General features: G+C 38.3%; 1 protein-coding gene across 1 annotated transcript; it reads left to right on the top strand.

The window, feature by feature from the left end:
* The first annotated feature begins 16339 nt into the window (after positions 1-16339).
* On the top strand, positions 16340-47180 carry LOC137391556 (protein mono-ADP-ribosyltransferase PARP14-like). The gene is made up of 10 exons (XM_068078064.1): positions 16340-16467; positions 21173-21247; positions 21339-21518; positions 25362-25583; positions 27548-27807; positions 42574-42825; positions 43091-43241; positions 43382-43521; positions 45396-45579; positions 46810-47180. The coding sequence occupies exons 1-10, from the start codon at positions 16368-16370 to the stop codon at positions 47091-47093; spliced, it is 1848 nt and encodes a 615-aa protein (XP_067934165.1). The 5' UTR covers positions 16340-16367; the 3' UTR covers positions 47094-47180.
* Positions 47181-72089: the final 24909 nt, after the last annotated feature.

Genomic DNA, 72089 nt, shown 5'->3' with positions numbered 1-72089 from the left:
AATAAACCTGAGCTTACTCCCTAACCGTTGTAAGATTACTTGGTAGGATAATCCAATACTATCAATAATCAACACAACACCGTCAGTAGTTTTTTCTTCAACTTAGCATAGTCACTCTTCACGTCCTCAGACAGTTGCTCATACAAAGCAAATGCTGAGCCATTTAAAAATAGTGGTACAAATATTTTTAGATCCTCTACTTTTTGTAGTTTAGCCACCAGTTCTAGTTTGCTGAACTCTCTCCTGATATTATTGTCCTCGTAAGATTTGATTAAATCAGATTGTTTTACTGCCATTGTTTCTTATAGCCGAAATAGCTTGTTATAAGTACTTTTATCTTCGTATAGTCCACCAGCTAACTCGACACCAAGACTGCTTGTAGTCGAATAACACAATAATAGGTATGACATAACGAATGACGTAACAAATGAAATAACCACTAGGTAATAAACACAGAGACAGCATTACATGAGGCAGCAATACTTGTACACAGAAATGAATAATAGTATTACATGCAGTACACAAGAATAAATGATATAGAGTTATAAAATAACACACTTACGCATAGTTTTCTATATATACATAGACTACAACCCCTTAATTGAACGCCACTTCTATTTGAACACCATTTCTATTTGACCGATACTATTTGACTTTTTTATTTTCACGAACCCATAATAGCAAGTGATCAGTAGAAAAGTGTGTACAAAACCGTACTAGTAATGACTCGATTACACCAATAACAAGTAATTCGTTCGTTGTTTCTGTTGGTATCATAGTTCATTTCTTAACTTCAAGTCTTTAGGTCTTTTTTAATTACAACACCATTTAAAAGTGACACCATAGAAATAATTTGAAGCTGTATCAGGCCAATAGTAGTTCCTTTTTTAACGCCATCCTCATACTTCGATGTATAAGGGAAGGTTCTAAATTTGCGATGGAAAATGTGCTAGTACGTATTTTGTATTAAAAATGGTACTGCAACCTTTTTTATGACGTTACATCATTATTGCTCCATACTTCTATGTTGAGATACTTAATAACTTAGTAAGCTTGTTCTTGTATATTTAGCCATCACACCAGCTCAGTTTTAATCTAACTTTTTCACATCTTACTTTGTACTCCTTTCTGTTTTGCACCCATTAGCACTCATTATGCACTAATGGCCTGCCCTGTCTGTGAGAACCATTGCAGTCATTTGTAGTCAAAATTTCGACAAATAAAGGTATTCTACTTAATAAAAGATATCTACGGATATACATTTTGCAACCCATAAATTAGAATTTTGAGCTTAACAATTTGAGGCTATTTTGATCACATGTGGCTTCTCTTTATTCGGGCTAAAAATTTCTATTCAAAATGGCATCGCGTAAAAAGTTTTACTCTGCTAAAAAACTGTTTGGACGCTAATATTAACTAGCTCAGCTGTGCAAAAGAAAGGTTGAGGTCAGAAGAAACTGTGCAAGGCATTAAACAACCAGAAGAATCTGAAATGGTTTCAAATGAAGGCAACAATCAGAGCGCAACTAGCCGAGCAAATGATGCTAATATTTTTGTTTTAAAATTGTTAATACTTGTTTTAAAATGTTAATTTTTGTTGCTGCATGTATTATAATTACGGTTTGTTTATGTCATTTGTTTTTGAATATATTTGCATATTTATGAAATATATGATAGCATCATTGTGGTTGCATAAACTTGGCTTACAATGGAGCGACGTTCGTAACTCCTGTTCTATAGCACATAATAAGCTAGTTTTAACTGCTGCGAACTGTTACAAACAAATCGATGAGTGCAATGAGCTTTTATGTAACTTTGTTCAATATAGTTATAAAATGAAAATATACCTTTAAGTATCAACTGGTAGAGACATGTATCTGCTCCCTCGTGCATATTTATTATTTACAAAATCTACAAGTTGGACAGTTAACAAATTTGTTGCCCGAAAAAGAGTGCAAAATATAAGCGACATTCGATTTGCCTGTGAAAAAGTTAGATTTATCTTTTCAAGACCCTGGCGAGGTTTTTTACAAATGCAATGCTACCCATTATTTGAATTTCACCTCTAATAAAGTGCCCCTCTAAGGGAAGGGTTGAAAAATAGGGTGTCATAGCGTTCAAATAAAGGTTTTATGGTATTTAGCCTTACTTTCAGCCCTGAGAATTTTTGGAATTCACCTACAGCTCACCTTTGCATACCAAAGGTTGTCGTGGCAATTGGAATGCACTGTTCCGATAGAGTTGTTTGATCGTTTATTAATTTTCTACATTTTGATTGTGCCATCTGCCCTAACAAGGTATTTAGAGTCTCCCTTTTGTCTGGTGTAAATTGCTTTTTGGGTCTGCCTGATCTTGAGTCAGACAATCAAGGCTCATTCTTTAGCCTTCTTTAAAGTTGTTTGTCCATTTGAAGACACTCTTTTAATTTAAGCATTTCTTACCATATAGAACCTTTGTCTGTAAATCTCTCTTGATTAGACAACTTCTTTTGACAGTGTTTGGTGAGCCAGAAAATTTGTGCATGAGTCAGCAAATTCTGTTGACAAAATAGTCAGCACAACTTGGTGACTATTTTATTTTAAAACGTCACAAAATGACTGATATCAAAAACTATTCGTGCGCTGCTGATGTAAAGATAACTCCTCAAAGAACATAACTAGTGAATTTAGATATAACCGTCAATGAGAACTAAATACAGCATAACAGCATTGAGCATAATATAGTATTTTTATTTGCTGTGTATAAATGACAATTCACAAAAGCAATCCAGTGTGGTCAAACTTGAACTAAAAAATCTAAAACTAGACTTAACTAGAAATTAAACTATAGTTGTAGCTGCAAATCTACATAAGTGATGCACATGGAGCTTTGTAAAATCTGAACCGTCAGAAGCTAGCAAATAATGCAGTTCACTACCCATTAAATAATACTACTTCTCAAAAATTAGAGGAGGCCCCTCGCGATAGTGTGAAGAAAACTGCCGGTTCTTTTTACTTTCCTCAAGGCAGTCAAGCAATAACACACAAAATGCTAGCCAACAATATACAGTATATACTTGTATAACTAGCTAGTTGCCCGGCATTGCAAGGGTGATAAAAAAAGTTTTTGTTTGGAAAATTTACTTTTAATCAAAATATTCAACATCAACTTTTACCATTCTAACTTTTAAGTCAAGGTGTTTGTTTATTTCTGTGAATTGCGCTATTTATGTTTGCTGTGTTAATTTCTGTTATTCATACTGTACTAGCTGCAGTGCCTATTACAGATTTATACTAATTGCAATAGTTTTGTTGGCTATATGAGTTTAAGCCTTTTTCTTCATTTAAGGGCATGCATTTTTCTTCTAGTATGGCTATACACATAAAGCTAGCTGCAGTGTTTAACGTGAACCCAGGAAAGATTGGCATGTATTCCAAGTATGTGCCAAATTTATTTCATGGTGTAGCAAGTTGGACAGTGTAATGTATTGGATAAATAGATGTCCACAGAACTGGAGGTAGTGAGTTCAAATCTAGTTCAAAGCAGATTTCTCATTCTTAAAACTTTATCGCTATAGCTGGACAGACAGACAAACGAATGAACAAAAGGACAGACGAACATTGATATATATATATATATATATATATATATATATATATATATATATATATATATATATATATATATATATATATATATATATATATATATATGTATATATGTATAGATATACATGTATATAAGAAAACATGAATGTCAAGCCATAAACCATAAACGTACATGCAGAGAGCCTGTGTACAGTACGACTCTGCCAAAACATTAACATCTTGCTTCTAATATATAATTTTCTTGTATTAGGCTAACTCACTTTTAAATTATTTAAAAATGATTTATTTTATGCTTTTTCTTTTGTTTGTGTTAATCGGCTGTCCGAGTGTTCTCAACCATGGCTGAACTTTCTCCAATGACAGGAAGGCTCGACCTGGTGACCGTAGTGACCAAAAAACCAGTCCCTACAGCCCTAGTAAACATGCTCTGTCATGAAATTCTTGCCCCAGTAGAGACCCTGGGATCAGTTCATTCAGAGCTGGAAAGAGAGAGCAGCTGTGACCAGAACCGCTGCTGTCACGCACCAAACTCTAACTTGGCAAATTGGGTTTCAGCAAATTCTCTATCAACTTCTTGAAGACATCGAGCCTTTATGAGCTTGCTGATGGGCATGGCCATCTGCTGTCATTGGCGACTATCTTCTAATAGCTGTCTGGTTTTCTTTTCCTGACGACCGTACCAGTCCTCATTGGCTGGTGGCACTCCTAGGCAAGTCAATCTTTTGATTCGGCCCTCAGGCTCTGACGGTGGTAGGGAGGGGTAAACACGGGCTCCTTCAGTGGTGTCGCTGTGCTGGCTGGCATTGGTCACTTTCTAGGAGGGGTATCGAGCGCTCTCGGCCATGACAGGCTAGACTGAGTCTTGACAACTTGATGCTAGAGTGAGGCTCTGGTTTTTCGCTTTTCCTCTGCTCTTCTGGTAATGATAGATCAAGTCACCGGCTCCTAGGAGCGGCCAGCCACGGTCAACGTTGGTTGGCAGGGCAGCATCTCTAGGTCAACTGGCCACCTTCTTGCATGACAAAGGATTTCCGGTGGGCTTGGTCAACCAGGCATAATGCGCTGCTGCACTCGATAGCTTGGCGAGCCTTTCAGTGGGCTATCAGTTGGTCTCCGGAGATGTGTTGAAAAGGGCATGAGCAGACATACACAACGAAATGATGCACCACCTGTTGTTTGTTCTTAGAAGCACTGGTAGTCACTCCACATAGGTCGCAGGTGACGAGCTTCTCAAACGCATCCTCAACCTCCTCTTATGTGTACCGCTGGCACAACGCTCGATATTAATCGCCTCCTTCTTCTTGGTCTGTAGCTTGGGCAATTTAATCTGTAGCATCCGCAGAAGTGACTGCATAGGACTGGTGACCGAATAGACTTGGTCTCAGTTATGCATGAGACTTGAACTGGCTTGGCCAACTCTGCCGAGGCATTCATAAATTTTTAAGGACGTCTCAGTTGGGGGTTTGTAGACATTTTCTTGGAAAGCATGATGCGGGCTGGTATTGTCTGGTCGATCATGGCTAGAGAGTCAACCAGGTGTATATCAGATAGCTCAGTCATGCTTTCTGAAGCAGCCAGGCCTGTGCTGTGAAGTGCAGATGCAGTCTCTTTTTCCGAGCCCAGTAAGCCCGCTAGCAACTTCTTTTCTCTTGTTCCCACAGGCTCTAACAGGCTCAACATCGCAGCTAAAGAGTGAATAGTCTCATCTGAACTTGTTATCATTGTGTTGACAAAAGTCATTGGAAGAGATTAGAAGGTGGTGTCTGTAGGAATACTGCTGTGCCTTTGGGAACTGACTGATTCACAGGAAAGTGTGAAAGCATAAGATCTTATGTCATCAATCTCCTAACTTCATTGCTCATTGGGCTCTGGCATCACTATGCCTGTAGAAATCCTGATTGCCTATCACCGTGGTTAGCCACTCCCACTCTCCATATCGGTCTAATGGCCAAGTGCTCCAGGCTGGCTGGGAGTTATGCTGAGTGACCCCAAGGTCTTTTCCTCTGGGCTAAGAAGCTGGGCTAACAAAGAGACTCATGGTCCGAGCTGGTTCTCCCAGAATTTCATGCCCATGTTGCTTCTGCTGCTTCCATGCTCTTGCCTCCTTTGTAGCTCCTGCAGCCGGTCTTCGAGCTCCTTGCCAAAAACTGAGGAAGTGTAAGTCTCTGTCCTCTGCTTGGCTAGCTCTAATATGGCCTGCTCCCTCTGCTTCTTAGCCTTTGCCCCTTTATGTTGGGCCCTTTTCATGGTTCTCTGGTGGCTAGTGCTTGTTCAAGCTTTTCTTGGTAGGCATGGAAATGGTTCAGTCGGCTCTCATTCTGTAATGAGGACTAGTCTTGTTGCTCTATCAGGCAGGTATAATTTGGCCAGACCTTTAAAACCTGGAAAAATCCTACCAATTTAGCCTGTAGCCTAAAGTTGTCTTCTTTGTTTTTGTTTTTTTAGGATCCAGGCCTAGCCTCCAGGTGCCTACATTGGATACTTTTCACGATCCCCCATTTTCTCAAAGCACTTGCCAGCCATGGCATCTGGAAGGGCTATGGCATCATGCTACTTCGTACATTGGTCTGTGAGTACCAGGATCCACTTATTTATTCTCGGAGTTCTCGGCATCAGTTCCATCAAGTCCACAGCCACCATCTACCAAGAGGACCCAGCCTAGAGTTTATCCATGCCGCCGGCTGTTTTGGTGTCACCACGTTTTATCCCCTGGCAGACCTCGTAGCTCTTGATCAGCCTTCTCACCATAGCAGTTATCCCTGGCCAGTACCAGGTCAGTCGCAGCTAGATGACTGTCTTAACCACCCCAGATTGAGAAAGGGCATGATTCTGCCAGACAGCCATCTCACTGATGGCAAAGAATATACCACACCATTATAGCTGGCCATGGAGGGAAGTTCGGGCCTCCAGTACCATGTTAGATTCTTTGAATTTTATGGAGAAAATCTGGTGGAGTTCTTGGCCTCCAAGCTTTAGCTGCTCCTGAATCAGCTCCTCAACTCACTCGACAGCATGGTACGTAGTGGCCACCAGTCCCTGGCCAGCGGTTTGCACCTGAACTAGCTCTTTTTTGCTAGTTTTTTGAGTCTTTACCCGTGCTGCGGTGCAGAGCTCCAGGGTAGCCTTAATTGATCCTGGGTCAGCTCTTTCGGCTGCCGTAGCAGCGAATGAGCCCATTCAACCGACCGTCTCATGGGCAATCCGGGCGCCCTCTAGCACAGTGAACAGCTTCTCTCGGGTCCTTCTAAAAGATGCTGGTTCTCCAGAGCATGTTCTCTGTGAGTCAGTATCCATCTCTCAGCCTGATGCGCTTGCATTGCCGGTAGTCTTTGCAGGTCTGTCAGCTGAGTCCATCAGCTTCCCTAGCCTAGAGCGGCTCGATGCTCCAGTGTGAATTGCAATTCAATCAGGATCTCCGACCATCTGGCCACTTGGTTGAAGGGTTCCATCGATCAACACAGCCACTGTAGAGAGGCACTATCTGTACATAAGAGGAACTGCGTGCTGCATAGGTATGGCCTCAAAGTGTTTTACGGCCTTTCTCATAGTGAGCAGCTCTCCGAGTCAAACAATAAATTCTCTCAGTGGATTTCAATGTCACTCAGATGACACTGAAACTAAACTGTAATTACAAAATTTATAGAATTACATGTCAGTGTTTTGGAAGTGTTTGTTTTTTGACTAGCCAATTACTATTACCGCTAGGTAGCTTGTATCATCTGTAAAACATTTCAAGTGAAATAAAAATCTTGTGGGATAACTTCGTCTCGGTCAAATTACCAATAATTTTTGATATCTAGTATCATCACTTGACAATGTCACTTAAGAAAGTACAATTCGTCATCATACAAAGTGTCTTTAGTTATATTTGTAAATTTTAGAAATAATTCTATTGTTTTTACTATTACAAAAGTTGTGTCGGATATCAATAGAAGCTAAAATTCCAATACTGAATCAGAGAGTAGAAGATTTTTAGAAAAGGTCTCTTTTTAGCCAATGCTTCTCTTCATTATGAAGTGCATGATATGCCAATAAACATGTAAGGCAAGTTCTCAGATCACATAATAAAATTACTCTAATATACCTTCAATATATTCGCGCTGCTTTCACAAGAAGTCTTTGAACTCACCCTGCTTGATAACCAAGGTGTACTGCTTATAGCTTTGGAGCACATCTTGAAAGAAAGCAAGTGTTTGCCACATTGTGAAATTCTGGTTCCATTCTCTGAATTCCTTGGCCTTCATGTGACAGGTGGTGGACAGAAAAAAACTGAGGATCTTTCCAGCCTTCTTTCTGATGAGTTGATGTTTCAGTTCCTTAAGCGTGTACCTTCAGCTTGGCAAAAATTATCTGATTACCTTTCAAGCATTGGTATGACTCTGTCAAAAGATGGAGTCATCAGTCTCAGCTCCTTCTCCAACAAGAAAAATGACAGGTGATGTTCCTACATCCTTGATCTTATGCGATCTGGTTTGTTATAGTAAGTTATTCAAAAATTACAAGTTAGTTGGCAAGCTATGTATACAGTTTTTAAATGGTAATTGATGGTATATGGGTAAGCATTATTGCAACTGATTCCAATCTTCTATTTATGAGGGCAAATTATGGAGATTACTATAGCATTATTATTATAGCATATAACTCGTATTACAGCAGCATATAACACTAGTATGAAATTTTGACATCTTATAGTCACATACTGTCTCGCTTTGATGTTCTGGTGTTGTTTTGTAGAGGTGTGTTAAAACAATGGAGATCACTAAAGTCAATTCTTGATCAATTCATCACGAAAACCTTTTTGATCTTCAAGACAAAACGACTCACGCTGCAAATGTTTGAAAGACTTTCGCGGGAACTTCCCAAACTTCTTACAAGGCAGCCGATTTATTCTAACATTGATGAGTCACAATCACTAACAAGCATGGCTGGGTACCGTATCACTATTGTCGGAGAAATTCAATTTATTGAGCAGCTGAAAAGTCAGGTTCTCCAAATGATTGAGCGATTCGAACTGGAGGTAAAAGAGGAAAAGTCTGTTCAGCAGGTCACTGTGCCCAACATCTTGTCCTATCAGATAAAGTACCTTGAACGAATCAACTACTTCAATCAGATGCTTCAAAAGCACAAACTCAATACATTTTCGGTAGATGCAAGCAGACAAAATGTGACTATGAAAGGCTGCCCCACAAGCATTGACTCCGCTAAAAAAGAAATGTTCGACCTTTTACTCAAGGTAGCTGACTCTAAAGTCTCTGTTGCAAAAACACCACTTTTTTTGCGAGTGTTCAACACAGATTCTGCTCAAGAGGCCATAAAAGACACGCTTGACAAAAGGAAGCTGTTAGCTGTATGGGTAGTAGAAAACAGAACTATCTCAATCTACTCTGACAATAGCCACCTTTCCAAAGCAGTTTTGGATTGTATGATGGACATTGTTTGGGAGGCGCAGTATCCCACTGACAGAGATTTAGATGAGCTAGAAAAAAAGCTGTTGGCTTCTGCTGTGTGGCAGCAAAAAAAGAAAGAAGCGATGAACCTGCACAAGCCTTTGCAGATAGCTGAACTAGGTGACCGACCTGGACTCACCATAGTTGGAATTTTGGACAGCAAGAACATTGTTCTAGAGGAAATACCACTGTTTTTTGATTTGAATGTTATACGCGCTCTTTCCTTTGATGGAATTCCTGATAGAATTGTTTTTTTCAAGAAGTTTAAATTTGGTGTTTTTAAAGAACTGGAACAGGAACACAGCGTTACAATCTCTTTTGCTCGAGAAGATGGTATTGTTAAAATATGTGGCACCAAGGACAACATAGCTAACTGTCAACAATCTTTGAAAAAACGACATGACTCTATCTGCCGATATGTACATACCATCAATAACCCATCTTTGATGCAATATATTCGAGAAGAGAGAGATTTTCTTGATACTCTTGGCTTGAGGCATAACTGCTTAGTGGTGGACCATAAAAAAGATGCTGTTGTGCGCCCTGAAATCGCCCCTCGCGTCATCAAGAAAAATGACAGTACTGAGTGTAGATATTCTGTAACCTTACCTGGTGGAACAGTCTGCGAAGTCTGCAAGAATGATTTGCCTTCAATGCATTGTGATGCAATTGTAAATGCTGCTAATGGAGACCTTGCCCATGTTGGTGGACTCGCTCTAGCTGTTGTTACAAAAGGTAAGATTGGGGTTGCCAAGGGCTACTGGTGCAAGCAGCCATTTTCTGATGTAACCACTTTGTGTAGTGCTGTTGTGAACTCATCAGCTCATCAAATATGTATAGTCAAACATTCTCAAACAGATAGATCAGGATTGATGCAGAGCTTTCTGCTCACTACTTACTTATGATAACAAGCCTTGCCAAAACATTGTTGTGAGTGATCTGTTGCTTTTACTTGCGCTGCGCACACATGTTAATGCTGGGCAATCATAAGACTGCAGCAATAGTTAAACTTAACGTTTTTGGGCTTTAGGTGGATCAAGCATACAAGAAGAGTGTCGAGAATTTGTCCTCAGGGATGGCTCCTTGATGGAAGGTCAAGCATTTACATCATCGGCTGGAAGTCTCAAGTGCAAAAAGGTCATTCATGCTGTTGGACCAAGATGGAGGAATGGATACAGCCAAGAAGAGTTCTTACTGTTTCAGTGCATTGACAGTTGTATGGATGAGGCAGAAAAGCACCAGTTACAGTCTATTGCCATTCCTCCTGTCAGTACAGGGATCTTTGGTTTCCCTTTAAATAAGGCTGTGAAGAACATCATCGATGTGGTAGAAACAAGAGTTAAACAAGGGGAATACCTTCCGCGTCGCATAATGTTTGTAGATAATAAAGACAACAGTTTGGATATGTTTGAAAGAGAGCTCAGTTCACGTTTTCAAGCTCGTCAAGCAAAGAACCCTCTTTCTAAATCCGGACTAAATGTTGAAAAAGGTATGTTCTTTAATTTGCTTATTAGTTATCGTTATCGTTAAGATTCGAATTATTTGTTTTGATAAAACGGAAACTTTGACAAGATAATGTATTTAAAGCAGTATGACGGACACTCAATGTTCTCATTGGTCAAGGAGAGTGAAAAAGTTTGATTTAGTCAAGCGTTCCTATATTTGCACCATACAGCTGCTGTATGTCTATCAAGTGAATGTTCACACTTGAGTCCAGTTCTGTGTTCAGCATGAACCATACTTCAGTCACTGCACTGAATTCAAATGATGAAGGCAATTCATACAATCCATATTAGGTCACTGCATATCTATTTGCTAGGTTGATGCCCGGCGTTGCCCTGGTGATGAAAAGGTTTTTGTATTAAAAGTTTATTTTTATTTAAGATATGCTACATTTACAATTGTTATTTTTCTGACAAAACAAAGAAAGAATGTAGATGCCATTCCTACTCAAAATAACGCAACATACAACCGTTTATGTGAAAAGCCGTTGGTTTTTACAGTTTTTGATGATTGACCTTACGATTTAGTGAATTTGAAATTTGAATGAAGTCTAGACGAAATTGAAAGCGTTTAAATTAAAACATTTCAAAACTAAAGCAAAGGTTTAGTTAGTACTTAATTATAAAAAAATTATTGTAATCAAAATAAAGAAATAATGTATAAACTTCAAATAAAGAAAAGAGATAAAGTTTCGTTCATGGCACACAATCAATGCTTGTGGTACGGAGACTGTCTGAAGCTAAGAGCGTTGGGAAAAAATTGCAACCAACAGGAATCAAACTTGTACTTTCAAATGCATGGATGTGAAGTCAACGCACATTATTGTTAAGCATAATCATACCATAGTATAACTAGTTAGATCTGTAGTATAGTGATTGCCACCTTTGTTTGCATTACAAGAGATTTCGTGTTCCAAGTCTAACTGTTCTGTGTTCGCTCTAACTGAACAAACTCTAACAAACAAACAGACACTCACATTTATATAGATTGTTGCAACCATGTTGTTATGTAATAGCCATAGTTAATATTGTGTATGTATATGTTAGCATATTGTTACTATTGTGTCTGTACATGTTAGCATATTGTTAATATTGTGTATGTACATGTTAGCATATTGTTAATATTGTGTATGTACAAGTTAGCATATTTTTAATATTGTGTTGTACATGTTAGCATATTGTTAATATTGTGTTGTACATGTTAGCATATTGTTAATATTGTGTATGTACATGTTAGCATATTTTTAATATTGTGTTGTACATGTTAGCATATTGTTAATATTGTGTATGTACAAGTTAGCATATTGTTAATATTGTGTATGTACATGTTAGCATATTGTTAATATTGTGTATGTACATGTTAGCATATTTTTAATATTGTGTTGTACATGTTAGCATATTGTTAATATTGTGTTGTACATGTTAGCATATTGTTAATACTGTGTATGTACACATTAGCATATTGTTAGTTAGTCTCTACTAGTTGGCCAAATGGTTGTCTCTCAATTGATAAAATAATTATCTGTAAGTTAGAAACCAAGTCTTTGTTAGTTGGTATGATGACTCTCTGTTAGTTAGTATGTCTTCCTGTCAGTTGAGACCTGACTATCTGTTTGTTGGCATAGGACCATTCATCAACAGGAATAATCGCTACCCAATAGCTGGACTATTAACTCTCCTACTTGAGGTTTACAGTGGTAGACATTTATTTGTTACTAAAAGATCACACTAGAAAGATTTAAAGCTGCTGTTTTATTGTTGTTAGTCGCAACCAAATCGGACAAGTTCACTGTTACTGGTAACAACATCAACATTTTGAATCGGATCAATGTGGAAATAAGGAAGGGAGACATGTCTACTAGCCAGGTAATCTTATCACAAGAATTACTTAGCATTCAATAATTAATTTTGATACCATTAACAATAAGTATCACAATCGTGACTGCTTGTGGAGCAGTTCCTTGAATGGTTCAATTTTTCAAAACCTTATCGAAATGTTTCTGAATGTGTGTGCATGCACGCGTAGCAGCACTGCAGCTAGTTGAGGTACTAGACCCACAGAACTTGGCATTTTTCACCTGGTAAATTGAAATATTTGGCATAATTATTTCAACAAAAGTAGAATAGTTGATCTTGATTAATCTAGGTTTAACAAGTGGCTCCTAAGATTCTTTTAAAGTTACTAAATGCTGAAATTGTGTTTAAGTTTATTGGAACACTGTTTAATTGTTACAGAACTCTTTATGCAATTGTTTTAGACCAGAGGCAGTATGAAATATTGGTAATGGTAGAATGGTTTTTAAAAACCTAGGATTATAGTGAGAATCTTTTTTTACTTTATAAACATGAGAATAGAATTTTGAATCCGATATCAGGAGAATTTTATACTGGTAAAGTTTATCAATAGGCAACACAAAAAACTGAACAAACAGGGACTGAGATGCCCGTCAGTAGTGGTTTATGTCAGTAATGAGATATTAGCGATTTGCACAATGCATTTCATTCTAAATATGATATCATTGTTAGTCTCAAATTTAAACATTGTATTTTAAGGAGGAAGCACTTGTGAATTCTGTTGGAAACAACTTTAACCTATCTGCTGGTAAAGTCTCAAAGGCGATATCCTCTATGGCAGGGCCTCAGCTGCAAGCTGCTTGTTCAGCTCACGGTCCATTGCGATCTGGTGATGTGGTGGAAACTGATGGTTTTCAATTGCCCTGTCAAAAGGTCTTCCACTGTAACTGTCCATCTTACCAAGGAACTTTTGCGCTCCAGGTGAAGTTTGATTGTTAGTGAAATTGCTGGTAGGGCACTCAAGACAAGCTACATAGTGAAAAAATTCATGATTTGCTTGTGAATCGACTCAGGTTTATAATCTCAGTGCAATTCACATTAAACCGCAGATATGGTGCACCATATATTGATTACTAATTATATAAGTAACTTTGGAGTTGTGTTCTTTAAAACAAAATGGAGAGAGGCTAATACCTAAAACAGTTTGTATACTTAACATTGGCGGCACACACTGGTTGAGTCAGCTACATACTGAGCACTGTGAGAATAACTGTTTTTGCCGAGGTTGGTTAATGTTGAGCAGGCAGGTGCGAGGTTTCATCATTTACCATAAACATCAGCCATGAGTTGTTTCTCCTGGTAGATGTTTGATCTGTAGCACAGATACAGTTGATAAAAATACCACCAAAGAACCAGATACAAAAGTGTACTTAATGAAGACTCCTATATAAGAAGACCGAAAGCACGGTACAAGCTGAACACCTTTGGGCCTTATATATGCATGAGCTTTCCTGTATCCATATATACAAATCTCAACGTTTGTGTGTATGTGTTATAGTTATTAAAATTTAGGATGAAATATCCGTTTCATGCTGGATTTGATCTTGAAACCTCTGTTATATATTCCTCCTGCCAAATATATTACCAGTTCAGCTACCCAAGATGCATAGAATTCTGAGGCGATAAGAGCCGTTAAAATAGCAGTTAAAATAGGCATAGCATTCTGTGTCGCAATGCAACTAAAGCTTGCTCTCATGACTTAGTAGTAAGTTTAGAAATACGGATGGTGGCGTACACAAATTAGTCATTGGCAATGTGCCAGGCTACTGGCAAGTGGGAGACAACTACATTAAGTCTGGTGGACGCCGGACCATGGCATTGTAATTCGTGTAGATATCTTTATATGTTATATCTTGCATGCTGTGTTGTTCTTTTTATTATATCGTTATTAATTTGTCCATATATTATATCGCTATTTATCGCTGTATTATAACCATGCCAACGGATTAGCGATTCTGTTTATTACTAATGTTATACGGTTTTTGCTCGGCTCCGTTAGCCGAAACGGGTGAGTTTATTGTATATAAAGGAGCACGCTCACTCAGTTGGGCAGAGCAGATAGCCATACGCTCCTTGGTTAGTGGAATGTCCTTCTATAATAAAAGCTGGAACGAAATCACACGCATTTTATTTTTTTATGCGATAGTCTAGATCGTACCAAGTAAAGGCCGGCAAATTCCTTTACATACCTTCACTGTTTATAAGCTGATTTTTAATACCAGTGCAACGCTGGCCATTCACCTAGTTTATTACTATATGCAAATGCATACATGTATATATTATTCTTGACTACAACTATGCAGATGATTGAGATTGGTGTGGTACACCGTAAATGAGTTTTTCAGGCTTCCTTTGCAGTAAGATGAATTCTCAAGCTTCAGATGGACCTGTCTTGCCAGATATCCTAAAAATAATGTTTTCTCATTTTATCATCTGTTTGCTAATTGGTTTGATTGTCCAATTGGAATTATTTTTAGAATAGAGTCTCTATTTACGTTTATGATTACTCTGCTAAACCCTCCTTCTCCTTTGCATTCAGACTACAAGCAGCTATTTGTATGTATACTGATGTTACTCTGTTATAATAGCAATAATTTGGCCCATGTATGCATGATGAAACAACTCTTAAAGTATTTTAGTCATTGCTGGTAGTAGTTCTCACTTTCACACTGGTTAAACAATACCCAAGCCATAGATAATTTAATTTTACCACTACCTGTATATACTTTCAATATGCAGTCACGGTCAACAACGATTAAGGAGTTGTTCTTTTTTGACACTGTCCAGTGCTATGCTTAATAAAGCAGACTTTATCACTTTTTCAAATCTTGTAGCTATATATTTTTTCATAAATTTTGTTTTCTACTGTTGTATCTATAAGTATCAATTATATGTTTCAGTGTCTTGTTACTGGTTTAGGAATTAAAAAGGATTGTGGGTAAGTGCCTCACAATGGCATCCTCACACAACTACCAATCAATAGCATTCCCTGCTCTTGGTACTGGTAACCTGAGATACCCTGCAGCAGAAGTAGCCAAGGCAATGATAGAAGCGGTCTTGGAATACGCAGATAGAAATCCTAGCAGCTCGCTGAAGGATGTCAAGATTGTCATCTACCACCTTGACCACAACACCCAGAGGGTGCATTTTTATCATACCGCTTTGACTCATCTTCATTCGTAATCACTGTGTTTTTTTTCAATAATATTTCCTCTGATCAGTGCGAGTTTATGAACAATCTAGATTGTACAATAAACTTATTTGCAGGCCTTTGATGGTGAGCTTGAGCAACTGAGTGGTGCAGGTGTTGCCAGTGCTACAGGACCTCAACATAGCACCAATGCAAACAGAGACTTCAGATCGATAGAACAAGAATCAATCCTATTAGGTGATTTTGACACTCTAGGTAACTATCAACATCCTTAGCATGAATTCACTCTCATTTATCTATCTTGGTTTATATTGTTTTTAATCTTTATCTTCTGCTTGTTCAATTTACATTTGCAAAATTTAATCTTTTGAAAAACTTGGAATGCTGAATGTGAAAAAATCTTTCAAATCTCGAGTCAAAGTGTACACTCGAGTTTTTTGTTAAACCCTCAAATTCTTAAGTTAAAGCAGTTGTAAGGAGAGGTTAGGCTGTATCGACAATCAAGCATCATGCGATCTTTTTCTCACACTGGTTGGTCATGATGCAATACTACTACCGCAATGTTTGCAGCTATTATCAAAAGTCTCATAGTATCACAAATCCAAGTTTGCACAACCAGAATATTTTCCTTTCATTTACCAGAGGGTAGAAAAGCCTCTGATGAATGAAATATGATTGTTTTGATATTCGATAGCTCATTTCTTGCTTATTTCGACGATGTTTGCGTTCTACGTTATGAAATATTTTTCCAGACGAGCTGCCTTGGCAGAGACGAGGTTCACAAAAAAGTGTCGGTGGTGGCAGCGGAACTATCAAGGGCTCCGTCATGGTAAACGATGCAACGGTTAGTGTTATAGAAGGTGACATCACTACGCACTCGGCTGATGTACTAGTTAACAGTACTGACAGCAATCTCAATATTCAAGGTTGGTACTGAAATGTCTTCTCGTGTGAGTGAATATTCTGGTGGTATTTTATGGGGCCCATAGTTTGACCTTTTCAGTAGACAAAACATCCTCTCAAAAGTTGACTAAGTATATAAAAGCAAAGACAACTGGAATTTTAACCAAATGAATTTTTGGAGTGTTAACGGCTGGTGTTGTTGATACGGTGGAAAATGTTTTTTTAGAAAGTACAGTCAGTGTAGAGTTCAATAGCAGGCAGTGAGAAACCTGGAGATATCAGTTCCCCAATTTTATTTACTGAGCGTCTTTCCGGCTTCCTTGATATAGTAAACGTATATGTAATATTGTTGAACTGTGGAAGCTTTACCATATAATCTTATTTTACACAATTGGTTATGACGTCTACTTATCAATAGGCAAACGCATTTAATAAAGCACGTTTTGCTAAATATGTAGAACATGATAAAAATATGTATCAAACTTGCTATCAGAAACCTAAAAAGTTTTCTTTGTTGTGTTATATTTCCTCGTGCACTACTGTGGGAAACTCCTTCATGAAGGAAAAAGCTTAAATAATGTTTTTCGTATGCTCCATGCAAACTTTACCTAATCTATTTTAGTTTTACAGGGACAAGTTTCTTTGGCCAGCTGTCTGCACAACCGCCATTTAGGCATCTTTTGGAAACAGTCTTTAAATCATCTTTGAATCCCTAGTAAAGTTAGTTGTATTAGTTTATAAACTGAGAGATGAATGTATTCTAGACATACAAGTAGCCCCTTCCGAGACATTTGTTGGACAAATAAGTGCTAAAGTATGGAGCCGCCTCTAAACTATTTACAATTTCAAACTTCAAGCTGTTGCTATTCAGCTTAGAATATAACCACAGCGAATATATTCGTATCATTTTAATGCTGAGAGTGTCCTCTATCTGATTATTCTAATTATTAACTTGCTAAATTAATAATTAAAACAACAGGCTGCCCTCTATTGTTTAATGCATGCATTTATGCAATCTACTAAATAATTTTCAAAGCTGAACAACTTTTTGAACAAGTTGGTGGAACTGAAAAAAGCCGTTGGTTGTTTAAATATTTTCTATAAGAGACTGGAGGTGATTTTTAAAGCCTGGTAGTCTAAGTACTTGATTAGCCAGCCTTTATTCTCTATGACAAGATGACAGCGGTTGGGCATTGATGCAACCAAATTTTTAGGTTCTTTTGGCTCAATTACTCTGTTCCAAGCTCTCACAAGGCCCTCCATCAGCTCTGTTTTAATCTTGGACTTAGTCTTGTTTAGTATAGCTGCTATACACTGCCAAAGTATTTCCATGGGATTCAAATCTGGGCTCTGAGCTGGCCATGGCAATGACCTGACTCTTTCTTGTTGCATTCACTCTTTGACTTTCTTGGCACGGTGGAAGGGGCAATGTATTCCTGTAACTACATGTACCAGTCAGTTGATCATTCACCAAATAATGCTCTAGCATTTAGTGACATCTTATGTACTTTGCGTGGTTTTGATATATTTTTCTCCGCTCATCATGCCAACTACAAAGTTGAGCCGCCCAGTTCCTGATGCCGCCATACATCCCCAAACCATCACTGATGCAGGGTCCTTAAGCATGAGAGTAATGCACAATGGCTTGAAAGTTTCTCCTGGTCCTCTTCTAACATACTGCAAACTAACGTGGTTAGTAACACAAAACGTAGATTCATTGGAGAAAAGCGCTCTCTTCCACTGGTCCACACTCCATGTCTTGTGCTGGCGTGCCCACTTTGATCGATTGTACCATTGTTTCTCTGTCACCTGTGGCTTATTTCTTGCTTTGCAGCTCTTACAACTGGCAGCAATTAGGCATCTTCTCGCGGTAAATTGATGCACTTTAATATTGCTTGTGTCCTGCAAGTCTCTGATTAGTTTACTGCTAGACTTTCTAGGTCTGTCAAGGAAAGCCGCACCGAAGTTCTGTCTTCTCTACAAGTGCTCTTTTTCAAGTGACCAGAGCGTGGTTTATCTTTGGTACTGCTAGTGTCATTGAATCTCTGGATGACACCAGACACTACTTTTCTTGAACAACCAACTCTTTTGACAATTTCTTGCATAGAAATTTCTTCATTATAAAGGAAAATAATGGTTGCTCGCTGTTCTGCGGTAGTTTTCATAGTGAGGATGTTACTTATAAAAATATTGCACAACGAATGCACAGAAAGTTAAAATTCTTACTTTTGTATCCTTAGGTACACAAAAAAGGAAAAAACTTCAAAGATTCTAAAACCATGGCATCAAGAGATGGAATTATGATAATTACTTGTACTCATTTCCTATTATTATTAAATACTAAACTTATTTGAGTGAGAGTATCCTGTCATTTATTAGATTATGCAAATGGAATAAAATTTGTAATTATGTTTCAAATAGCACCATCTTAAAGAGGAGACTGAGAATTAAAATGATACTTTTCTTTGTTATATTTGAAATAGTTCTTTTTATTCTATTTGGAATTCAACTTTGAATTCATGCAAAATCACACGGCAGTTCCATACTTAAGCACATGACTGTATATATAAAACTAAATGAACGCCCGGTGTTGCCCAAGTAATAAAAGTCTTCGCACAAAAAACCTATTTTTATTTAACATATAACAATTACCATTCTAACTTTCAAACTTCATGTCATGAGAAAAGTGTTTTGTACCGGTCAAATAAAAAATAAAACAACTATAAAAGTGTTTAAATGTAAATGTGAAATAATTAGCAAGTGATAGCTAAATTAAGTTTGTCTTGCTACAATTACAATAACAGATGATTCGGTAATGATATAATTAATACGAACTGAGAAAACAAACCAAAAATCCTGAATATGTTGAATTAATAATAGCTATTCGTGCATGGAAAGGTGTGTATAATAAAGGTCACTGTTCCAGTAAAAGCTATCCATCAAATATTTCATTACAACAAACTGGTACTGCTCGATTTTGAGTAAAATGATATATTAGCCTGTCTTTGTCTGACCGAATGAAAAGAATGTAGAGGCTATTCCTACTCAAGGTAGTACAATCGTCCCGCGTGAATAGTATTGGCCTTGACTGCGATTTAGCAAATAAACCTACAAAAACTGGAAAAACAAATTCTAGAAAACATGAAAAACGATTGTGTTTCATAGAGTTAATAGAAATCATAGAGTTACAAAGTAGAAGCTGTGAATCGTAAAAGCCATTGTAGACTCGTGAATAGCCATTAGGTTTCTAACAAATTTCAACAGAATGCGAAATTTTAATCCAAGATTTTAATAACTATAGCTGGACATACCGAACTACACACAAACTTTGACATTTATATATACAGATTATGAGTTATATGTAAAGTTACGAAGTTCCTGTTCTACGTTTTTTCATTATGTAACGCGCCGCCGTTATGTATATTTTAAACAATGTAATGAATATTTTCACCATTATTGATCGCTATGCTCAGTTGAATGCCGTAGTCTAACGAATAAGTTCGAACAGCTCCAAAACTGGATCTTTCGTTACTAAAACTTCATTGCTATAACTAAACAGATGGACCAACACTGAGATTTATTTACATGTATATCAAATTATTTACTATAAAATTTAATTCATCATACATATATAACTATATTACTACATACTGCAAAACCTCTAATTGAAAGCCACCTCAATTTAAATGCCACCTCTATTTGATCGTGACTAAGAGAGAAGGGTTTCAAAATAGAGCCCAACCCTTTATTTGAACGCCAACTCTATTTGACTGCCATTTTGACATTCTTTGATTTTTATGCACCTATAATAGTGATCAGGTGATTAAATGGTCAGTAGAAAAGTTTCCACAAAATCGTGTTAATAATGAATCGTTTACATTAATAACAATCAATTCTTTCATCGTCCAACACCAAAACTTTTTGCTTTTTTTGTTAAGACTTTGAAAGCAACACCATAGAAATAATTAATAACTGTCTCATGCTAATAGTAGCTTCTGGTAAAACACTGTCTTGATACTTCGAACTCCATTTATAAAAAACGGTTTAAATTCACGATGATAGATGGACTTTGAAAGCAACACCATAATAATAACTAATAACTGTCGCAGGCTAATAGTAGTTCCTTGTTTAACACGGTCTTGATAATTCGAAGTACATGCATAAAAAACAGTTTGCAAGTTTTGAACCAAAGGCTATGTTTAGCCAGCAAAACTTTTACTCGTTACCAAAAATTGTTTGGACACGAATATTGACTAGTTGAATGTGCAGAAGAAGAGCTGAGATCAGATAACATTGTAGAAAGTATTGGACGCCCAGAAGATGTTTGTTTCATCGAAAGTACCAATCAAGAACGCAGCTCTCTGAGCAGACGGTGCAAATATTTTTGTTTTGAAAACGTTAATTTTTTTCCTTTATATAGTACAAGTACAGTTTGTTTATGTCACTTGTTCATGAATATATATATTTGTAGCTTTTAATAGATTAACATTATAGAACTTATAAATATGCAGATTTATAGCATATTATTTGAGAGCATCATTGCGGAAATCTGATCTTACAATTGATCGACGCCTGTAACTCCTCTTCTATTGCACATAAAAAGCTAGTTTTGGCTGCTGTTTCTTGTAAATTAAGTTAAAATTAGCAGATAAGATTCTTAGCATTTTACCCATCCCTGAAAGTAATAGCTAATAATAATAATAAATATAAAATAAATTCAATTTGTAGGGCGAGTTACTCAGGCGTTATTGGCTAAAGCTGGGCCAGAAGTTCGACAGGAGATTCAACAACTAAGGTCTCAATGTAAGTTAAGTACACCTCTGTAATAGTGCCTTCAGTATAGTTTGACAGTCACCAGAGGGTCGGAAAATATTCTTTTTTTTATATTTTGCAGCTATACAAGATGGGATCTGGGTTAGCAGCGGTGGAAACCTCTCTGCGCAAAATATTTTTCATGTTGATGCGCTGTCCTGTAAAGGCTCCAATGATAAATGGAAAAAGCTTTTGTCGAGCTGCCTAGAAAAATGTGATGGGAGTGGAATGACATCCATTGCACTCCCTGCACTTGGAACTGGTAATATATGTATTTGCTGCTATGTAAGAATAACCTGCATAGCAATACCTGCTATTGGAACTGGGAGTGCTAGAGCAATAGAGTATTTATAACTACAGCGTCTGAACATGATTAGATCAAAAGAGTAATTATAAGTACAGTGTCTTAACGGATTACATTATTAGAGTATTTATAAGTACAGTGTCTGTACTGATTACATCCATAGAGTATTTATAAATACAATGTCTGAACTGATTACACCAATAAAGTACTTACTAGTACAGTGTCTGTACTGATTACATCAATAGAGTATTTATAAGTACAGTGTCTGTACTGATTACATCAATAGAGTACTTACTAGTACAGTGTCTGTACTGATTACATCAATAGAGTACTTACTAGTACAGTGTATGTACTGATTACATCAATAGAGTATTTACTAGTACAGTGTCTGTACTGATTACATTAATAGAGTATTTATAAGTACAGTGTTTGAACTGATTACATCAATAGAGTATTTATAAGTACAGTGTCTGAACTGATTACATCAATAGAATATTTATAAGTACAGTGTTTGAACTGATTACATCAATAGAGTATTTATAAGTACTGTGTTTGAACTGATTACATCAATAGAGTACTTATAAGTACAGTGTTTGAACTGATTACATCAACAGAGTATTTATAAGTACAGTTTCTGAACTGATTACATCAATAGAATATTTATAAATACAATGTTTGAACTGATTACATCAATAGAATACTTATAAGTACAGTGTTTGAACTGATTACATCAACAGAGTATTTAGAAGTACAGTGTCTGAACTGATTACATCAATAGAATATTTATAAGTACAGTGTTTGAACTGATTACATCAATAGAGTATTTATAAGTACTGTGTTTGAACTGATTACATCAATAGAGTACTTATAAGTACAGTGTTTGAACTGATTACATCAACAGAGTATTTATAAGTACAGTTTCTGTACTGATTACATCAATAGAGTATTTACTAGTACAGTGTCTGTACTGATTACATTAATAGAGTATTTATAAGTACAGTGTTTGAACTGATATCATCAATAGAGTATTTATAAATACAATGTCTGAACTGATTACATCATTAGAATATTTATAAGTACAGTGTTTGAACTGATTACATCAATAGAGTATTTATAAGTACAGTGTTTGAACTGATTACATCACCAGAGTATTTAGAAGTACAGTGTCTGAACTGACTACATCAATAGAATATTTATAAGTACAGTGTTTGAACTGATTACATCAATAGAGTACTTATAAGTACAGTGTTTGAACTGATTACATCAATAGAGTACTTACTAGTACAGTGTCTGTACTGATTACATCAATAGAGTATTTACTAGTACAGTGTCTGTACTGATTGCATCAATAGAGTACTTACTATTACAGTGTCTGTACTGATTACATCAATAGAGTATTTACTAGTACAGTGTCTGTACTGATTGCATCAATAGAGTACTTACTATTACAGTGTCTGTACTAATTACATCAATAGAGTATTTACCAGTACAGTGTCTGTACTGATTACATCAATAGTGTATTTACTAGTACAGTGTCTGTACTGATTACATCAATAGAGTATTTACTAGTACAGTGTCTGTACTGATTGCATCAATAGAGTACTTACTATTACAGTGTCTGTACTGATTACATCAATAGAGTATTTACTGGTACAGTGTCTGTACTGATTGCATCAATAGAGTACTTACTAGTACAGTGTCTGTACTAATTACATCAATAGAGTATTTACCAGTACAGTGTCTGTACTGATTACATCAATAGAGTATTTATAAGTACAGCGTCTGTACGGATTACATCAATAGAGTATTTACTAGTACAGTGTCTGTACTGATTATATCAATAGAGTATTTACTAGTACAGTGTCTGTACTGATTACATCAATAGAGTATTTATAAGTACAGTGTTTGAACTGATTACATCAATAGAGTATTTATAAGTACAGTGTTTGAACTGATTACATCAATAGAGTATTTATAAGTACAGTGTCTGAACTGATTACATCAATAGAGTATTTATAAGTACAGTGTTTGTACTGATTACATCAATAGAGTATTTATAAATACAGTGTTTGAACTGATTACATCAACAGAGTATTTATAAGTACAGTGTTTAAACCATAGAGTTATCTCCCCCTAGAGTGATAACTACCGTAGCGTTTCCGGTGCCATCAAGGAGCGTTTAGGCCACGCCCATTTTTTGTGCTAGTCACTCGTAGTGATTGACAGAACAATAACACCAGCCATGAGAATGATCATTAATTTGCACAGTTAAGATAGTAATTATTGATCATATTAAAGAGATGATGATTATAGTTTATTACTCTAATATATGCTTATTACTTAAAGCAATTCAATACTTACATGACTTGCAAAAACACTGAATAGACAGTGTTAAGTAAGTGAGTTAATGCAATCAGCTCGCAATCAGTTACTCATAGATAAGATAGATGGTCATACTGGGGTTGTATTACATTAGTGTGATAGAAAGCTAATTGACTGCTATTAACCATGAGCTGTAATACCCGGCGTTGCCCGAGTAATAAAGAAGTCTTTGGACAGAAAATTTAGTTTTACATATTATAATATACTGTATACAACACTTACCATGCTAACTTTTAAACTGTATTCCCTGGTTGCAAAGTGGAACTGTAAATGTTAGGCAACTCGTTATGAACACCTGGGGGGGTGGCAGCTCGCAACGGGGTTCGGGGCAGCACCCCGAAGCTCTAGACCTTTTAAGCATCAACAACCCTCAAAGTATGCATAAAGGCAATCAATTGTAAGCATCAAAATCTATATAAATATATTTTTTACGGTTCATAGTAGGCAAAACGTGTTTTTTATTCAACGACCAATTTAAAACTCATGACACTACAAATTTCTGTAAGAGACATTGACAGAACAAGAGCTATTACTTATTTATTGCAATAGCTCTAGTTCTGTCAATGTGTCGATGACACAAATATTTCATAACTGATTCTGTATCTATTTCAACATCTTTATATATGTGAAATATTCGAAGATTATTTAGCCGAGCCTGCTCCATGGTGCTCTTCGATGTTTTGATTCGCTTCAATGCAGAAAAGGATTTCTCACTCACTACATTACTGGCAGTCAAAACCAATACTAGATTAGTGAGCCTGAAAATGAGTGAAAATGCAAGTTTGGGGTCTTCACACCCCTTCTCCCCAATTAAAAGCAATAAAGTTCAGTTTATAAGTCTTAACAAAGTCTTACAAGATCACTCATTTGGTGAAATCACCACGGAGACATTAGTAGTAGAATGCTAGTAGCTAATAGATTAGTTATTGGAATTTCCAACCGGTCTTGGAATTTCCAACTTGCCACAGCCAATTTCTTCACAGCCACTAACAACCATTCTGCAGCGGTGTGAGCAGGTCATTATCACATTCCTGGACCCTATGTTTTTGACTCAAAAGTGTGTAGTCGCTAAGCTAGAAGCATTGGTGTTCAAAAGCCTGATGGAGGATCAACCAGCCAGGCTTTTTACACACTAATGTGAGCTGGTTGAGATGGAGTTGAAACATAGGCTCCAGCTTGTGAGAATGGTAGCCAGCAAATATCTTGACATCAGGATAAAGCACTACATCACAAAGCACAGCAGGCTGATTGAAGAGGGAGGGAAGGAGAAGGAAAGATCAGTTCTCTCACGACTGATAATTTATAAACACCAGTAATATATATATATATATATATATATATATATATATATATATATATATATATATATATATATGATTGCATGTCTTCCTCTTTTATGTATTGCGCCTATGTTTGCAGGTGCTATGGGAGCGGATCCAAAAGAAATGGCCAAGGTGATACTGCAAGCTATTCTCAAGTACCTGTCTGATAATCCACATAGTTTATTACAACGAATAGATGTCGTCATATATCAGTCTGAGATGGTGGACAGCTTTGTTAGCTCAATGAAAAAGTGCATTGACAAACGGGAACCGTGGTGGACTCGTTTGGATGTCAAAGTTTCTGACTGGTTTCAAGGGGGTCAGTACCATTCAGAACTACTCATCATATAATATGCTTGTGTATCATATTATTCTTCTGTGTCACGTTGCAATTACTAGGCGTTCTTTTCACTGTCTAATCAGCTAGCTGTTACTCTATGTTTTCTCTGCACCACTCTGTGATGTCCTCACCACTAGTCTGTTATATTCCCGCTTCACTCTTTCATATTTTTACTCTATTAGGATTTCTGTCTCAGCCTATTATATAGATATTAGTTATGTATGTCACTTGTTAACACATTGAAATTAAGTTTTTAAAAGTTGCCATATAATGCGAGCTAGAGAACTGCATAAATGTTATACACATTGACCTCTCTAAAGTCCTGCTACAGCTTCGTTATTGCAGTCTTCGAAACCTTTATTTCTTGTTGTAGGTTTTGCTACAATTATTGAACTATAAAACCCTTTGTTTGCACTTTTTGATGTTTCGTCAGATTAATTATCTAAATCTCAGTCTTTTTATAATTCATTTATATCATATGTAGCATTATCATAACACTGTACCATTATATTATAATCTTTGTACCACTTCTTTAGTAAAATTTTTTGGCACCATTATAACACTGTATCATTATATTATAATCTCTGTATCACTTTTTATAACATTTGTAGCACTATTATAACACTGTATCATTATATTATCAGGGGTGGATCTAAGAAAAAAAGTGTGCGGTGCAAATTTCGTGCAATATATCTAGAGTGGGAGGGGGTGCACGGGGCGACCCCCTTACCTGGCTCCGCGCTAGCGGAACTTTTTGAAATTTAGGCATCTTAGAATGAAGGAGAGGTGTGTTTTAGCCCAAAAAAGTGTAATCATTTATTTGCAGCAAGCAACAAGTTTAGAGGTAAAAATTGACATTAGATATGATTAATTAAATTGGTTTTTTATAATGTTCCTTATACTATGTATATTAAGATTACATGTAAACAGAAAGTTAACAAACATTTGTGCAATAAAATAAAATCAAGACAAAATCAATCACAAAACCTCAACAGCCATTTGGTTTGGCTGTGCAGAAATTAGCCATCATTTCTGCAAACTACCATAAAAAATGTTTCGTAGTATTAGCTACATAACGATGCTATTATAAAACAGATATATTAGGGCATACTTTTTTGAATTGTTGTTTTGTCGTCGAAAGAAATGATCTAAAGTTTGTTCTTGACTTTTCTTTTGAGACATTTTGCTTTTAAAATTGCTTGCAGTACTTCTTTTGACCAAGTTGTGGCTCAATTGGGGATGTTTATTGGGACCACTCTCATTTGTTTATAAGCTAAACAAATTCAGGTCAATGTTATTAAAACTGGTTTGTTATAACGAGCTCTACTAGGCCGTTTTTGTTCATTTCCTCCCAAAGCAAGTTCTCAGTGAAATTAATTGTAATTTACTCAATTCTTGATGGATTTTAAATCTTTTTTTTTATTTTTTGCCATATTTATGGTGGTGCATTTGCACCATATACACCACGGTAGATCCGCCCCTGATTATAATCTCAGTATCACTTTTTTATAATATTTGTAGCACTATTATAACACTGTATCATTATATTATAATATCTGTATCACTCCTTTATAACATTTGTAGCACTATTATAACACTGTGTCATTATATTATAATATCTGTATCACTCCTTTATATCATTTATAGCACTATTATAACACTGTGTCATTATATTATAATATCTGTATCACTCCTTTATATTATTTATAGCACTAATATAACACTGTATCATTACATTATAATCTCTGTATTACTCCTTTATAACATTTGTAGCACTATTATAACACTGTATCATTATGTTGCAATCTCTATATCATATAATGCGGTCTGCATCACTCCATTATATCTTTTTGATTCCTCTAGCGCCTCCTCCATATCACTAGTTTATAGAGGCAGCTCTATTATATGTTATATCCTTATATTACTCTCATTGTCTTCTACAGTATCCAGCGGTGACTACCCAGCACAACAGGACCCATATCAGCAGCCTACAAGTCGGAGGGTATCGCAGCATATGGATGCTCAGTCAAGCGTGAAAAGTGAGCTAAAGTTAGACATCTATGGTAACACCAATGCTGATATAGAGTCATGCAAGGAGGATATCAATGTGAGGCTAAGGAATGCCCTATCTACCATCATCTGGCGTGATAAGCCCACATATATGGAAGATCGTGAAAATATCAGCAAGCTCTCTGAACCTCAAGTAAGGTTCTCTGCATACTCTGCATACATATATATATATATATATCCCAGAGGATCTTAGCGCGGTCATTTTCATTGACCTTACCAGGAGCTTCCCACCAGTGTTGTGGTTTATTAAGGCCATACTCATCACATATATATACTCATTCTATATATATATATATATATATATATATATATATATATATATATATATATATATATATATATATATATATATATATAGAATGAGAATATATATATAGAATATATTCTATAAATATAGAATATATATATATATATATATATAAATATATATATATATATAAAATGAGTATATATATATACATAAATTTGTTTCCTCACCCCGGATACCCCGTATGGGTGGTAAATTCTGCTCTAACTCGGGTCTCCTACCAGAGACCTGGGAGTTTGAGCACTCGCCTCAAGATCTTAGCTGTTCCCAATAGCGCACTTTTCTGCAACTCACCTGAGTTGATTGTTGTTGGTATTTGAGCAAGCCACATTTTATGCGCCGGTGTTATTGCGCCCAGTGCCCCAATGACTACTGGGATTACAGTTGTTCTTACATTCCAGCATTTTTCAATTTCTTCTCCAAGAGAGAGATATTTCTCTACCTTTTCTTTTTCTTTGCTGGCTATATTGTAGTCATTGGGTACTGCTATATCTATTATAGTAGCCCTCTTGTTCTCCTTGTCTACCACCACTATATCTGGTTGGTTTGCTAGGACATGCTTGTCAGTTTGGATGTAGAAGTCCCAGAGGATCTTAGCGCGGTCATTTTCATTCACCTTACAAGGAGTTTCCCACCAGTGTTGTGGTTTATTAAGGCCATACTCATCACATAGACTTCTATACACAATACCTGCGACATGATTATGCCGCTCAGTGTATGCATTCCCTGCTAGCTGCCTGCATCCACTATATATATATATATATATATATATATATATATATATATATATATATATATATATATATATATATATATATATATATATATATATATATATATATATATATATATATATATATACTCATGCTACAGACAGTACTGTTTTGGCTATTGAAGCCTCATCAGTGCAGCTCTGCATGATAAATATATATACGGTATATATACACATATATATGTATATATATACATATATATGAAACTGAATATATATATTCCGTCTCATATATATATTTCTTATACATAGTCTCTAGCATATATATGAAACATACAAAGCATGTTTACGCCTTTTATATTCTACAGCGTATATATGGTATGGCCTATATGCTTTCCATACACAGAGAGAACTTTTGATTGAATTTTAAATCATTAATAAATCTAAATTCAGGGTGACAAAACTGTACTCAAAATTGATTTAATTTGCATTTAATAATGATTTACCTATGCCAACGCATACTGTGGCTATTAAATCATATTATGATTGATAGCTGAGCTTTTGTACAGCTTTGCTAGTGCCTTTTCAATCATATAATGATTGTTGGTTGAGCTTTTGTACAGGTATGCTAGTGCTTGTTCAATCATATAATGATTGAAAGTTGAGCTTTTGTACAGGTATGCTAGTGCCTGATCAATCATATAATGATTGAAAGTTGAGCTTTTGTACAGCTTTGCTAGTGCCTTTTCAATCATATTATGATTGATAGTCGAACTTTTGTACAGGTATGCTAGTGCTTTTTCAATCCTATTATGATTGATTGTTGAGCTGTGGTACAGGTATAATAGGGCTTATTCAATCATATTATGATTGATAGTCGAGTTGTTGTACAGGGATGCTTTTTGTGGAAATAACCAAAACTAAATCATTCTGTGATTCAGTGCTGTGCTGCTATGGATGCTCCCTGTTCACTCATAGTACTGTCATTTTTAAATCACAATAAAATTGTAATTTTATACCAGGAGAAGACAATTACACACTTGAGTGAACTGATTACTATGAACTTCTTATTTTTATTTTCATGAAATACTGAGGTGAAATATATGTATAAGCAAAATATATTATGATAACTTCAAAACTATAATATGAATAAAAAGGTTAAAAATGAACTGTTTTGCAATGAAGTATTTACATGTAAATGTTTACAAATAATTATAAAAGAGAAAATATTTTAATTGAGTACTAGCGACACCAGCCGAGATACCATCAGTTGGAGTTCTAGAGAAGCTGTTTCTTGCCTATCCCCATCATTTGAAGAAGTCTCATCTGCAATGCAGAGGTTGTTGTCATCAATGATGAGAGCAGCCGTAACAGACGTTCCACCAGAACCCCAACTGATGAATGGGCTTGGATGTGGTACCTCTGGTTAACCACAAACAAACACTTAACATAGGCCAGACATGCATCTACCTCAGTTGCCATCAGGAACACTGCTCCCGTTGGCAAAACCAGGTAGATGCATTCCTGTTCATTTGTCAATACAATGGCTCCTCTGCTGGTTTCATCCAAGGTACTTTGCGAAAGTCTCTCCATAAACAGGCTGGTGGCTGTCGACTTGCCCCTCAAAACACATTGCTTTTCATCATCAAGCTTGACACCTATAAAACCACAAAGGTAAATTGGTAATAATTGGTACAAAGGTAAAAATCATATAGGTAATAACACAGTTCATAACTAATAGCTCATGTAAATGGGCTAAAACTAGCAATATAGTGATGTGGGTAGGTAGGATTAATGATTAGAAGTTACCTTACTCTGTGTTAAGGATTGAGTAATAATTATAATACAATTCATAACTAAGAGCTCTGGCTACAACTAGTAATATAGTTATGTGGGTAGGTAGGGTAAATGATTAGGAGTTATCTAGCTCTGCGTCAATGATTAGGAGCTATCTAACTCTGTGTTAAGGTCTGGGTGATGATAATAATACAAGTCATAACTAATAGCTCTGGCTACAACTAGTAATATAGTTATGTGGGTAGGTAGGGTAGATGTTTAGGAGTTATCTAACTTTGCGTTAATGATTCTGAGTTATCTAACTCAATGGGGAATATCGATTTACTCAACATACTCTTACAATTTGAATTAATGTTTTTCAACTTACTCGTTTTAACTCCTTCTGTTTTCTAATAAGGAGAGTTTGAGTTCTTGAGATCATGTTAAGCTGAAGGTTGGCCAGCTGGTGTTCCATCAGTTCTATAAAAATATCTTCATCGACGCCTTGGTCTAAAATTGATAGAAAAATTTAAATGATATATTCTGGTTGAATATGTGAGCAATTTCTTCATAGTTGTTCTGTCGTTTCTAGGAGGTTAAATATTCTATTATATGTTTTAAACAACAAACAATATACATTAAATTATAAAAGATTTGAGATTGTGAATATAGTCTTAAAAATCCCAATACAGCCACCATTACTCTTGCTCCAAGGGGTGTGCGCGTGTTCTATGATTTTTTGTGATATCCAATGATGTAGTTCTCAGGAATTTTACATTGCTTAGTGACAGAAACATTAGTATGACATTTATGATAAATTTTTGGCTAAATAGTGCCATGTTGTATGTTATACAAACTCACCATGGCAGGCTTTCACGATTGATTATCCAAATGACTGCAGAAAGTGTGATGGCACAGATGACACAAGCTCTTCATGGTTACTTGCTTCAATATTGTCTATGTCGTCACTACGATATATTTTGTAATTATCTGAATAGTTGTCTATTGTGTTGTGTATCCTACTAGGTGATCGCTTTAACAGTATCAAGTGCAAAATGACAATTGCCAGCTTTAATTCTACAAGGATGATTTGAAAATGCCTCCCTTGTTTTCATTGGTCAATGCGATGATCAGGCTGCCCAGCGCCTGAGCCGCTTATCATCATCATAGATATTGGGTATTTATAGCTTTAAAGCAAGGCATGGCCAATTTGTTGTACATGTATTGAGCAAAAATACTGTGAATAATAGTTAACCGTGGAATGCAATGATTTTAGTTTGTATTTTTAAGCTAGGAATACAGAGAATTTAAAAAACTCCAAGATGTCAACATAAGTAAAAAAAGACATAATGAATATGAGTTAGTCTGGATAGGCTCTCTTGGAGAGGGAAAGAGCCGTGCCTCTACCCCACCACGCAATATGCGTAGTGTAGCTACTTGAGTTAACTTAAAAACAAATAGCTTATCTTATACTGAATATTGTATTATGGATACATTAATCATTTCAGTTGGGTTGAGTATCAGATAAATGTTGCAACAGTGGCGAAGATGTGCAGTGTTAGGAATGCATTACTATCAGGGTTTTTCCTTATTACCACGTAAATCAAATTTTGTGTATATACTGTATAGCACCAATAAACAGTGAAATCGACATCTATATGATACTGTGAATAAATGTCAGCTCATGGCAAACCATGGCCACCCCCTTGGCTCACATATAACCACCTTAACTCCATGTTTTAAGCAACACTTACAAAAGTCAAATAAACATACAGATTACAGATCTTCTGAGCACTACAAATGACGATGCAACTTAATAGGAGAAATCAATCTTCACTCAGTAAAATAAAATACACTAAAGGTTTCTATGTATCAGATTAAGTGAAAACAATTGCCAGATCATAGCTCCCAACCAAATATTTCGCTGGTAATAAGTGTATTTTATCGATATCAGGCAAGGCAAAACATCCTAAATAAGTGTAATGTAGTAATTTAATCTAGTATTTCATCATTTTAGCTTTAGTAGAAAGCTTACAGATGGCTCAGCTAATACTATACTATTCGCTTATATTCGACTCCACAAACTACATTTTGTTTGTTGAATTAGGAAAGTGGAATTAGGAGATTTGAGTCAGACAATGGCTATCGAATGGGTTGTTTGAAGCCATCATTCAAATAGTAAGGTGATGAAAATTTGTCAATAGTACAGCCTCAAGCTTAGATTGCAGCAGTTTGGATACATTAGCTACATGCTACAATTAGAGGATTTCAGAGTCATGTTTATCCTTGAATTTTAACAAGATGGTAAGTTTTCTTAGCTATTGTATCTCTGGTGAAATACAGTCATACTAGTGACAAACATCAATTGGCCATTAATTATATCCATGAAGCATTGGTTAAACAACTGTGACTGCATTGCACAATAATTTTGTATGATTAGCTGATACTTTATTTTTGTTTTCATTGATAATGGGAGAATGGCTTCAGTTGCCTCAAAACCTGACATACAATAAGCTCTACCAAAAACCACTTTTTTCAAAAGGCCACCATAATTGAAGTGCCAAGCCATATAGAAATTTACATTTAAATCATACTCATTTCAAGGCATCATGAGTTTCGCTGTCGGTCAAGGGGTGGTTTCAACTACCTGTTTCTACTGCAAAAGCACATTACAGAATACTAGTATTAAGGCTGCTTGGTATCATAGTGTACAGTGCTCAGCAAAACATCCTGATAGCTAAAAGAATAAAGTGACCAACAATAATAACTAAATGCTTGTCTATAAAAATGTTCTTCTCAGCTGTGGTTGTAATATTACCAGGTCGCTCTAGTTGTTGCGCTGGCCCATACTGAAAGCAAGCACTCCCAATAACTCACAGCGTCATTGTTTCATATACAACATAAATCCCATCATTGAATTAAGTTATGTAACTCATAGCGTCTGTTAATAATAAGACAAGGTATAACCACGCTATAAATAAGCAATCATATAGTATTAGATAATTGTAGTAGAAGATTGTGGAAGATAGGATTTTATGCACAATCCAACAGAGGTTTTAGGCATTGGCTAGTAGATAGTATTGGGCTCGCTGAATTAGGAAGGCTGTAGCATAACAGCCAATGAGTTTACCATCTAGCATGTATATAAAAATATATCAACTGCAACTAACCTGAGACAGGCTGAGCTTAGGCTACAATAAAACTAAATAATAAATAAAACAATAAAACCAATAATATTAGATAGAGGGTTTTTTATCATTGATATCAATTATATCTAAAACTGTCTACAAAAGCAATGTTTGACTGATTGCCCTGTTTTCAACATTCTTTTATTGTAGCTCATTCCAATTTTCTGCAAGTGTGAAAAGGTGTGATACTATAATTTTACTTGGTTTTACATGTACAACTATTTAGTCAAGAGATTCACAACACAATTCTATGTTTATCAAGAAGAATATATACAAAGCTCTAATTATTAATATGTACACAACTTAGTCATGCTTGTGAAATTTCAATTGCTTCAAAATGAATTTTTTCAATATCAAAGAAGTCTAATAATAATAATTATACTGTTGACATTCCAGAGTAGACCAATAATATGCAATAAGGCAATTTTTCAATTATTCCAGATTTGAAACTCAACAACATTCTGATCATAGCTATTTCCTTACTACAACAGTCCAAGGTTTAATAGAAAATTTAAAACAACTATTGCAAGTTGATCGTGTCAGTCCTTAGCCAGCTATTTCATTGGATTCATTAGATAGAGAGCATGCCTAAAGAGCTTTCATTGCTTCTGCATAAGCTTGTTAATAAACAGCTTTGTAAATGACAGCTCAATTTTGTGTTGCTGGTAAAACATGAGATATGACTTGCTGCATTCTGTGCAGCTAAGTCGATGATATGGTGGTCTGGATTTATTAATGAGATCTCAGTATTGGCCCTTATATTACTAGACTTTTGACATCCAAGCTAAACATATTATGATGAGATAAGTTGCTAGAGGAAATTTCGTATTTTACCATTTTACATTTTTTAGGCAAAAGGTTAATGCAATTACCGAATTCTCAATAATTTACTTTGTTGTGTAGTCTTATTCCAGCATTTCATTACCCCAGCGATCAGACCAAAGCAGTCTTGGGCCAAAAACTGTGTTTGGCTACACACCATTTCTGCAAAGTTGTGGAAAGGAACCTTAGTTCAGTGAACTCAACAATGCCATGTTGAAAACCTTTCTTGAGAGAATATCTAGCTAGGTTTGAACAAACTGACGAATGAATATATTTATAATTCTCCAAATGTATAAATTGTTCTTATGAATCAATCAAGGGGGCAGTGCCCAGATCTCAGCAAGGAAGGATGTCCAGTACTTTTTATTTATTGACTGTTAGTTTCCACTACCAAGTTCAAATCCAACGCTTCTGTCTAGTTCCAATTAGGGAACAGATAATTTCATGAACTAACCCCAGCTTGATGCGGTTCAAAATACAATGCATTACATTTCTTAGCTCAGTTCACTAAACTGCCATGCAGGGCCGTATCCTTCTATACTGCGGTTTTTGCCATGGCAGTACCATTTTTTAAAACTCAAATCCTGGAATTCACGTCATTTTTGCTTGACTTCAACCCTTGGGCTGGGGAAAGGGTGTCGTTTATCGTTTATCGTTTTAATGTCGTTTATCGGTTGCGTGGAGAAATGAACTTTATGTCGCTTTCAGTAGACGTTTATAAAGCTGTCGTCTAGTAGCGTTAAACAAAGGATGTGAATGCTAGTAAGTTTTAAATATCATCAACAAGATATTAGTCGATGAATTACAATATGAAACGATTATCTGAGAGACGTTGCTTTGTGCTAAAAGCTAAAAAAATCGTGCCTTTTTGGAAAAGAATAAAAATTGAAAAACCTAGTAAACATAGGCTTGAATTTTAAAATGGTAAAATAAAAGTTATTTGATCCTGCGATCGTTAGTGATTTTTTGTCAGATCAGAATAAAAAATAATTCAGATGATAGAAATGATGTAAACTTTTTGAACTTTTATTATACTTGGAATATACAGAAAAAAACAATTGTTATGGTAGCTCACACGGCAACTTTATAGCGTTGGACTCTAGCAAATTGAATGCTTGTAAGCATTTCATACAGAGACAATTGAACATGGTTGTATTTTTTATGTGTAACATATGTATTTAATATGTGTAACCAGATTAAAGTGGGAACAACTCTTGGTCTAAACTGCTGTGGATTGTGGAATCAATATTAAATGGCAACTGTCTGAAATTTGATTTATTTCAACAATGATTTAAAACAGATTCATGAGAAAGTATGTGATTGAATTTTGATAGTCCTGGCTGTCAACAATTAATTAGCGATCATTATTAAATCAATCTTCAGTGTCATATGATTGACTTTTTCATTTTGCTTTACTGATTTAAGAATGATCAGTTGTGATTGAAGTTTGAGTTGTCAGCTGAATGTAGGATAGACTCACTATTTACTCCAGCTCTTGATTAATTTGCCATTAATTATCATTATCAAATCATTTTTCAATCAGTATGGGTATGTGTTATGGGTAACAGTGATTTTTAGATCATTATCAACATAATATTAAATCTTAAGCCTGGCTAAATCAAATTACAATCATTTTTTTCTCTCTGTGTAGTATATATATGGCATATATATGCCTTATATGCCTTATATATGCCTAGGTGAATGCCCGACATTTCCCCAGTAATTTAAAAGTTTTGCCCGGAAAATTTATTTTTATTTATCACATCAAAACAGTTACCATTCTAACTTTCAAACTTCATATCATGAATAAAGTGTTTTGTGCAGTTTAAATAGATTAAGAAAAAAACAACTGTAAAGGTATGTAAACGACTGTATTTTTCAAACTTCATATCATGAGGAAAATGTTTTGTGCAACTCAAAAAAGTGAGAAAAAAACAGTTGTAAAGGTGTTTAAATGTAAAATAATTAGCAAGTAATGGCTAAATAAAGTCTGTTCTGCCACAATTAAAATAAAAAATGATTTGGTGTTGATACAATTAACAACAACTGAAAAAAACAAAATAAAATTCATGAAAATGTTGAATTATTGATAATGCCTAGTGCATAAAAATGTGTGGGTATAAAAAGGTTACTGTTCCACCAGAAGCTATCCATCAACTCTTTGAATACGACGATACTAAAAAATATGACATAATAATTATGGTAGTACTTTGTGGTTTAAATTTTATTAGAACAATGTCTGTCAAAAATGATTGAATAAAAAAATAATATTAATAACGATTGAAAACTAATCAAGTAATAATAACAATGATAGGAAAATGAATAATGTTTAAACTTCAAACACGATAATCGAATTATGATTAAAAGAATGCAAGTTGAAATAATAACAACAATGAAACAAACTTTAAAAAACTTATATTATAAATTTCGAAAATTATAAGAAGTTTATAAATGTAATAAGAGAATGTAAATTTATATATCTATATATATATTTCTCAATGTATGTAAATGTATGTAAATATAAGAGAGTGAGGAGTAACTGATACTTGTAATCTTACAAATGTTTGATGTAAAATGTGAAATTAATTACGAAAAACTAATTGATTAGGTATAGAAGGAAAGATGTGTAAGCTAATACACCTAGCTGTACAACCCGGCGCGGCAAGCGAGTAATAGAAAAAGTCTGTGGATAGAAAATTGATTTGTATTTAACATATAACAACATGTGCCATTCTAACTTTCAAACTACATATCATGAGAAAAGTGTTTTGTGTAGTTGAAATAAATTAAGAGAGGAAATAAAAACAACTGTAAAGGTTTCAAAACTTTGTCAAACAATTTTTAAATTTCATATCATGAGAAAAAGGTTTGTGCAGGTCAAATAAATTGAAAAAATAAAACGATTATGAAAAGGTTTAGATGTAAATGTGAAGTAATATTGCAAGTATATAATGGCTAAATTAAGTCCGTTTTGCTACGATTACAATAAAAGATTATTCGGCAATAATACAATTGATACTAATTGAGAAAACAAATTAAAAATTCTGAATATGTTGTATTAATAATAACAGTTTTTGCATAAAAGTCTGTGTGTATAAAAAAGGTTACTGGTCCACCAGAAGCTATCCATCAAAACTTTGAATACGACAATAATGGTACCTCTCGATACCAGTACAAATGTAAAAATGAGATCTTGCACTGTTTTTGTCTGACTGAATGAAGAGATAATTTTGAGGCTTTTTTCACAGAAACAATATAATTGTCTGCGTGAGAAAAATTGGCCTTGACCCCAGATATAGTAATTGTACCTCACAAAAAATATTTCTTATCAGGGGCAGCGTAACGCGTGGTCGCATTGGTAAAGTAATCAGTGTGCGCTATAGCTATAGCCAGAATGATTCTCATACATGCTTTGAAAAAAAAAAAAAAAATTGTTTCCTCACCCCGGATACCCCGTATGGGTGGTAAATTTTGCTCTAACTCGGGTCTCCTACCAGAGACCTGGGAGTTTGAGCACTCGTCTCAAGATCTTAGCTGTTCCCAATAGCACACTTTTTTGCAACTCACCTGAGTTGATTGCTGTTGGTCTTTGGGCAAGCAACATTTTATGTGCCGGTGTTATTGCGCCCAGTGCCCAATGGCTACTGAGATTACAGTTGTTTTTACATCCCAGCATTTTTCAATCTCTTCTCCAAGAGGGAGATATTTCTCTACCTTATCTTTTTCTTTGCTGGCTATATTATAGTCATTGAGTACTGCTATATCTATTATAGTAGCTCTCTTGTTCTTCTTGTCCACCACCACTATATCTGGTTGGTTTGCCAGGACATGCTTGTCAGTCCGGATGTAGAAGTCCCTGAGGATCTTAACGCGGTCATTTTTATTGACCTTACCAAGAGCTTCCCACCAGTGTTGTGATTTATTAGGGCCACACTCATCACATAGATATCTATACACAACACCTGTGACATGATTATGCCGCTCAGTGTATGCGTTTCCTGCTAGCTGCTTGCATCCACTGATGATGTGTTGGATGGTCTCAGGTGCACCTTTTTTTTCACAGTCTGCATCTAGTATCGTCTCTAGTGTGATAGATTTTTGTTTGGAGCTGTCTTGTTGGGAGCACTTGCTCCTGGGCTGCCATGATTAGCGACTCTGTATTGGCAGTTGGGTTTCCTTTGTTTAGCCACATATATGTCTGGTGAAGATCGCCAACCATAGATATTTGTCGGTGGTAAGCACCATGAATAGGTTTCGTGTGTCAGTCAGTTTCCTCATCATCAGGGCGAAGGTCCATTGTAAGAGCAGTCGATTGAAATTCAGCTAGCAACTTATCTGAGGTGGCCATGGAGGCTGCATAGGCTTTGATGCTTTGCTCTTCCGCTTTCACTGTCTGCTGTACACTTTTGAGTCCCCTACCGCCATCTTTCCTATCGAGATACAATCTAGTAGTATCAGATTTTGGGTGGAGTGCTCCATGCATGGTCAGCAGTTTACAAGTTGCTATATCTGTTTCCTTGATGGCTTCCTCAGTCCACTTTATTATGCCTGCTGGATATCTTATTACTGGCAGTGCATAGGTATTTATTGCCATGACTTGGCTCTTGGCATTGAGCTGGCTCCGTAGGACCTGCCGAAGGCATTTCTTGTATTTAGCAATGTCTTTGTGACATACCTCGGCTTTGTGGTTGATGTCGCTTTGCATAATCCCCAAGCACTTGTACCTTTCTTCTATATCTTTGATGGTACCGTTTGGCATTCTTAGGCCATCTGTGAGCATAGAATGGTCTTTCTATATATATATATATATCGACTATATCTATCGACTATATATATCGACTATATATATCGACAGCACATCGACTTTCTTAAAGTCTGCGAGGAACTTAGTTGTTTCGTGGAAGGAAGTCAACTCTCATTGGTAATGGGATTTGTGTCCCTTGCCTATATGATATATATATATATATATATATATATATATATATATATATATATATATATATTACCCAGGCAATGCCAGGTAGCTGTGCTACCTGGCATTGCCTGGGTAATAAAATCTAGCTTATAAACAATGAGAAGTAATGAGAGTTGCCTGCCACTTGTTATTAGCCTGGCAGATAGCCAATGAAAGATTTTAGTAAGCTAACTAATGACATTCACTTACGCAATCACCCTGCGTGGTATGCAAAGCTGTTGGGTATGTGCTCCCATATAGCAACTTATTTTGGTAAGACAATAATCAATTTCTGTGACCTATTAGGTAGGGCGTTGTAATGGTGAACGGCAGGGTTTGAGATCAAATATTTTTTGGTATGGTTTGTTTAATCCAAGATTTTAATAGCTAAAGCCGGAATGCATACACACATACAACAAAACTTGATAAATTTATATATATATACATATAGATTAAAATATATATAGAATATATATGTGTATCTATATGTATGACAATGCGCGTGTGAGTGTCTATATCAGTGGTTCTTAACCAGGGGGAATTCCCCCAGGGAGAATTTTGGGATTTTATGGGGGGAATTTGGCAGTTTACTAAAGGGGATTTCCGTGGCACCAATTTTTCTTTTATAAAGGGCAGCGAGGAGTGAATGAATTTCAGTAGTTTCAACAAAGCCAAGATCTAAAACTGTGGAAAAGGTAAGGATTGCTACGCTACATGCATATACATACCTGCAATATTAATTGTTCAGTTACCGATTTGGTTTGCATAAACGTATAACATTTTGACAATTTCCTGTGTAGCCTAACATATGTATGATGTTTTACTAATGTAGATATTGAACGTATTCAAATATTTTGATCGCATATTCCTTATTGTAGGTGTCAGAAATGTCGAAGACAAAAAGACGAACATATGATAATTCTTACCTTAACTATGGATTCACTTGTATGATTAAAAGCGGAATCAAAGTACCACAATGTGTTTTGTGCGTGAAAGTGCTTGCTAATGACTCCATGAAACCACATCAACTTAGCAACACTTAAAAAATAAACATGCAGAACACATGGATAAACCAAAGCCGTTCATTGAAGTTAAAGAGAGAGAACTCAAGATGGCAAAACTGGATTCCACTAGCAGCTTTCATATCCAGGCACAGCCCATTACCAAGGCATCCTATGCTCTGTCTTACCATATCGCCAGAGATAAGAAGCCACACACCATTGGTGAAACATTCGTTAAACCTTGTTTGCTGGAGTGTACTAAGATTATTTTCGGAGACACAGCCCCTAAAAAAATAGCTGATTTATCCCTCTCAGACAGCACAGTGAAATCGAGGATCGATGATATGTCTGCAGACATAAAGAGGCAAGCAATTGAAAAGATCAAGTCATCTCCCATGGTCGCAATTCAACTTGATGAGTGATGTTGCTAGCATTTCACAGCTGATGGTGTTTGCACGCTATGTACACAGAGAAACAATTGAGAAAGAATTTCTGTTCTACAGTCCTCTAACAGAGACCACCACAGCTGCTGATGTTATGAACCTGGTTTCCAACTTCTTCAGCAAAGAACATCTGAACTGGGACAAACTAATTGGAGTTTGCACTGATGGTGCTCCAGTCATGGTTGGCTGCCATGCTGGATTTGCACAGTTGGTAAAAGAAAAGAATCCTTTAGTGGTGAGTACCTATTGCTTCCTTCACAGACAAATGCTAGCAGCAAAAACTCTTCCCAAAGGATTGCAGGAACACCTTTCTTCAGTGATAAAAGTAGTAAACTTTATCAAAGGCTCCGCCTTGCAAATACGTCTCTTCCACAAGTTATGCGACGATATGGATGCTGTGCACTCATCACTATTTCCATGACGCGGTTATCTTGCGGATTGGCTCTAATTTTCGAATTATGCGGGTCATGGAAACGCAGTGAATGTTCCACACCGAAGTTCGATGGTTATCAAAGGGTAACATGCTTCTGCGTTTTTTCAATCTACGAGCAGGGGTCAATGAGTTCTTAAAAACTAATAACAAACCAAAACTACTGGCTTCAATGCAGGTGGAAGGCTTCCATCAGTGTTTTGCTTACCTGGTTGACATATTTGGTTCAATCAATGAAGTGAACACAATGATGCAAGGTAGAGACAGAAATGTGGTGAGTGTAACTAATAGTATCAATGCATTCAAGAACAAGGTCAAAGTCTGGGTGGAAAGACTGGCTTCTGGGAATGTAAGAGTTTCATTTCCAGTTCTGCATTCGTTAGTTGACAAGAAAGCCCTTTCTGCTTCTTTGCTAACCGACATAGAGCATCACTTGACAGTTTGATAGCAGAGTTTGAGAGCTATTTTCCAAGGTTAGATTCTAGGACAGAGCAATTGATGAGCCTGACCCGAGACCCTTTCAGGCGCAATGTTTATGAGATTCCGGAACAGCTTCAGGAGTTTTTGGAGCTGACAAACAACTCCGCTTTAAAAGATGACTTTAAGGAGCTATCAATAGCGCACTTTTGGGTTCAGGCCCAAAGAATGTATTCCAACATAAGCCTGGCCGCTTTCAAGATGCTCATACCATTTGCTTCCACAAATCTTTGCAAGTCAGCATTTTTAGCAATGCTAACCATAAAGAGCAAATCTAGAAACCGCCTGAAAATAGAAGCTGACCTACGGTGTGCCCTATCTACAACAACTCCTAACATCAAAATTCTTGTCAGCTCCAAACAAACACAGAAATCACACTAGTCTGCTGAGTGTCTTACAATGATAGATATATTGAGTTTCAATATACATTCATTTTTAATATTCCGTGTAAATATGACTGTAATAAATGCATATATACATGTGTATATATGCATATATACATACATATATACATGCTATATGTATGTATATAAGTTATATATGTAAATAAAGTTCACTCTCTAGCTGCAGTGCATTATTTGAAGGAGTTGGGAGGGAAGGAATTTCTGTCTCTAGCCTTGGAAAAGGGGAATGGGGGAAAAAAGGTTAAGAACCACTGGTCTATATATTTATGCTTATCTGATGTTTTGGTTGACAGTGTTTGACGGACAGAAGAAGAGTAAAGAAGTGGTTGCTGGGTGCTAGAAGGCAAATAGAACTATATTTATAATAGTTAAACTGTTCTTTCAGCTGGAAAGATTACAGACAGAAGCGAGGAAGTTGAATGTGAAACTTGAAGTTGACAAACGCCTGTGCAACATAAAGATGGTGGGTCTCAACAGACAACTCATTATGATGAGTGATTTCATAGTTAAAGAGTTGAAGAGGATTGAGAAGAAGATACATGACAAGAAGGAGGAAGTCTTGATAGCACGTGCTATCCAATGGAAGTATGAAGACTCATCCGCGGAGTGGGTCAATTTTGATAATGTTACTAACAAGGTGAGTGAATGTATATACTGTCTTGCTCACAAGCACAGTTTATGATACATCAAACACATGCTTTGATTGAAACTATAGGTAATAGCCAGCTTTTATTTGTACTTCAACCTTTAGAAGCACTTTGGCGTCTGTTGCATCTGTTCTCATACTTTGTGGGTAGAGATCAGCTGCATAAGGGAGTTCATGTAGTTGTTTGCCATATTTTAATGCAGTCTTACAGGAATACAGAGTTTCACAAGATCAGTGATATTATTTAACAATACAGGCATTAGAAGAGACATATATCAAGAACCCTCAGGCTGTCTTCAAATATCAAACAAGCAATGGGGAAGCGATATTGGACCTAAGAAAAATGGAAGGCACTCTTCACCTTGAAAAATTTAAGATCGCTAGAAAAGACCTCAGCAAGCCACAAGGTATTTTGGACTGCAAGTTTGTGAACTTGTGACCATAAAAATACATGTGACCATCATCATGTCTAGTTTCCTTGTTAAAACATGTTTCCTTATTGTTTTTTGTGAAAGGGCTGCAGATAAAATGTAGTTACTACTTGCAGGTTTGGAAATGCCATCACACTGGGCAGCTCCCTTGGATACATACACCGAGCAAACTCTGGTTCCTGGCACTGCTGAATATCAGGAAGTAGAAAAAAACTTCATGGCTACTCTAGGAGCCCGCGGCAATGCAGTGTTAGAGGTTTGTTTCTCTAATACTTTTGTTTTGTTGAGAAATACAGCTGTTAGTAAGTTGAGAGGTATTACTGTTATTATATTGAGAGATATTACTGTTATTATATTGAGAGGTATTACTGTTATTATATTGAGAGGTATTACTGTTAATATATTGAGATATATTACTGTTATTATATTGAAAGATATTACTGTTATTATATTGAGAGGTATTACTGTTATTATATTGAGAGGTATTACTGTTATTATATTGAGAGGTATTACTGTTAATATATTGAGATATATTACTGTTATTATATTGAGAGATATTACTGTTATTATATTGAGAGGTATTACTGTTATATTATATTGAGAGATATTACTGTTATTATATTGAGAGGTATTACTTTAATATATTGAGAGATATTACTGCTATTATATTGAGAGATATTACTGTTATTATATTGAGAGGTATTACTGTTATTATATTGAGAGGTATTACTGTTATTATATTGAGAGGTATTACTGTTATTATATTGAGAGATTTTACTGTTATTATATTGAGAAGTATTACTGTTATTATATTGAGAGGTATTACTGTTATTATATTGAGAGGTATTACTGTTATTATATCGAGAGATATTACTGTTATTATATTGAGAGATATTACTGTTATTACATTGAGAGGTATTACAGTTATTATACGGAGAGGTATTACTGTTATTATATTGAGAGGTATTACTGTTAATATATTGAGAGATATTAATGTTATTATATTGAGAGGTATTACTGTTATTATATTGAGAGATACTACTGTTATTATATTAAAAGGTATTACTGTTATTATATTGAGAGGTATTACTGCTATTATATTGAGAGATATTACTGTTATTATATTGAGAGGTATTACTGTTATTATATTGAGAGGTATTACTGTTATTATATTGAGATGTATTACTGTTATTATATTGAGAGGTATTACTGTTATTATATTGAGAGGTATTACTGTTATTATATTGAGAGATATTACTGTTATTAATTTGAGAGGTATTACTGTTATTATATTGAGAGGTATTACTGTTATTATATTGAGAGGTGTTACTGTTATTATATCGAGAGATATTACTGTTATTATATTGAGAGGTATTACTGTTATTATATTGAGTGATATTACTGTTATTATATTGAGAGGTGGTACTGTTATTATATCGAGAGATATTACTGTTATTATATTGAGAGGTATTACTGTTATTATATTGAGAGGTATTACTGTTATTATATTGAGAGGTATTACTGTTATTATATTGAGAGATATTACTGTTATTATATTGAGAGATATTACTGTTATTATATTGAGAGGTATTACTGTTATTATATCGAGAGGTATTACTGTTATTATATTGAGAGATATTACTGTTATTATATTGAGAGGTATTACTGTTATTATATTGAGAGGCATTATTTTCACTTTATTGGCGTTTAAGTAGTTGTTCTCCAACTTTTGCGAGGATAGATCACTTTTGTGTTATTGGCGCCTTACTGATTTGCGAATGGCCCTTCAGCGCACAATGGTTACACAATTTTATTGTATATTAAAAGCTATTCTTTTCCGCTTGTATATATTGACCATGTAGCAGAAGTTATTCATTCTCTGGACCAATTCTTTTTCCACACCATTTTCTTGGGGTGACTTATTGCGCTTTTTTAAGTCTCCAAAGCTGGGTTCTCTATCTCCCGCTAACTCTTACAAGTTTAAAGTATCATTTTGCTTTGTGACTCAGAGAGTTGAAGCTAGACTGGAAGTGTTCGTCATCTCTATGCATTTTACAGCTGGTTCTGTTGTTTGTCCAAATACACTACTACTAGTGTATGTGCTTTTGTTAACTTGATATATTCTCCCAGATAAAACGTGTTCAAAATCCAACACTCTACCAGCACTACATAATATTGCGGAAGGATGTGGCTAAGCGACTAGGTAAAACGGAAGGACAAGTAGAACACAGCCCTCTATGGCATGGCACAGCTGAAGATACAATTTCTTTTATTACTTCTGGGAAGTTTGATTGTGGCTTGTCAGGCAGAAAAGGTAAGCAAGGCTATTAGAGGGATGCATCATCTGAGAGAAAGAAAGAAATTCTCTGTGTCATATTTGTATACAAAACACTCAATGCATGTACATGTACATGCTTTGAGTGTTCTGTACGGGTAGACTAGGTTGTGATATGTGTAATGAACACAGTTTATAATGATAAGAAAGGATCAAGTTGGCCACATCGCTACTTCTATTTTAAAGAAATAAAATACACAAATCAAAAATTACAAATGACAAACAGTATTATATATATTTTGACTAGCTAAAGTTACACAAATTCATCGAGTAAAAAAACTTAGCCAATGGCAACTAGATGCTTGCTACTGTTTATAAGTTGTTTTAAATCGTGAACAAATGTGTGGCATAAGAAGCAAGAAAAGTTTTACAACAATCTGTTTTAGCTATGCCTTGAGATTTTGAATATTTGGATATTGCATTGGCTGGCCACACAAAAATAAACGAATATGTTTGTTTAAAAGTTAGAATAGTGAACGCTGCATATGTTGAAAAAAATTAGTCTTTGCGCGAAAACTTTTTTATTATTCGTGCAATGCTGAACATTCAGTTAGTTATGTCTATGTTGATCTTTTGATATGAGACTATCACTGAGTAATACTGATGATATGATACTATCACTGTGTAATACTAATGATATGGTACTATCACTGTGTAATACTAATGATATGATACTATCACTGTGTAATACTAATGATATGATACTATCACTGTGTAATACTAATGATATGATACTATCACTGTGTAATACTAATGATATGATACTATCACTTTATAATACTAATGATATGATACTATCACTGTGTAATACTAATGATATGATACTATCACTGTGTAATACTAATGATATGATACTATCACTGTGTAATACTAATGATATGATACTATCACTATGTAATACCAATGATATGATACTATCACTGTGTAATACTAATGATATGATACTATCACTGTGTAATACTAATGATATGATACTATCACTGTGTAATACTAATGATATGATACTATCACTGTGTAATACTAATGATATGATACTATCACTGTGTAATGCTATAGTATGGTACTATCAGTGGGTATTCAGAATGATACGTGTAGTATTAATAAAAGTATGTATCTTTAACCTTGTGATCTATCGACCCTATTCAAAACAGTGAAACACACACTAAAGTTTAAAGCTGCATTATTGCTCTGAATATGTTGACTTTGTAGCAACTGCTTTGGGGTGTGGCAGCTACTTTGCAAAGAATATATCTTACTCAGCTCAGTATACATACTCAAGGCCAAACGCTCAAGGTCACAAATACATTATTCAGACAAGAGTCATCACTGGAGAGTATTGTCAGGGCAGTAATCAGATGAGGGCAGCTCCATACAAACCAAGCAAACCATCTGAGCAGTATGATTCAGTTGTGGACAACCCTAACAATCCAACTATATTTGTCTTGTTTCATGATGCCTCCGCTTATCCAGACTACATCATCAAATTCCAGTAATCCTAATACTTGTATTCATACCCGCCACTCGTGCACACATCAAGACTTTGGCAGCAGGAACTTGTATCGAACCGTTACTCACGCTGTCCTGTATACACATCACAGTGTAGTTGCTTGCTATTTTATAATCATTTGTTCTTTTTACTAAATTATTGTCTGTCAAATTCTTTCTTGCTTCAAATTTTTTACCAGCTGTACAATCTTTAGTGTTAATATAAATACATTGTCTAGTATATAAGATACTTCCAAGAGATAGACCACGCCTTCAAGGAGACTAAATGATATTATATACATAAATTTCTGTCTACCTAAATGCTATTATTAATATAGTACATTAGTTATCAGTACTATATTAATTTACTTCAAATACAGTCCACCTTCAGGATATAATTTTGATCCATTGCGGGGTTGATATCGCATAGTGAAAAATCATATGTAGAGGTATAGAAACCGTAATAATTATATAATGCAAACATCTGGTAAAAATCGTCAAAATTTTATATAAATTCTGAACATATAAGAACTCAGTAACAAAATAGTATGTTAACCTTAGTAATTATAGCTACCTACAGTAAATTTATGGTATTTAGTGGTTATGATCTGCAATAAAATATAAATTATAATGTACCATTGCCGTACGTACTGTAAAGAGTTATTACCTTCAAGACAGATGTACGCATTTCAAAAACTTTAAACTCACTTCAGGTAAGTTAAGCTTACTAAACACACACACTTAAAGCTAAATTTTAGTGAGTATTTTTAACTATTTTACTTTTTAACTTTTTATCACTAAAATTTTATCACTTATCCTTTTCAGTTTTCGCTTTCACTATAAATTTTAGCAGACCTGTTTAAAACTTTCTTCAAGCTGAGTCAGCAAAAAATCCAAATGATGCCGTTTTTGTAATGAAGTGGATTTTGTTAGCAGCTTAAAAATTTTGCCTGGCCACTAGACCTTTTGTATAAAGGGATCGCAACTCCAACTTTGCTGCTTGAAAATTTTACTGTTTCATACATGAGAATTGCGGAACTGAGAGAAATTGGGCATTGTATCGCTTCCAGGCGTTGTGAAAATATTTTCGGTGAACAGCGTTACGGTATCTTTGCTATTTTGACATACGTAATAAAAACACCAACTGCCAAATTTGAACTCAGGCGAAATTTTGTTGAATTCGTATGGTGAAATAAGATTAATAGGGTGAGGTAAAAAAGTCATCACGTTTCACTTCGTAAGACAAAAATATTGTATATTAAGGTAATCGTATCCTGAGCGTGTACTGTAGACTGTAATCACTCCTATTTCGTGGCTTCAACTAACCGCTCAAGTTTCTTCATTTTCAATTTATAACTGTAGCTCATTGGTAAAATATAGTTCCCACTAGAAAAGTCTCTCAACAACCCACTTTATTCCTTCTCACTCTACCTTGTGTGTACTCAATTGAGAGAATAATAAATAACCATGATCTATTTAGCAGAGTGCATCATCTTCATTTTGCTACCAGCTAGAGCTGAGGGGAGTAGCCGCTGAGTGGAGTCTTGTTGGAAATTGATGAAACAACAAGTGCATCACCAGCCTGTATATAAACTCCTTTTTGGCTTGCATACAGGCTAGTCTATCACAGACAAAGAACACAATGTCCAGCAAAATTTATTATTAAACTTTGTGTTCTCCTTCTGTGATGGGCTGGTTTCTTCTGGTTGTTCTTCTTGTTTATTAGGCCTATTTATCATGAGAATTGTTTTATTACGAAATATTTCCATTGATATACCAAACCCCCTTTTTCTCCTTGTTAATATTGTCATTTGTTGTGAGAGGTTGATCGTTGATCGTGATAATAAACTGTTCATTGTGAATGCTTAGATTTATTAAGGCGGAAGGTTAGCTTAAATCTCAGTCAATCGATAACCAAGACAGACCTAGCTAAAAGCAAGAAATAAACTTATTCTTAGCAAAAAGTGAGTATAATGTATCATATTTATGACCTGCACAACATTATCAATTTTATTTAAACAACTGTAACTGTGCCTTTTTTCTTGACCACATCACCCTTTACAACAAAATGGCATGGGTCAATAAATATGCAGAAGCCCTAAATGTTTTTTAGAAGTAGTTGGAACCAATTACCGATATAAGTTCTTAAACTACTACTACTGTAACAGTACCCATGCTGTTTGGCTACTGCTGTAGTGGCTACTCCATTACAATGTATACTGTATGATCATTTGACAATCTAGGTCATCGCTGGGCAAAGTGCGGCTTTAGAGCCCCATGCGGCTCTTGGCAAATTTTGTTGCGGCTCTTTCAACTTGGTGAAAATTCAAAATATAAAATATCCTTATACTATAATGTACAAAACTACATGCATTGTGACATGTTACGGTATAAACACACTAGGCGATTTTATCGCGAGCGTCATGAGGAGGGCGGAGATATCGCTAGCGTGTGCATAAACACACTTGAGCAATCCACTAGCAAGCGATATAATGGGCACGCCCACAAACTTCCAATAAAATTCCGTATCATTAGTTTCTTCGGAGTTGTTAATAAATTTAGGGCAATCAATATGGCGCCGTCTAGGCGACAACGTAAACAACTTACGCATTTGTTATTAAACCTATCTCACTTTCACGGATTGTACACTGCCTACACTACAAGGAGACATAAGAAAAAACGATTATTGCATTTTTAACTGTAATATTTTTTTACTATTTTTACACATATTTTAGTTTGTAGTGGTTTTTTATATTTAGGCCTAATGTATTAAATATTTACCGTTCTCAAGATGGTCAACCTGCGCAACGATTGACTCCAAATGTTGGTTTTCAACATGGATTTTTTGTAATTTTTGTTTGTTATGGTGCACAGGACTGGGAGTGCTATTATTAAATTTATGAACAATTCAGTGCTCGTTCTGAAGATGTTTCAATATTAACAAAATAGCAAATTGTTGCTGCTGTACATTGGTGAACATCGATAAGAAATAATTACCCGCCATAAAATGGCATTCTGGTAAAATCCAACCAATCGAAATGCATCTCGCTAGCGATAGTTGTGCAGAGAAAGTCTAACTTAACGTTATTGCTCTGGATGAGCACGCTGGGTGAATTCTAGCGCAGATTAGCGCCACGCAGCGCGATATCGCTCTAAATATCGCGTAGTGTGTTTATACCTTTAGGCGTGTTTAAAAGTGCACTATTACTGCATTATATATAGCCTACACATGCATCATGAGTCATAATTCATGACATCATGAATTATTGACAAAGTGACCTAGTGATGACAAAATTAGAATGCTCCAGAAATGTTCCTCAGGAAGTCATTTCATCGTGATTTCATAATGCTGGCTTATATAAGATGCTGTGTCTTTGTTGAACATGTCATTTACAATTAAGCTAATTAATGCAGTGGAGGTAGCAACGGCATCTTCAACAAAACAAACCATTTTCAGAATTATAATGGAAGCCTCACAAAGTAAACGAAATAGAAACGAATCTACAAAAGAATTCCAAGATGAGCGGACCCTGGAATATGCGTTCATCTTTAGGCATGGCAAACCGCAACGTCTATTGTGCCAGGAAATGATCTTCGCTAATAAGAAGACGAACATCAAACGACATCATGAGACGAAGCACAGAGAGTTTACTACTACATTTCTACTAGGATCTGTAGCTAGATATCAAAAGGTAGACACGCTTCAAAAATCACTAACTTCTTCAGAAAATATGCTAGCTTTTTTTACAGCTGCTTATAAACGCGCTACAGAAGCTTCTCTACAAGTGTCAAAGATTCTAGCAAAAGCAATGCTTCCCTATTCTCATGTTGAGACTGTAAGAAACGCATGGTTGAGGCTATGTAAACACTTTTTCCAGATAAGCATGATGTGATTGCTAAAGTCAAGACAGTATCACTTTCTCAGAAAATTGCTACTGGTAGAATTGAAAGCATTAATGATTATCTCAGTATGACTTTGCTAACCCATATTATAGGCCAGGCAGATTACTTTTCCATCGCTATTGATGAATCTACTGATATAATGGATGAAACTCAACTAGCAGTCTTTGGGAGGTATGTAGGCTACTGTGTGTACACTAACAACTGATAATGTCATTTTTACCATGCAGTTGCAAGCTGAAGTCATACAAGTGCATTTTAAGAGACAGTAAAGAGAGAACGTAACTTCAAGTAGATTTATATAATATATATAGTAATATTTGTTTCAAAGTGACTAACCCACACATTTATACTCCATGCTTCTTTATAAAGCATCAGCATGTTTCTTTATAAATCATAGTATTGTGCTTTAGTCCTATACCCTGTGTTGGCGATTCTTTGACGGTGAAGAAATGAAGGAGGAGCTTCTTACTTTGGTTGGATTAGAGGGAGAAACCACCGGCAAAGTTATCTATGATGCCCTCATTAAATGACATGATAATATGAAGATACTTCTTTAAAAATGCATATCTGTAACAACAGATGGCGCACCAGCCATGGTTGGAAGAGAGCAAGGTGTCACAGCTAGATTGACAAAAGGATATTTTATCAATGCTAGTACCCCATTGCATCATCCACCAAGCTGTTTTATGCGGAAAACTAAATGATCACTCTCAACAACTAATATGTAAGGCTATAAAGATGATCAACTTTTTCACCAGTCAATCAGCTCTCAGACACAGAAACCCAAGGAAGTTTCTCAAAAAAAGTGATGCCACTTGTGAAGATTTACTAACATACAATAACATTAGATGGTTAAGTAAGGAAAATGTTCTGTCAAGGTTGTGAAGTATTCATCAGGAGCTAACCTCATTAAATACATGCACAAGCCTGAATGCAAAACAGTTTCAAAAGATGGTGAGCTCTTTTAAAGATATGAGTGACCTCGCCTTCTTTGTTGACATCTGTGGCCATTTGAATGATCCGAACTTCAAGCTTCAAGAGAAGAACAAGACTATCATTGATACACTACCAGCTGTTCGAGCTTTCTCCCATAAGTAGGAGTTGTTTCTGGTGAATGTGCAAGATGATATGTGTCACTTTCCTACTCTAAAAGCATTTTTAGATGATGATGAAAAAATGGCCTCTTGTACAGCTGATTACACCCAGTTTATAGAAAAGCTGCAACCAAAGTTTAACCATCGATTTAGTCAGTTTCAATTTTTGAAACACATACAACTCATAAAAGGACTTCAGAAGGCAAAGCCCAATGGAGAGTGAATTACTCAGTCCATTGAAGAGTGTTAATGCCTCATTTCTGCGACTGGAGTTGTGTAACCTCAAAGTTACAGATATAGATGAAATTGAGGAAGGATTCTACTTGAAAGCTTCAACAAAGGCTGAATATCTACAGCTTGCTCAACTAGAAAGATGGTTGCACACAGTGTTTGCTGCCACATATATATGTGAATCAGCATTTTTATACATGAATAATATCAAGAGCAAGTTGAGATCCAATTTGACTGAAGATCACTTGTGTCAGCTCCTAAAGGCAGGTTCACACTATATCGCTGTATCTCGGCGTTGATGCCACAATACTTTGGTGTTCGTCAATGAATACCATGTTCCCACTATTACATACCCATCCGCGCTTGCATCAGGAAATACTCTGTGATGTAGTGTTTTCATTTATCTTTTTAAATTTTCATGAAGAAACCTCTTTGTTTTCGCATGCTGGAATCAAAAGCTAATTTCGCAGCGATTTTCATAAACAGATATGATTAAATCACTCTATCCGCGACAGCGAGTTACCATCACCGAAATGGTTCAAATTTGAAAGGCGGTCATCGATGCTCGGCGAAATATCAGGAAAGTTTGACAGCTTCCAACTTTCCCGACGTGTTCGCGATGCTTCGTCAATGCCAACAAATTTGCGGTCCACATAATCAACGATGAACGCCGGAAGGGAAACGCTGAAAAACGGCGATATAGTGCAAACCAGCCTTAAAAATAGCATGCTGCAGTAGAGACCCAGATTAAGAAGAGATAATGAGCAGCCATAAACAATTCCACGTATCTCACTAAACTTTAAGTTATGCAAAGCTCTTTAGGGCTTACTTCAACATAATTCAATGTTATTGTAAAAATATTTTAGTGAATAAATTTAATTACAATACAACTATTAAAATTGTATTATACTGTTATACACATATGATGCGACTCTCAAAAATCTGGCAACTTTGAAATTTGGCTCTTTGAGAAAAAACTTTGCCCACCCCTGATTTAGATAATCTCCAAGAATACATTATGAGCTGAGACACACTGGGAAATATGTGGTCAAGCAGCACGACAAGAGCTCTACTATTCCACTTAATGCCGGTACGCTCTGAAACTGTGGTTACTTACAAGTTTAAACACGTATACACATATATAAAAAGTATTGTTATAATAATATTATAATAACATTTGTTTGAACATAATTAATGTATATGCATATATGATGTTCAAACAGGCCTACCTTGGCTAGCATTGAGTCTTGAGTTACAGATTTTTGCATGTATAGCAAGCCTGGTTGATCAACCTTCTGTTTTTGTTTAGTGATATTACACTAGGTTTTTCAGTTTAGTTACTAGTAGTGTACACATCATTGAATCTTTTAAAGATTACGCAAAAAATACATATGGACTTATCTATAAATAAATGAATTTTCAGCTAAAAAAACTTTTTAATAATTGGTGAGTAATTTGGAAAGGTTTCCATATAGAAAGCCCTGAATGGCAAAGACATAACAGCATTATTGTACATTGTGTTGGATCCTGCGACCAACACGTAGAGGCGACCTGGGTCGGCTTACTCTACCGGTCTGCATTCACTCTTCACAGGGGCTGTGTAAGGGTTGCCCGTGACCAACACGCGGAGGCGACTAGGTCGACTTACACCACCGGTCTACATCAACCACCTTACACCAGGAATTGCTCCCTGAGTGATATTATACTCGTTCGACAAGGTCGACCTGAGGTCGACGGGGTCGACAGTGTTTCTGTGGCTCCACTCCCAAAGCACAGTCCATAGACTGAGTCTTGGAGTAAAGTAAGTGCTCAGTGTGATTCTGCTATTGCGCAAAGTAACAGAAGAGTGTGGTTCCAATGCAAGGCATATATTGAACGACGTAAATGAGCTGAGGCTCTGCCTTAAATACAACTGAATATGTAAATAAGGTGGCAAAGGCCAGCCTCCTTTAGGGGCGTGGTTACATAATTGAAAAAGAGAATATAACTCCAAATGACACAAAAGAAAAGGAGATGGCAATGCACGTTTCCATCACACACGCCGCCCCTATAGACGACCATCGGCTATATAAAACCAACCAAAAAGAAAAGAAAAAGAAAAATAAAATAATATGGGAGAACGCCAACTAGCTACAACATACCAAAAAGGAAAAATACAATAATATGAGAGACACCAACTAACTAAAACATACCACGTAAAATGAGGATAAACAATGTCTTTCGTATCTTCTATGGGGTCGACATTCGGTTCGCCAGGTCTTCCAGACGACGAGCCGTCCGTCGGAGATTGGAGGCCTCTTCCCGCAGGACGTCCACCGTGATTCGGGATCGAATATCCCCCAGTCGGCTCTGGACGCTTCCAATCGTGGTTAGTTTCCTGGGAGCTGGAATCGGCCGTTCTATCTTGGGCGGACTACACCACTTTTTCTTCGGGGGAGAGGGAAAGGGTGCCTGGGGCCCTCTTTGCACAGGCGGCTTCGCTTTAACTGGCCCATAGGGTGTGGGCTTTTCGAATGTCGGGGGGTTAGTCAGTTGGACCTTCTGGCTCCATGCGGGGTAGCTGGTGCGGTCGACTTCATAAATTGTGATGCCCTTTCCGCCGTGAGCTTTTCGTGTCTCCGCATCTTTAATTCGTGACTGATGCTTCGAAATAGTGTCTCCGGATGTGGAATTCCTCCCACATTTACAGAAAAATTGGGTGAAATGTTGAGCTATATGTATCCGGCGTCGTCGAGGGGTAGACAATAGCTGTTGACAAAGTGGGCAGTTAACACCCTTTTCCCGGCATAATCTTGAGATTTTCTTGGCCGTCTCCTCAGAGATCCATTTTGTCGGCAGTTGGGAGTGTGGAGAGGAATCCTCTTTCAATGAGTCCGACTCCGTGTCATCCAGGGTCTCGTCAGGAGCTGGGTGGAGCTCCAGTGGAATAGTCACTTCGGATAATAAAGGCAAGGCTCCGAGGATTGGTGAAGCCCTCTTTACTGTCTCTTTCGTGATTTCCATGTTTAGAGGAGGTGTAGATGTGTGCGCTTCGAGTTGACAGCAAGCAATGAGCGCGCTCTTTCTGGGGTCCAAGATGGCCGCCTTCTGACCTTGACCTCTGATGGCTTCTCCTGATTGGACGGCGCTGGTATCATAGTCGGCCAAATACGCGGGAGGCCTTCTTATTCATTGGGGCCGTGATGTATTCCCAGCCCCGGTGTTACTAGCCTGGGCTCCTATATTTCCCGTGGTTCTTGCCTCCTCGGTCGTCAATCCGCCGCCAGGGTCGGGGTCAGCCCTCGAGTTAGGGTTGCGTTCCCCTGGAGAGACCAAGGAATCTTCGCCGAGAAACCGAAGTGCTTCTAATCTTCCCGGCGACTGGGGTATTGGTAACTCCGTTAGTCGACTGGGCAGGAGTGGTTCTAGAATAACGGCATCTGGATTATTGTTTCCTCGTGAGACTCGTCTCCGGGGGTGACCTCTCATGTTAGGACGTCGGGCAGGCTCGACTTCAACTGGGGCTCGTCCTTGTTGCACCGGACTAGGGCGACAGAGTCTTAGCCTTCCTTCAGCTTGAGTGGATCGCTGTCCATACCTTTCTATTTCGTAAGTATGATTTTCGTGACTCCTTAGTACGCGATAGGGTCCCACATATTTGGCCGCTAATTTTGGATTTTCCCCTCTTCTCCGCCGCTTGCTTAGTAACCATACGAGGTCACCCTCATTGAATAGCGGAGGCTCTCTCACATCGGTTGACACAATTTCCTTCTGTCTATCTCGGAGGAGAGTGTGGGCTTGCATCAACCGGTCGTGGACAGTCTGGACATACTCGTGTATGCTTGTAAAGGATTCCAGCCTGTTTCCATACAGCAACTGGTCAGGAAGACGAAGCTCTCGACCCAACATCAAGTAATTGGGTGTTTCCTTAGTGGCGGAGTGCGGTAGACCTCGCAGCGTCCGCATGATTTGTGGCAGTAACTGATCCCAATCTTCCTGTCCTCTGCCCAGTAAGAGGGCTCGTAGGGAGTCACCCAGTACACGATTATTTCTTTCAACCACACCATTCCCTTCGGGGTGGTACGGAGTGGTCCTAGATTTATCGACTCCCCATAAGTCACATAACTCTTGGAATAAAGAGGACTCGAATTGGCTCCCCTGGTTGGTGTGGATAATTTCGGGCAGACCGAAGTAGCTAAATATTCTCTCGTCCAGGACCTGAGCTACCGTTGGGGCTGTAGCGTCGGGGATGGCTAAAGCATCTGACCACCGAGTGAAATGGTCAGTGAGCACCAACACCCAGCTATTTCCTCGAGGGGTCTGAGGTAGGGGTCCCACTAAGTCTACGGCTAGGCGTTGCCATGGCCTCCCGGCGTACAGCCGTTGCCTGTTCCCGGAGGTCCGGCCTTTTCCCGTCTTGGCCCTCTGGCAAACTTCACAAGAGAGAACTGCCCTCCGGATCTCTCCAGCCATGCCCGGCCAGTACCAGTCCAATTGGACGCGTTTCAAGGTCCTCTCCACACCGCAGTGCGTTTGTTCGTGGGCTTTCCACAGGATTTCCTGTCTCAGCGTTTGCGGGCATACCACCACCACCCTTTCTCGCCCATTCTGAGTGAGATGAAGGGTCAATACACCTGACTCGTCGAGCTGGAGCTGGTGGAACATCCGGGCCAATCGCTGCAGCTCGGGGCTGCCTACTTGCAGCACGGCCTCTTCTATTCTCTTCCGGTTCCTGACGGCCCGGTAAATTGTCCCTAGGTCGGTGGCGGGTCTCTGTTGTAATGCCCGTACTTCATCTAGCGAAGTCTGCACCACTGTCAACCGTTCTGAGACCTTTGGAACCGTGCTTTCACCAGCTCCCTTAATGACTCCGGTTTCGCCTGCCATCTTGATGGCCCGTAACCGAGGGTCTTGAAGCCTTCTGGGAGGGTCGTCCAACACTCCTGGTGACCCCGCACCGCCCGGCAGCCGTACTGGGACCGAACTGGCTGGTGTGGGAATCGGGAGGCCGGGCCCTGAGGCATGTCCACTGCTGGGTAGTTGAGGCCATTCATCTTCATCCAACTGGTGGATGTTGGGGCTGGGTGTTCCTGTACCTCTTGGTGGCTGTACCGGAACCTGGTCCACTGGCACAGCAGTTTCCCAATTTGTTCCTGGGGTTACTAGAGAGTCACACACTTGTGACCTCGTTGGCCCCTGATCCCGCTTCTCAATGGCAGCACACTGCCGGCAGTCGATGCACTGTCGTCGACTCAACCCATCGGCGTTACCGTGCTTATCGCCTTTTCGATGGATAATTCGGTACTTGTGCTCGGCCAGGCTCTCCAGCCACCGGGCCACCTGGCAAGAGGGTTCCTTCCTCCGGTGCAACCAAACCAAGGAGGCATGATCGGTCCGGATTGTAAACTCTCTGCCATATAGGTAGGGCCGGAAATGCCGGACAGCCAGCACAACTGCCAGCAACTCTCTTCTAGTTACGCAGTAATTGCGTTCGGCGGAGGAGAGGGTCTTGCTATAGTAGGCTATGGGTCGCTCCTTGCCTTGCTGGACCTGGGATAACACAGCCCCGGTCCCTACGTTACTAGCGTCGGTATCTAGCACGTAGGGCAAGGAGGGATCGGGATATGCCAGTACTGGAGCGTGTGTCAGCGACCATTTGAGCCTAAGGAAAGCTTCCTGTTCCTCTTCCTCCCACTTCCAGGAGACCCCTTCGCTTGTCAACAAGGTGAGAGGTTTGGCGATCGAGGCGTAGTCAGGTACGTATCGGTGATAGTACCCAGTGGTACCCAAGTATGACCTTAACTGCGTCACATCCTGGGGTGCTGCCCATCCACTGATGGCCTGAATCTTCTCAGGGTCGGTAGCCACTCCAGTGTCGCTGACTATGTGGCCCAGGTACTTGACTTGGGTCTGGAACAGACTGCATTTAGAGGGCTTTAGTTTCAGCCCGGCCTGTCTCAATCGCTCCAACACCTCTGCCAGCCTAGTGACATGACTAGAGAAGTCTGCTGACATGACGATGATGTCGTCCAGGTACAACAGCAAGGTTTTCCAGTGTAGCCCTTGGAGGACGCGCTCCATTAGCCGCTGGAAGGTAGCCGGGGCGGAGGTCAGTCCAAAGGGGAGCACCTTCCACCTCCATAACCCACTGCGTGTGGCGAACGCTGACCGTTCCTGGGCCTCGGCGGAGAGGGGTACCTGCCAGTATCCGCTCATCATGTCCAAGGTACTGAAAAACCTGCTGCCGGACAAGGCGTCCAAACTCTCGTCAATCCGGGGGAGGGGGTAGGCGTCCTGGCGAGTGACACTATTAAGTTTTCTATAGTCTACACACAATCGCCACGCCCCGTCCTTCTTCCTCACCAAGACCACCGGAGAGCTCCAGGCCCCGTGAGCGGGCTCAATCATGCCTTGTTTCTCCAGGGCCGAAACCTGTCGTTCGATTTCGGCTTCTTTCTCGTGTCCTACTCGATATGGGTGTTGACGGATGGGTTGTGCCTCTGGAAGGAGGGGGATCTCGTGTTGTACCAGGGTGGTACGCCCCACGTCCTCGCTTCCTTGGCTAAATACATCCGCATAACGGACCAAAAGGTCTTCCATCCTTCGGTGCTCGGTAGGGGATGAGCAATGTGGTGCCGCCTGTTGGAGCAAGTCCAGCATGTGGGGAGGTACGTTGGAAACAGAAGGGGGTGGTTCCTTAGAAATCTCGGCCTCTCCCTTCGCTGTCCAGGGGACCCCTATTTCGTCCGGCCCGACTCCAGTGTATTGTCCCACGACCGTCCCTGCCGTCACGCTGACAGGGTGGTCGGTGGGATTCATGCAGCGGATGGCCACTCTCCCCTTCTCACCGGGTTGATGTAGGCTAGCGGCCACCATATAACCGTTTCTTATTCCCTCGATTAACCCGACTGGTTGATAGGATGAGGACGTGAGACGTCCGGCAACCAGGACCTCGGTTCGAGGGGGAAGCGTTGTGGCTCGCATTATTTGTACTCCGCTTGTCAGAGGTCGACCCTCTCGGTCAGTGCAAGTCAACTTCTGTCCATTTAACACCAACGTGGGTTGCTGAAAGTTCATCTCACAGTGGTGGTCGACCAAGAAGGGCATGCCCAGGATGGCGTCCTCCTTCAGGGCACACACCACGAGAGATACAGTAACCTGGACACTCCTGACTCTAACTGGGAGAGTGATGAGTCCGTGAAACTGCAGCCGGGTACCATCTGCCATCCGTCCATAGTCTTCCCGAACCTCTAATTTGCTTTTGACATCCTTAGGTAAACGCTCAAAGACATGTCGTCCCAACAGATTAGAGGTGCATCCGGTGTCCACGAGAAACTGGACGAGCTGACCTCCGATGCGACCTGGCAAGAAATAGCTGCTATTATGCGGCTTCCATGATTCGTCTCCGTGAGTTCGTCTGGCTTTGCTCATCCTCTGGGGGCCTTTTTTAGAAGGCCGAGACGGCTTTGGCCAGACGTACGTTTCGTCCTTGGCTTCTGAGGGTGGGAGACCTGCACTCTCAGGTAAGGGTTGATACTGGTTATGCAAGGGGACCGGTGGCGAGCAGGGGGGGGAGCCTGTGTCGCCTAGTCCGTCGTGGTCGTTGCCACTGGCCTTGCAGGGGTATATTCGATCCACAGTCAGTACTTCCCCCTACTGCTGTGGATGGGAACCGTTTCCCGACCTCGTGGTTTGAGGTGGTTGTCCTTGGGAGACTTGAGGGCACCGGCGTTGGGTGTGCCCTGTCTGGCCGCAACCCCAACAATTCGGTCCCCTTTTCTCCACTCCCCGTTGTCCCAACAGATTTCCTTCCCTTAGTCCATCCGCTAATCCTTTTATCGCCATCAGTACGTCATTCAGGGTGGCTGATGGGGGATCCGAGTGAACGGGGGTGACTGTAGCAGGGGTAGCCTCTTCCTCCTCCACTGTCATTATTATGGGTCGGGCACCAGGCCGAGGAAGAGTGGGCTGGATTTGCAGGAACTCATTTCCTGCCTGCACTGCTTCCTCCAAGCTCTGGGCCTTCATTGCTAAAAGATGGCGTTGGAGGGGCGTGTTTCCCAGGGTCAGGGAGAACGCATCCATGGCCATACTGGACTGGTAGGAGTCTGGAAGGTCAGCGTACGCTATCTTCACCAGACGCTCCATTTCTGTGGCATGTTCTTGGAGGCTCGTCTTTGGTTCCCTCCTGAGGTGGAGCCTACTCTTAGCCTCTCTCGGGGAGAGCCCGTACTTTGTGCGTAAAGCCGAGAAGATGGAGGCAGGTGAGTCCCCTCGACTACAGCTTCTGGCTCCCTCCTTCAGTGTCTCACGCAGGTGGAGGAGAGTGGCCTTCTCACTCCACTCATTAGCTTCCGCAACCTCTTCGAACTGGGAGATGAACAACTCTACATCTTCACTCCCATCGAACTTCGGTGGCTTGAAGCTAGCTTCCTACTTGGGTATTTGTAAGGCTCTAGTAATAGCCTCTGTTAGTTGACCAATCTGGTCGACCTGGTGTAACTCTGCCTCAGCCAGATCTCTGGTAGCACTCCGTCGGCTGCTTGGCATGGTTACAAGGTTTATCTTAGAAGTCCGTGGTCAAATCCCACCGCTGCCACCAGTGTGTTGGATCCTGCGACCAACACGTAGAGGCGACCTGGGTCGGCTTACTCTACCGGTCTGCATTCACTCTTCACAGGGGCTGTGTAAGGGTTGCCCGTGACCAACACGCGGAGGCGACTAGGTCGACTTACACCACCGGTCTACATCAACCACCTTACACCAGGAATTGCTCCCTGAGTGATATTATACTCGTTCGACAAGGTCGACCTGAGGTCGACGGGGTCGACAGTGTTTCTGTGGCTCTACTCCCAAAGCACAGTCCATAGACTGAGTCTTGGAGTAAAGTAAGTGCTCAGTGTGATTCTGCTATTGCGCAAAGTAACAGAAGAGTGTGGTTCCAATGCAAGGCATATATTGAACGACGTAAATGAGCCGAGGCTCCGCCTTAAATACAACTGAATATGTAAATAAGGTGGCAAAGGCCAGCCTCCTTTAGGGGCGTGGTTACATAAATGAAAAAGAGAATATAACTCCAAATGACACAAAAGAAAAGGAGATGGCAACGCACGTTTCCATCACAACATGAAACTTTTTTACAGGTTTATTCACCATTGAATTTCGAAGTTTTTTGAATCATAAATTGATTATGAAACTTTTGGTTCTTTTATATATTGTAATACGAAATTATGATGTCAAGACAATCCTTTCTCTTGTGAACATCACTTGGACATTGTGTTTAGGTGTATATTTAAAATAACACCACGATGCCAGTATTTCAAAGTGTAGAGCAAACATTATAAAACGAGGCTGGTAAAAATGTCGCATCATTTGCAAAAAATATGTTCAAGTTTACATATTCTGCTTGATTTGTGAGTACAGCAAAAAAACTATATGAACTCACAAAAAGATTCACAGAGCAGCTGCAAAAGTACAGAGCTGCCCTGTGAATTTGCATGAACTCAGAGTTCAATTCTTTATCGAATAAAGAGAAATGTGTCAAATATAACAAAGCAAGGTACCATTTTAATCCTCACAGTCTCTTCTTTAAGATGGTAATATTAGAAGCATAATTATAAATTACTCCATTCGTGTAATCCCCTAAAGTTCATGGTTCTCCCACTCAAATAAGTTTAGTACTTAATAATAATTATAGGAAGTTAGTATAAGTAATTATCCTAATTCTATTTTTTGAAGCTTATGTTTCAGAATATTTGAAGTTTTGAAATTGTTGTGTACCTAAGGATATAAAATTAAGAATTCTTAACATTCTTAACTATGCCTCCCTGCGATGGCTCTGCTGCAGAAAAGAGCTCTCCCACTAGGTAGCACATTGGCTAGAAGTTCTAGCCAACTTTAAATACGTGCTAGAACAACACGCATGATTAAAGCATGGTGATGGCTTAAGTAGACAGACTTACAAAGATTGTTGACCGTGTGCCCAGATAGAGTTCTGCGGTTGTAGTCCAACTCGACTGGAGTTGGAACAAGAAGACCAGGAAAAGGCTAGAGTGATCGGGGGTAACCATGCTCTGTCCGGGATTGCCAGGCTTGCGTGCGAGGCGGCTAGTCAATGTGTTTGATTCCCTGTTTCCACTGAGACTGCCAAGGTCAACCTGGAACCACTCGCAGCCATCCTAGGATTCCCTGACATTATGCAGGTGATGACCTGAACCTCTATACTAGTCGCCATCAGAAACCGCGTACGAGCTGGGCAGAAGTCATCAGGACCGCGCGCAGGACATCCAGCCAAATGGGCTGGCACCCCGCACCCACAGGAGTGCGGGCTGGCCCGAGGTCGGTCAAGGTCGCCCTTGGACCTGAGGCATTGGTTCAGCTAACTAACTAGTTAGCTCGACTTCAGAGTGAGGGCTACAGTGCTGTTGCCATAATGTACCGAGAACTTTGAAGCGACCCCGAAGTGCCTTCAGAACATTTTGAGTTGGGAGCCAGGAGCTCAGAGTTCTGCATAGCAGAAGGGAATTCCTGAGAGTCAGACAGGATGGCATGATGGAAGCCAGAGTGGCTCGTCATGGTCAAACTCGATGGTGTGCCGGGTGCCCCCGGCTATGAAGGAGCCAGTTATTTGGCAGACACATGCCATGACCCACTCTGGGGTCGGGAGGATGGTAAGCTGCCTCCAGCTTACATGGTACTGGCCCGAACTGACAGCTGCTGTCTGCAGGTTAGTACAAAGCTGTGAGGTGTGCCAGGCCGCTAAGCTCGGAGGGATTAAACCTGCAAGAAGCCTTCAGCAGTTATACGCTGGCCCCCCCTTAGGCCAGCTTCCTACCACTCTGAGGGGCAATAAGTGTATCTTAGTGCTCCCCGATCACTTTACCCGATGGCAGTATGCCATTGCCATTCTGGAGGCTACGGCTCCAGTGGTGGCCAGTGCCCTCGATAAAAGAGTGTTCTGCTACCCGGGGCTTACAGAGCAAATCCATACAGACCAAGGCGCTCAATTTGAGAGCTATCTGGTGAAGGAGCTTTGCAAGCTCGCGAAGGTGAGCAAGACACGAACTACTCCCTATCATCTTTCGGCAAATAGAATCATAAAGAAAAACAATCAAGGCCTGGACGAATTTCTGAGAGCCAGGTTGTTGGAACGAGGCCATGAGCAATGGGATGAGCTCTTGCCTCAGCTCATGCGAGCCTGCCGAGGCACCCTTACATCGTTACATGTGAATCGGCCAACTTCATGATGGTTGACAGGGAGTTGCTTCTGCCTGACCAGTTAGAATGTCACTCCCTCCCACAGAGATGCAATCTACTGGCGACTACATGCTGCAGAGGCAGCAGAGGCTGGAAGAAGCGTATGAGGCTCTCAAGGAGGCGCATATGGAGACTAAGCAGGCAGACCAAGAAGAGCCACCGCTCTTCACACCTGGAGATTGAATGTGGTTGGTAAACAGGCGGCGGCGAAGGGGGGCAAACGCTGAGGTACAAGCTATTTTTGTGGGCCTGCACCAAACCATAACCACCTGGCCCAATCACATCTATGTGGTAGAAAGACTGCGCCAAACTTCGAACCAACACGAGACCAAGTTAAAACTCTATCGTGCCTGTCCAGGAAGCCATGGCCATGCTCCGGCAATGCTTGAGCCTCGAAGAGGGCCAAATATGAAAGTGGCTAAGCGGGCTCGGCCTTCATGAAGAAACCGCCCACAAACTGATGAGGAATTGATAGAGTTCCCTTCCCAAATGAGTCGAGCTAATAAGCTTGACAAAATGGGAAAGGCAACTTTGCATACCAATGCTGAAAACTCACACAAAACCTTGCACACAAACTTGCATGAGGGTTTGAAGTCGGCACCTCCTGCAGCACCTCCTGCAAGTAAACAGGAAATAAACTCCTCCCCTCTAGAAAGCCTTGGTGAGTTAGATATGGACCTGGACTCCGGACACCTAGCGATTTCCCCCAGGTCGTAGAAAATCCTATCACCACAACAGAAGAGCCAAATCATTGTGCGTCCCGTACTAAAAGAAAGCCGAATTGGTATGGTGATTGGGTCTATCAGACAACGAGAGAATACAAAGACCTAGCCATAGACCAGACGACCCGGGAGCCCAGTCCAGACCGTCTGACCATTCTAATAGGACAGCCTCCAGTTGGTCACCCGTATTCAGGCCATGCAACAACAAATCTAGGAAGAAGGGCGACAGTGCAAAGAGGCTGCCTGCAGTACCAGAACCAGGATACGCCAGCTACTGACGACAAACAATTAACTAGTCAAGAATTTACCCGCTTTGAACACCATGTTGAGCAGCTTGAGACGTGAGCCCGGCTGGTTTCTCCACCTTTTTGTATTAATTAGACACAGTCTCTAATAAAAGGGAGTGTGTGGTAGACACCGGGCCATGACTTTGTAATTCTTGTGAATATTTTTATATTTATATGTTATGTTGTTCTATTTATTATATTGTTGTTAATTTGTTCATTATACTATATCGCTATGTCTTCGTTTATGTTGTATCGCTGTTGTAATTTATTTTAACTATGCCAACACATTAACGGTTCTATTTATTCTCGATGTTAGCCGGTTTTCTTACTCGATTCCATAAGTTGGAATGGGTGAATTTATTGTATATAAAAGAGCGCGCTCACTCAGTTGGGCAGAGCAATAGACGTAAACTCCTTGACTAATGGGTTTCTCTTCACCAATAAAACGAATGGAATAACCATGCTCATTCTCACTTTTCTTTATGTAACAGTTTAGATGGTGCTTAAGTAAAAACTAGCAAATTCCTTTACAGAGTAATATTCTGAAGGCCAACAGGGAGAAAGACAGGAGTAAACAGTCCCATTTCATGGCTACCATGCTATTCCTCTGTAAACCTGCAATTACTCCAGATCAAATTAATGCTATCCTCAATTTCTACTATGACACATGATGAGTAAAAACTTGAATGTATTTGTTTAAAAATTCCTCAGTCAGTTGAGCACACTTACTGAGGACAAAGAAACACCTCTACACCAGCAAAAAGTAAGTCTACCGAGGCAAGGCCCTCAAGCCAGTTGAAGCTGCATAAACAATGGCAGCAAGTTCAACTCAGCTTCGGCTGGCCTGATTTATGGATTACAAAAGGGAATGTGTTGAAAAGGAAATAGTTGGTGAGTTGAATATTCCTGATGAAACTACTTCCCTCAAACTACACGATGAACTCAACTGGCTGGAAGAAGCTGCTGCAAAAATGCTGACCTTGAAAGAGACCAAACGGCTCAGAGTAGGGCAGAGCCAAAATGCAACAAGCCAATATATAAGGAGACCAGCAAGAGAAGGAAGACAGATCACTTTTGCACCTGGCTCTATGTGTACCTGCTGTACTTCATCATATACGGAAATATACATATAGTAGTCTTGAAGCAAGCTTGTTATTAATCAATATTTGATGTGGCATATCTTTAAGAAGTCTTTTCAGTTTCCCCTACAATATGTATATTGCGGTTGTGCTAAACAAATCAAAGGTGGGAATTGACTCAGCGTAGATACTCATGGAGTTATCATATATGAATACAACCGGCATTGCCTGAATACCTATGTACCCCACCATCAGATGCCAGTGAGTAACAGTGATGCTAATGATGTCTCAGAGTAGCACTTGTGTGGACACAAATCCATGAAGCAATTTTACGGATTTCGTGCAATTTCAATTTCATGAAATGAAGTCAGCAACATTAAGCAAAGCCACTGAGTGCCTCGCACTCATTGGCTTTGCTTCTTGTAGAACAGTAAAGGAAACGGGCAGTTTCCTCTACATTTCCTTTGCATTTGCAACCCAAAAATATCTGTGACATAAAATAGGGCAAGGAAATAAGCATAATAAGCTACAAATATAAATATTGAAATGGCTATAAAATCAAAATGTTGACAGTAATAATATGTTTAATTAACAGCTCTTGTCATGTTTTTAAACAAGTTGGAATCTATACTCCTGGCTCTGCCGCTCTATCTTCTCTCTTTCCATCTTTTTGAACAAGTTTGTTATCTCTTCTGACATGGTGTACACGTCTTTACTCAAGCCCAGCAGCTTCAGGTCCATAATACGTTGGTTCACCTCAAGTCTGACCCCATTTTTCTTTGCAATCTTTTCCAACTTTGCTATCTAAAATGTCAGCTTTGAGTAATAGATGCTTTCTGGTTGATACATACATAACAAATCAATAGATGTAGGATATGCAGACACATGCTGCAGTTGATGAACAAATATTTCCAAGAGTGAAATACTCTAAGCTCAGACATATCAGCTAGATTCAATGGGACAGTAAAGACTATTATAATTGTGTAGTTAGTACAGTGAGAATGAATAAAAACTAATGCTGCATACATATTGTGTCAGATATGTGCAATATTTACTACAGCAATTTTATCGTATAAGTGAGGAAATGAGCTAGATAAATAGCCCTAGTAAAAACTCTCCAATGAGCCGGTAGTGAATGTAACATGAAAATGAAAGTTTCTGGTGGTCCATGTTTAAATGATGGTTCGTGTGACTAAAGAAGTACAAATTGAGTTTAGCAAAAATTCATATATTAACATAATGTATTGAATTACAGCTAACTCATTTGGCCTTTTATTTTATATTTGATATTTTATATTAATATGAACCAATTATGCTTTAACTGGTTTTGTATTTGCTCTTGAATTTATAACATTTCTAGTTAGTTCACAATAGTTGGTATTTTGACTCAAACCATTCCTCAAATCCAAATTGTCCTACATAATTAAATAAAGAACTCACAATCATAACCCAAATGTACTCAATTATATCAAAGCAGTTCCTTTAAACTTTTAGCTTTCAAATTTATATACTCAAATAATATAAAGAGTAACAACCCATTTACCAAAATGAAGGGGAAGTTCAGTGAATGGGTCTATTACTAGTGATGCACAGTACATGTAATTGTCATATTTTTATATAGTTGTAAAGAATGAATAGGTGATTCTTTTGTATAATCTGGACCAATATTCTAAGAATTTATTAATAAAGATGTAATAAGTTTCCATGATCTGACTAAAACTCAATTTCAAATCTCTTGTTGTAAAGTGATAACCTACAAACAGAAGTGACTCAACAATTAGTATAATAATTAAGACTGCAATCAAAATGCAATCACTACACTCAATCATTACACTCTGTTACAACACTTGAGCTTCAGATCCAATGACCATATCTAAACCTACCCTTAATTACCATACTAAAACCTTACACTCAATGACCATTATAGCCAAATACTTGTAACTACACCTAGTACCTACCTGGACTGGTGATAGTTTGACGATGAAGTCACGGTCGTCATGATAGCTTGCCTTTTGACTCCAGAAAATTGTTTCGAGGGCCTTATGCAGCTTACTGTCCAGCTCTCTTTTGCACTTGATAATGTCAGCCTGCGTGTTGCCATAAATGTCAAGGTGAAGCTCTTTGTCTGGCTCAGCAGAGTCAAATCTCCTTTTCGCGCCACATATTGCCGATTCTCTATCTGTTGTACATCAATTGAGTTTATCCCAGACCCGTTTCATATAAGATATAATCTGACACACATTTTCAAAAGTGTATTTAACGTATGTAACAAATCTCTGCTTCTTTCACTCAACAGTGTTCTCAGTAGCCAAACAGCAAACCCTATCAGCAACTATATTTCTGCTACAACTTACATTTGACAACATCCGTTTTTTGCCAGGATGCATGATGAGGTCACAATAAAATTTTCTTTCACAGCGAGAAACATCTAAAAACTGCTTTTTAGGTATTACAGGTTAACACACAAAAAAACTCATGCAAGTCCAAAGAAACGTGATATACTCACCTCGTTTGATAGATCTCCCAGTATAGGGTGCCGATAGCGATTTCGCTTTTGAGGCAGATTTCAATCCGGCAAACTTCTTATCAAGGCATGCGGCAAAGTGTCTCAGACTGTCTTCTTTATTGTCCACAAAAGTGATGTATTCTGGAAGGTAATCACCTTGCCGCTCTCTGTCAGAAACAGCGTCCACAATTGCTTCCACAGCCTTGTCTAGGGGATACTCGAATATTCCTGTACCTATTGGAGGAATGGCGATCGACTGAAATCGTTGTTTCTCACATTCTTCAAAACAGCTGTCAATGCAAAGCATCAGCTTACGCTCCTCTTGATATTGGCCGCCTTGCCACTTGGGACTCACAACATGGATTACTTTTTTGCAGCACAGTCTGCCAGCTGTAGATGTGAACACTGAACCTTCCATCAAGGCACCATTTCGCCGAATGTGTGTCGCGCATTCCTGTTGTATACTGTTGCCCCCTAAATATATTCAGACCTCATTCATGCATTTTAACCATGAAAAACACAAATCTATTTCTGGGCAATACTTGCAAATAGTATGAACAAGTATTGAGCACTAAAGTAAAAAATTAACGTGTTAAAATAAAAGAAATATCTACCTTTTTTAAGAATAGCGAGCGCCAGACCACCAACATGCTGTAAGTCTGCATTGGCTGCATGGACTATTGCATCTCCTCCAAGAACTGTAATGTCATCCCTTCTTACCTCACAAGTAGTACCAGATGGTAACTTGACTGAGCACCTTAATCCATCTTCAGCCACATCATTCGAAACATTCAGAGCAGTTTGCTCTTCTTTATGCTCGACTACCAAACAGGAAGTTTTCATGCCCACATTTTCGAGGAACTCGTTCTCACTTGCAACATGACGTACCATAGCTTGATTATCTATGATATGTACATCTCTACAGATGGCATTGTGCAGCTTCGTTAAGGCTGTTAAACCTCGTGCAATATCGTCCCTAGTTCCATGAACTGTTATGCTTGTCTGTCCTTCTGAGGCAGCAATGTGTACACTGTGCTGCCGCTCAAGATCTTCAATGCTTGTTCTTCTGTATGTAGTAAGAAATTTAATTCTGTCTGAAGTACCAGAAAATTGCTCTGCTCTTTTAACATTGTTATCAAAAAACATCTTCATGGCTTCTATAGTGATTGCCTTGACCTGCGAAAGGCCCGCAAGCACCACTGCTGATTTATCTTCCACTACATAAATTTCTAAAGGCGAGTATGTACATTGCATTTCCTCCTTCCTTGATGTCCACAATTGTGAAAAAAGTAATTTCTTTTCTAACTCATCTAACTTCCTTTTTGCAGGAAAAGATAACTCCCAAATAGCAGAGTTTATAATGTTTAGGGCAGCCTGAGAATCATCCTTTGAGGCTGAATAGATGGTGATAGTCTTGTTGTCGAGGTACCACACGGCAGGTACAGCATTCTTCAACTCATGTTTAATGGTTTCCTCTGCAGATTTGGTCTTCAGAACTTTCACAAAAGTGGCATTTTTCTTGGCTGATATCTTTGACAGATTGACCTTGGACATCAGATCAAACATTTCTTTCTGCACAGTGTCAATGCTGGTGGGGCGGCCAACAATTTTAATGCAACCAAATTGGTTAGGATCAGGTTTGAAAGATTGGAGCTGATGTTCTTCTTGCATTTTTTTGAAAAATTCAATCAAATTGAAGAAGTCAAATTGATGAGAAGAGATGTTAGGCACAGTGATAGTGGTGATCTCTTTTTCTTTGCGAATTCTGGCTTGAAGTTGCTCAATCATTTGTAGCAGCTGTCTAGAAAGGTTTAGTACAACTGCTTTCTCACCGGCAATAGCAATTTGATTGCCAACATCCATTGACGGTTTTGCTTTTGCAAAGATATCTAGAACCACAGGCTTTCTCTTAAAAAATTCTGTCAACTTTGGGGTCAGCCTATTAAAAACCAGCTGAGTCAGAGGTTCCGTCCTGTATGTTACAAAACTTTTCTCAATGAACATCTCTAGATTCATTCTGAGCTTTCGCCAGTTTCTCCGGACTGTCCTGAGAAAACAAGAAGCTTACAAAAAATTACAATGTTTAGGCAACAAATCAACAAATTTAAATATCTATGCTATGGATCAGTCCATCAGTGCTCTGACGCAACACCTTTTAGCTGATATGTTAGGATCCTCAATAACTTCAGCACGAAATTGAACCAGTAATACGAATTGAGTATCATATAAAGGGTAGACAACCCATAAAAAGATAACATCATGTGTATAATTTGGAACAAACCTGTCGTTAGCTTTGCTTGTGGCTGGGCTGATGGTGATGACTCCATCATTGCTCATAACTAATCCTTGAGCATGGAGAAACTCGAAGAGCTTTTTTTGGCCATCGAGTACTTTGAGAACAAAGTGGAGCAGCAGTGGATCAGTGACAAAATTGGAAATATCCTCTTTCGTTTTATGGGCACCATTTGTAACATGAAGGCCCAGAAACTCTGAGAAAGGCACTAGAGTTTGAACCCGTCGAATTAGCTTCTTTTGAGTCAGCACAAACTCCAAAGCTGCAAAACAGTAATATACTCATGACTATAGAATTTCTGTTGCTATATAAAGATTAAATAATTGATAAACCAAACTCATACCTTCAGGCTCAGTAGTAATTCGCCAAAAATCAGGTGAGTCAGAGTACTCATCAGCATGCACTTCTATGTCTCTCTTGAAGTGTTTCTTGAGCAGGGTTTCTAGAGGAAGCTCAAGATCCTCCCTTGTCAGCTTGCTGCCAGTTGCTATAAGATCCTTTGTTCTGAACTCTTGCTGAACTTTCAACTTGGGAAAGTCTTCTAGTGAAATGCTGTGGTGCTGGTCAATCATCGCTCCATAATCTAGTGATGACTTCAGAATTTTATTCAAGTATAACAGTAGACACGGACTTATTGAGAATTAACCTGCAGGTAAAACAGTAGACACGGACTTATTGAAAATTAACCTGCAGGTAAAGCAGTAGACACGGACTTATTGAGAATTAACCTGCAGGTAAAGCAGTAGACACGGACTTATTGAGAATTAACCTGCAGGTAAAGCAGTAGACACGGACTTATTGAGAATTAACCTGCAGGTAAAACAGTAGACACGGACTTATTGAGAATTAACCTGCAGGTAAAACAGTAGACACGGACTTATTGAGAATTAACCTGCAGGTAAAACAGTAGACACGGACTTATTGAGAATTAACCTGCAGGTAAAGCAGTAGACACGGACTTATTGAGAATTAACCTGCAGGTAAAGCAGTAGACACGGACTTATTGAGAATTAACCTGCAGGTAAAGCAGTAGACACGGACTTATTGAGAATTAACCTGCAGGTAAAACAGTAGACACGGACTTATTGAGAATTAACCTGCAGGTAAAACAGTAGACACGGACTTATTGAGAATTAACCTGCAGGTAAAACAGTAGACACGGACTTATTGAGAATTAACCTGCAGGTAAAACAGTAGACACGGACTTATTGAGAATTAACCTGCAGGTAAAACAGTAGACACGGACTTATTGAGAATTAACCTGCAGGTAAAGCAGTAGACACGGACTTATTGAGAATTAACCTGCAGGTAAAGCAGTAGACACGGACTTATTGAGAATTAACCTGCAGGTAAAGCAGTAGACACGGACTTATTGAGAATTAACCTGCAGGTAAAACAGTAGACACGGACTTATTGAGAATTAACCTGCAGGTAAAGCAGTAGACACGGACTTATTGAGAATTAACCTGCAGGTAAAGCAGTAGACACGGACTTATTGAGAATTAACCTGCAGGTAAAGCAGTAGACACGGACTTATTGAGAATTAACCTGCAGGTAAAACAGTAGACACGGACTTATTGAGAATTAACCTGCAGGTAAAACAGTAGACACGGACTTAATAAAAATGAACTTACACAAAATTTAAGTAGATTCT

Source organism: Watersipora subatra, chromosome 3, assembly GCF_963576615.1.
Source record: "Watersipora subatra chromosome 3, tzWatSuba1.1, whole genome shotgun sequence".
Taxonomy (NCBI): Eukaryota; Metazoa; Bryozoa; class Gymnolaemata; order Cheilostomatida; family Watersiporidae; genus Watersipora; species Watersipora subatra.
Note: the sequence above shows the minus strand (reverse complement) of the source record. Positions and strands in the feature narration are given on the sequence as shown.

Coding starts and splice junctions, on each gene's coding strand:
- LOC137391556 (XM_068078064.1), top strand. CDS start 16,368: ATGGTAAACGATGCAACGGTTAGTGTTATAGAAGGTGACATCACTACG. Junction 21,248..21,338: donor TCAACAACTAAGGTCTCAAT/GTAAGTTAAGTA, acceptor TATATTTTGCAG/CTATACAAGATGGGATCTGG. Junction 21,519..25,361: donor ACTCCCTGCACTTGGAACTG/GTAATATATGTA, acceptor CTATGTTTGCAG/GTGCTATGGGAGCGGATCCA.